The 72089-nt window shown below is 31.5% G+C and overlaps 1 protein-coding gene, 2 long non-coding RNA genes and 5 other non-coding genes across 9 annotated transcripts; 1 reads left to right on the top strand and 7 right to left on the bottom strand.

Moving 5' to 3' along the window:
• Positions 1–13034: 13034 nt before the first annotated feature.
• Positions 13035–15219, top strand: LOC112492502 (uncharacterized). The gene is made up of 2 exons (XR_003056921.3): positions 13035–13208; positions 13353–15219. It is a non-coding gene; the product is annotated as an uncharacterized LOC112492502 (long non-coding RNA).
• Positions 15220–17487: 2268 nt separating this feature from the next.
• On the bottom strand, positions 17488–22154 carry LOC107425501 (ubiquitin carboxyl-terminal hydrolase 27). Of its 2 annotated transcripts, none has more exons than XM_016035507.4 (10): positions 21670–22154; positions 21265–21415; positions 21025–21125; positions 20712–20942; positions 20312–20380; positions 20029–20157; positions 19652–19789; positions 19229–19291; positions 18622–18957; positions 17488–18430 (listed from the first exon to the last, which is right to left on the bottom strand). In XM_016035507.4, exons 1-10 carry the CDS (start codon positions 21952–21954, stop codon positions 18164–18166), a joined length of 1770 nt encoding a protein of 589 aa, XP_015890993.1. In that variant the 5' UTR covers positions 21955–22154; the 3' UTR covers positions 17488–18163. The 2 variants fall into 2 exon arrangements, with proteins under 2 accessions (XP_015890993.1, XP_015890994.1); XM_016035508.4 differs by having other exon boundaries at positions 21265–21391; positions 21670–22152.
• A 7344-nt stretch (positions 22155–29498) lies between these two features.
• On the bottom strand, positions 29499–29602 carry LOC112492666 (small nucleolar RNA snoR99). Its single transcript, XR_003057113.1, has one exon. It is a non-coding gene; the product is annotated as a small nucleolar RNA snoR99 (small nucleolar RNA).
• Positions 29603–29831: 229 nt separating this feature from the next.
• LOC107425508 (uncharacterized) lies at positions 29832–31804 on the bottom strand. Its single transcript, XR_001582136.4, has 2 exons — positions 30096–31804; positions 29832–29989 (listed from the first exon to the last, which is right to left on the bottom strand). It is a non-coding gene; the product is annotated as an uncharacterized LOC107425508 (long non-coding RNA).
• On the bottom strand, positions 30114–30237 carry LOC112492654 (small nucleolar RNA SNORD14). The gene has a single exon (XR_003057102.3). It is a non-coding gene; the product is annotated as a small nucleolar RNA SNORD14 (small nucleolar RNA).
• LOC112492655 (small nucleolar RNA SNORD14) lies at positions 30425–30548 on the bottom strand. Its single transcript, XR_003057103.1, has one exon. It is a non-coding gene; the product is annotated as a small nucleolar RNA SNORD14 (small nucleolar RNA).
• On the bottom strand, positions 30678–30801 carry LOC112492657 (small nucleolar RNA SNORD14). The gene has a single exon (XR_003057105.3). It is a non-coding gene; the product is annotated as a small nucleolar RNA SNORD14 (small nucleolar RNA).
• On the bottom strand, positions 30960–31083 carry LOC112492656 (small nucleolar RNA SNORD14). The gene has a single exon (XR_003057104.1). It is a non-coding gene; the product is annotated as a small nucleolar RNA SNORD14 (small nucleolar RNA).
• Positions 31805–72089: the final 40285 nt, after the last annotated feature.

A 72089-nucleotide genomic window follows, 5' to 3' on the forward strand; every position in this document is an offset into this window, starting at 1 on the left:
TATTGCAAGAAATCCAAGAATTTTTTGGGGCACTAGCATGAGCAAAAATGGTGGAAAAGTCTACTATTTGAAAAAGAGTAAAACAGCCCAAACTAAACTCAAAAGAAGGTATGATCATAAGGATTGTGGTTGTTCATGGTACCAGATGAGAAGAAGGAATTCTATTGAACTTTTCTTAGTCATCACTTTATCTACCAACTAGGGTGTGAATTTTCTTTAAAAGATCTTGGCTTCCTTCACTATTTTCTTCATATTGAAGTTAAAAGATTTTTTGATGGAATTTTCCTATGTCAAACCAAATACACCATAGATTTGCTTTCTTGTACAAATATACTTGATGATTCTCACTTGTCTACTCCTATAGCTATTAAACCAGCTCACTCATGATATGAGCATAAGCTCGATGATAAAGCTGAACTTCAAAGCATAGTTGGCGCCTTCCAATACCTCACATTCACTTGACCTGACATTACACATACAGTTAACAAAAGTTTGTCAACATTTTCACCAACCCAATGTGGCACATTTTAGAGCAATTAAGCACAATCTTTGTTATCTTAAAGGCACTCTAGACAATGGCCTTCGCATGTTAGCTCAAAGTTAACAAATAATAAATCGATTTCATAATGTAGATTGGCCAGGTTGCCTTTACTCATTATAGTACCACCAGTTATTGTGGGGCCAATTTGTCTTTAGGTCATCAAAAAACAATGTATTATTGCTAGTTTAAGTAGCGAAGTAGAATATTAGGCTTTTGTTTCCACCGCTTTTGAATTAACTTGGATTGTTTATCTCTTACATGACATTGGCCTTACTCTACCACAATCTCCTCAACTCTTTGATGGCAGTTTAAGTGCTCTCCATACGACTATAAAACATGTTTTTCCTGATCGAACTAAGCATACAGAGATTCATTACCATTTTGTATGTGAAAAGGTTGCATTAGGTACCATTGTCACAAAGTACGTGCCATCTCAACGTCAAATTGCCAATCTACTTACTCAGCCTCTTTCAAAGAATTCATTCCATGCATTTCAAGTCAAGCTGGGAATTCATCACAACCTCACCAGCTTAAGGAGGCCTAATAAACTTACCAATATTAATTCCATAACCAATAATCATGGCAAAGGAAGAGCTAGAAATACAAAGGTCACCAAATCCCACAAATAAAGTCAATCTCAACATATCAACTCTATCCTACTAGGCATAACTTAGCAATATGTTATGCCATATCAATGGATTTTTCAATTTCTATAATTAATATTTCTTTATAAAGCTTTAAGTTAAATTATTTCTTTTTGAATATCTATATATATATATATATATATTTAAACGAGTAAATGACTGTAAAAAAATCAAAAAGAGTGAAAGAATTTCATTTCATAGCTTTATTACTTAATTTTTGTTTTATAATTCATACTTCAATGCCAAGAAAATAATGAAACGTGCCAAAATCTTTTAGAGTAAATTCACATCCTAGTTGGTAGATAAAGTGCTGAATCAGAGTGGGGTTCCAACCTATAACAATTATATCACCAACAAAGATAAGTAGTAAAATTAGATGATTGGAATTCTTGAAGATAAATAAAGAAGAATCTGCCTAGTACCTTTACTACTACTGCTTACGTAAGCTCTATCTCTCGAGTCTATTGAAAAACTACAGATGTAGGCTTTTCTTAGAGCTAAGAAACTACAAGGCATGTGCTTTTAGTAAATAGAGAGATAAACAATTAAACCAAGTAGAACATTCTTGTTTTAAACCATAAAGATATTTTTTTTCAATAAGCAAACATGATTTGGAAAAGATGGATTGATAAAACCTAGGGATTGCTCCACGTAAACTTCTTTGAGAAAACCAAGAATGTATTCTTTACATCAAGTTGCTTAATGGTTCAATGAGAGAATACAGCAATAGAAAGGATAATATGAATTATGGTGTGTTTAACTACGAGATTAAAGGTTTCATCATAGTCCAATCTAGGAACTTATGTGAAGCCTTTTGCAACAAGGCGGGCTTTGTAACAATCAATTGAACCATTCTCTTTAAACTTTAGGTGGTAAGCCCATTTTGAACCGATAACATTGTTGTCCAATGGTTGAGCAACAAGTTTCCATGTTTTATTCTCATGGAGTGATGCGAATCCACCCGAGACTGCTCGACCGACAACCCGCTGGGGTGCTGACCCAATACAAATGAAGGTGGGACCGATCACTAGGGCCCAAGCCAAGAAGTTCAAGGACAATCTTGCTGTCTTCATACAAGGAATAAGTCATAGTCAAGAGGGGTTGGCCACATCTAAAGAACCAAGGCCTGTTTTACTCATACAAGCAATAGAAGCCAAAACAGGGTCGGGTGACGTTTTTGGTGATAATAAGGAGGCCGGGTTGTATGAATTGGAACCCCATCCTTATGGGTTCGATTCATATGGAGGATGAGTCATAGAAACCAGCCAAAGCAGCTTCAAAGCCGACCAACAAGGTGGTTTGCGCACAAGGAGAAGGAAAGGCCGGATTTGCTGTATTCTTTGCTGGCTTTACTGTATTTTACTGTATTAGCCTTTTCTCATACTTCCAAGCAAGGGCAACGTGAGGAACTTCACAATAAGCTTATTTGGCATCCTACAAAGCATATTGAAGCTGATTTGGAGCTCAATTTGGTCAAAGATTGGTCAAAGTCAATTTAGTCAAAAATAATTTTATTCTACTTTTTGTTTTAGGAAACTACCATTATTTTTTAGTTTTTATTTATTTATTTTCTGGATAAATAAGTTTAGGAAAGTTATTATTTTATTATTCTCATTGTAAATTAATTAATTCCTAATTCAAAATAAAGGAATTAATTAATCCAAATTAGTTTAGGAAAAGGAAAGTTTCGCCCAAGGTAGACTTCTTCATTGTGTGGCCGGTTTTTCCTAGGGTTTTTAGGGTTTATTTTGTTTCTTTCAAAAGCCTATTTAAAGGCTTATTTTTCAATAATAATACAACTTTGATTTGATTGAGAAAATACTTGTGAGATTAATTATCTCTTTGTTCTTTGAGAACACCTAAAACACCATTAGAGAATTGGTTGTTTTAGCTTGACTTATCAATAGGTTTTCCATCCCCTATTGTGGCGTCTACATTATACCAAGGTTTCTAACCACAGGTTGGTTAGGGGTTGAGGTCATTCCATTAGAACTTGAACTTAATTAAAGATCCGGGCTAATATAATACGGGTTTAGGAGCAGGTCGTCCTAGGTTCGTATCATTTGGTATCAGAGCCTTGAGTTCTTCTTGCATGGTAACAAGCCAATAAGGACTTTTAAAAGCTGTTTGAGGGATTTTGGTTCTTGAGTTTGAGAAGAAATAAGTGCTGTTTTTGAGGATGATTAGGAAATGGTTTTGGCACAAACATAGTCTTAAGATGAGGTGGTGGACATTGAATGCAGGTTGGTATAGTAATTGGAATGTTAAAAGTAGTGACTAAAGGATTGACAACAGTTTGAAGTTTCAAAGGGTAGTAAGTCTATTCAGAGTTGGTGGTTATCATGTGAAGAATTGTCAGGTGCTTCAAGTATAAATATAGGATTTAATTTGATGAGAATCCATCCGAACCTGCACAACCGACAACCCGCTGGGGTGTTGACCCAATACGAATGAAGACCAAACCGATCACTAGGGCTCAAGCTAAGAGATTTAATGACAACCTGGCTGTTTTTATCTAGGGAGTAATTACTTCTCAAAGGGGCTTGTCAATACCCGAAGATAGAAGACCCATTTTAAGCATTCAAGTGGTGCAAGCCGATATGGAACCGAGTAGCTGTTTTCATGCAAATATAGACTCCGGGCGCAAGAAATGGTTCCAGCACTTCATGGACTCAATGTATATCTCTAGGAGGTCATAGAATCAAGTCAAAGTAGCTTCAAAGGAAAATAAAAAGAGGCTGTGCGCACAAGGAAGAAAGATGGCCGGTATTGCTGTATTACTTGCTGGCTTTACCATATTTTGCTGAGTTGACATTTTCTCTTTGTTCCAATCAAGGTCAACGTGTGGGACTCCATGATAATCTTATTTGTCATCCTACAAGGCATATGGAAGCTGATATAGAGCTTAAATGGTCAAAGATTTATCAAAGAGAGCTTAGTCAAAAAGATAGTATTTTAGTTTCCTAATTTGATTTCTACTTTTTGTTTTAGGAAATTAGTCTTCTATTTTGTTTTTATTTATATATTTGCTGGAAAAATCAACTTAGGAAAGTTATTATTTTATTATTTTAATTGTAAATTAATTAATTCTTAATTCAAAATAAAGGAATTAATTAATCAAAATTAAATTGGGAAAGGAGAGTTCGGCCACCTTTAAGAAACAACATGTTTGGCCAGTTTTTGCTTTACTTCTTAGAGTTTTATTGTTTGTGACTCTAGGCTATTTAAAGCTTATTTTTTTAGAAGAACAAATCTTCAATAATATTCAGAAATTATTTTGTGAGATCGAATTTCTCTTTGTTCTCTTTGAACACCTAAAACACCATTAGAGAGTGAGTGTTTTAGTTTTGACTTATCAATAGGATATCCATCACCTATTATGGCGTTTTCATTATACAAAGGTTTCTAATCATAGGTTGGTTAAGGGTTGAGGTCAATCCATTAAAATTTCACCTTAATTGAGATCCTGGCTAATATAATATGGGTTTAGGTGCGTGTCGACCTAGGTTCATATCATAATTGGACTAAAGTTCTGTTAATTGCAATGGTGTCACCTTGGTCATCATTTGAAGTAATCCCATGTGTTTCATGTGTAAATATAAGAGCTGATTAAGCTAATGTTGCCTCAGTGGTAATGATTTCCACTTAGTCATCTTAGGAAGAGAAACAATTGCATAGTGGTGCATCAAAATTAGTGGAATCGATGTGCAATGTAGAATCTTGATGAGTTGGTTTGATAGACCACTCCTTTTAGTCTGGAAATGTAGTGACTGCAAGCTATGCATCACTAGGCAAAACTTTATTAGCATAAGGAAAAAAATTTCATCAAAGACTACATGCCTTAAAATATAAACTCTATTTGTCAAAAGATCAATGCAGTGATATCCTTTTTAAAAAGGCTTACCCAATAAAAACACAAGGAAAAGTTTTTTTTTCAAAATTTATTTTAACTATTTTGTTTCAAATAAGGAAAACACTTCCAACCAAGTGCTTTAAGCAAATTGTGTTGGATTTTTCTTTAAAAGTTTGAAAAATGGTTTCTCCATGTGAAGATTTTCTTTCTGCAATTTCATTATGCTCAGGAATACCCGGGCAAGATAATTGTTGAGCTATTCCACATTGAGCAAGGTGGTTTTTAAAAATGGTTGAAGTAAACTCACCTCCAAAATCACTTTGAAAATTTTTGATCTTTCTATCAAATTGATTTTCAACAAGCTTTTGAAATATCAAAAAACATTCATAGAATTCATATTTATATATAAGAGGATGTAACCATACCTTCTATGATCATCAATAAAATAACATAATATCGAAAAGATTGAATTGAAGAGATAAAAGCTAGCCCTCATAAATCACAATGGATTTTCTATAGTGGAAATTTACTTACTTTATTAGAATTATTAAAAGGAAGTTTGCAACATTCGCCTAGTTGACAACTAAGTACATATAGAATTTTTATCTAGCCAACTAGAAATATTCAGAACTTCCTTTCTATTAAGAATTTCTAAAAGTTTTGAATGAGTATAACTCACTCTTTGGTGCCAAAGACCCGATGTGGTTGAGAAAGATTGATGGCGGTCAAGCTTCCAAACGAGCTTCATTAGGAGCATAAAGTTGTCCTTTTCTGTGCTCCCTCGCTAGTATCTTATGATTTTTATCCTTTATCAAAAAAAACCATTAGCACTGAGTTCAAAATTACATGCACTGTTTTTATTAAGTTTTGGAACAAGAAGAACATTATTTAAATTAATGTTTGCTTGAGAGTTTTTCAAAATAGAATTACCAGTATGAGAGATTGGCATTTTGTTTCCATTTCCAACATATATAGCATTTGTTCCATTATAGGCATATACAGAATTAAGCTTACCAACGTCATTTTTTATATAGATTGTTGCCTCCTAATCTGCATTATAACTTAGGATCACTTCCTTCTTGGAAAGTAAGGGCACTAAGTGCTTTTTCTGCTTCTTCTTCTTGCTCAGCATAATCATACCTATAACAACAATCTTTAGCAATATGGTTAGTATTATCATGAATTTGGCATGGATCCCTTTGTGAGCTCTCCCTTTGGTTAACATGTTCATTAATGTTTAGGATTGTTGGAAGAACTGGTATTGTCTCGTGATCTTGCAAAATTTTTTAATGCGTTTGAGTTATTTGGACACCTTGCTAGAGTAAAACCATGGCCTCGTGAGTTTAAGCGTCCTCCTCTACCATTCCCTTCTTTTACTCTTTGCCCAAAAAAGGCTTCAGCATGATTAGTAAGCCTCTTTCCTTATTTATGTTGGTAGATTAAAACCTATTCATGATTTTGTAAAGATAAAATAAATTGATTAGAAGAAGGATATGGGGGTATTGTGAGCATTGCTACTCAAAAATCTTGGTATTTTGGACCAAGACCTTGAGCCAATTGAAACACTTTCTCCATCTCTAGAACTAGTTTGTTTATTGCAGGCAAATTGTCACATATGGATTTGAACTTTTGAATATATTATTCAATAGGGAGAGACCACTTTTTCAAGTTTGCCAGCAAGTCCCTCAATAGAGCTTCCTTTTCAATAATATTGGGAAGCATTTTTTCCTCCAAATTTTGCTAGATTTGGCTTGCTATCTCATACCCAGAAATCATAGCGTGGGTGTCTTCAATCATGATATTGCACAGCTAGGTGACCAACAAGCTGTCTTTGTTGATCCAAGTGGTATATTTCATATTTATTTCTCCTTGTCATCTACTCCAATGATCTTTTCTGTTGGTTTTCTGATGTGAGATGATGGTCTACCTCAAAACCTTTGATCAAGGGCAAGACTTGTGCTTTCCATAAAAGAAAGTTGGAGAGATTCAATCTTACGGAGACAAAGCTAGAGCATTGGTGGAGTATTTACATGTAAGTTTAGGCTCATCACAAGAGCTTAAATCAAAGGATGAAACCTGCTATGATACCATAATGAATTATAAAACAAAGATTAAGTACGAAAGCTATGAAATGAAATGAAATGAAATTCTTTCACTCTTTCTTTTTTTTTTTTTACAGCAAGTTGCTGGTTTGAGTATACATACAGAGATATTCAAAAGGAAATAATTTGACTCAAGGCTTTTATAAAGAAATGTTAATTCTAGAAATGGGAAAACCCATTGATATGACAGAACATACTGCTAAGGTTGTATCTAATGGGCTGGAGCTTGATATGCTGAGATTGACTTTATTTGTGGGATTTGGTGACCGTTATATTTCTAGCTCTTCCTTGTTTGGTTTGGCATGATTCTGTAATTTATGAAATGAAATGGAATTCTTTCCATCTTTCTTATTTTTTCTTACAGCAAGTTGCTGGTTTGAGTATATAAATATACATAGATATTCAAAAGGAAATAATTTGACTTAAAGCTTTATAAAGAAGTATTAATTCTAGAAATGGTAAAACCCATTGGTATGGCATATTTGTGGGATTTGGTGACCATTGTATTTCTATCTCTTCTTTCTTTGGTTTGCCATGATTGTTGGTTGTGGAATCAAACATTGGTAAGTTTATTAGGCCCCCTCTATCTGGCGAGTGGAAGATGATGAACTCCCAGTTTGACTCGAAAAGTACAGAATGAATTCTTGGAAAAAGGCTTAGTAAGCACATCAGCAATTTGACATTGAGATGGTACATACTTCATGACGAGGGTACCAAGTGAAACTTTTTCACATACTAAATGATGATCAATCTCTATATACTTAGTGCGATCATGAAAAACAGGGTTTATGGTCATACGGAGAGCACTTAAATTGTCATTGAATAGTTGAGGAGATTGTAGTAGAGCAAGGACAATGTCACGTAAGAGATAACTAGTCCAAGTTAATTTAGCAGCGGTGGAAGCAGGAGCCCAATATTCGTTACTTGATCGAGCAACGGTATGTTGTTTTCTTGATGATCAAGAGACACAATTGACACCGAGAAAGATGCAATAACCGGTGGCACTATGAGGAGTACGAGGGCAACCTGCCCATTTTAAACACAAGCATGAATAAAAATAAGAATGATGGAAACCATGAAAAGTAAATTAGTTAAGATATTTGATCACAGAACACAACATTTTGAAATGTCAAATAGTAAAAGCTAATTTATTCAGCATGTTATTTACCATAGGTTATTTCAAACAATTTTTCAGTCATTCGTATTGCAGAGAACGACCATAAACTTTCCAAGAAAAAGCTTTTAAGTTTTATTGGGATTAAAGAAATTATATAATATAGATTTAAAATCTTATATAGCATTTAAGTAAACATAGTAGGGTTTTTCAAAGAAGCCCAAGTTGTTGCTTCTTTTACACTGGTCGGCAATCTGTGCAACATTGAGAAGCGTATGCCGTGTCCAAAAGAGATCTCTTTGTATATTGATATTGATTGGTTTCTTCTTGGTTCAAATAATCCGCAAATGATTTTGTCAAACATAACATCGTTCTTGGCCCTTCTTCAAAGCAACATGACAAACAATACTTGTCTCATATTGAAGGGATAATTTCCTAAGCAATCAATTTCGCATTATATGAATATCAAAACAGATGGAGAACGACAGCCATGGTACAGAATTCAAGTAACTAATACATATAATATAATATATACATACACAGATATATAAAGTCAGACTCATATTAGATTAGTTGGTTAATTTTATCATGAAAAATTTCTTTATCAACTTTTCAATAGCTTTAAGGAATAAAATTTAAAAATATATTAATAACATTTATATGGATCTAATAAACTATTAAAATCCGATATAAGAAAAATAACTACATACGAACCTTGTAGATTAGATTCTGTGATTCACCTTGTCCATATAACATATATGTGTCATTAGTGCATTTTAAGAGCTAATTTTTGCACTATTTAATAGATGATAAAAGAAATCAAAAAACAAAAAAATCAAATGGAGCTTATGTAAAACTGGTTATATAATATATATATATATATATATAGTCGGTTCATTAATATTCGTCGCCAGCAAAGACATACCAAGGGAGACCAAAAGCTAAATACTTGGGATTCCAAATATTTTCCAAGATGGATGATAACATATATATATATATATATATATATATTGTATATATCCCAAAAAGTTATAATTAGCAGAAAAGCATATAATTACTTGGAAAGTCTCCTCAATGATTGAAACCTACAACGTTGAAAATGTAGAAGTGGCCAAATTAGCATTTTCGCCAACTGCATGCGTGTGGGCCTCCTCCATAGGCTGCTTGTGTGATACATGCTGGGACCATTGTCCCCCCACTCTAATTCATCATTCAAGAAACCTTCATGAACCTCATAGATTACCAAATTAATCACCTTCAAATAATATTCAAACAAGAATTAGATATTGATGGTGTACATGATAGAGACTTAGAAGAGTTTGGGGAGCTAAGATTGTGGAACTATTCTCTTGTTGTTTAAGAACATTAAAAACAGAATTTTGTGAAATATCAAAAGGACTTTAATAATATATGTATATGTATAACAATTCTCTTATGGGATCGTTATATGAAAATTTTAAATTAAGGTTTAAAAACATAATAGTTTAATTTGTTTAATTGAGTTGACCTATCTTTTAAAAATAAAAGTTGATTTCATAGACTTTTAGTATAAAATTATTAGATCATTGATAAGATACTAAGAATAAATATGTATATATAGATTGAAATTTCCTCTCAAAAGCCAAACCCAAAAACATCAAAAATAAAAAAATACAAAAATAAAAGATTTTGCGCATGCTATCTCATGCTTCAAAAAGGTAGCAATGTCTAGAAATTAGAAAAGTACATAAAAAGAGAGATTTATCGAAAGTTTCTTTGACAAATCAAACTTATTTTCCTAGTTAGAGAAAGAAAAAAAAATAAAAAAGACTTAAAGAGGCTTAATGCTGTAAAGATTAAGATAAAATCTGATAAATACAAACTTAGAGAAATAACCACTAATTCATTGTCTCCAACATTAACCAAAGGGGAAAAAAAAAAAAAAAAAAAAAAAAGGGAAAGAATTATATAATACTTAAGTTCTGTTGTTCATGGCAAACAATTTCCCACATCCATCCGATCACTAATGACCAGTATTCTCTCTAGCCATAAATATTAGCTAGGGGCTTTATTATCATCCTCTATCTGTAAATTTGCTTCTCTTATTCTCTGCAATAATTGTCTCTATCTTAAGTTGCGATTGGCAACATCAAATCGTGTTTAGTGTATGTTGATATCAGGGACAAGTATAGCCCCACCCAGATGACCAATCTCCTCTGCCTCCCACGTGATTTTCGTACATAACTTTGTTCATCCTCCTTATCTGAAAGTGATGCTAGTCCCACCATTGTTGGGATTTCACCCTTCATTTATTAATGCATGGTTTTTTTCCGTGATTAAACAATATATATACATATAACCTAAACCACACCAATAATGAAAACCTAAGTCAAACATATATATATATATATATATATATATATATATATATATATGTATGCGGTTATTAGTATATTAGTAAATTACAAATAATAAAATGTTCACTAAATTTATTTATCAAATAATATATATTAAAATATTATTGATTGACGTACTTATATAATCTAAACATAGAAAAATGAACTATTAAATGGATAAGTAAATTTTAAAAAAATAATTAAATTTTATCACATCATCTACCATATCATTTGGTACATAAATTTAGTAAATATTTTAATAATTTTAGCATTATTGATTAATATACATAGATATATATATATATATATATACACAATAAGGCTCACATTAGATTGATCTAATATAATATATACAATAAGACTAAGATTAGATTTATCTAAGTATTTTACCATCAAAACTTCTTTATGTTCGTTATCAGCTTTTGGATCACTACAAAAGTTGAGATTTTCTGATCATTTATCTAAACCACATCTATTATGAAAACCCAAGTAAAATATGTATATGTGGTGTATATATTAGTCTGTGTGTATCTATATATATATATATATATATACAATAATGCTCACAGTAGATCGATCTAATAACTTTAATTTGATTCCTTTATTGATTTTTGAATCGTTTCAAAAATCGAGATTCTTGAATCACTTTAAAGATACTTGAGATTTAAAAATACACTTATAATTCACTTGGCCCTTCAAATTTGCAAATTTACCTAAATAAGATTTTAGCATATTATTAAACTCATATTAATTTACTAATTAATTTTTAGATCTTAATTATTGATGTGATCCAGGCTAATACATAAAGATCGTATGCTAAAATCATATCAACCTAATGTGATTTACTCATACATATATATATATATATATATATACACAATATACAGAAACACACGATCAAGCTCATTTACTAAGATTTTCTTTATCATCGTATCAACCTAATGTGAGTTACTCATACATGTATGTATACATATATATACACAAAACACACAATCAAGCTCTTTTACTTGGATTTTCTTTATCAATCTTTTAGATCATTAATGATTTTTTAGGCTACATATGTTTACTTTTTCACTGTTGTCCAAATAGAATTTAATATTTCATAAAACCCATATAAAGTTGATAATGTATTTTTAAATTTCAGCCTTTCAATAAGATCAATAGCAAATAAAAGAGATTCTCATGGTAAAACTATCCTATTAACCTAATATAAGTTTGATATATAATTAGATATTACTAATATATATAAATGATCAATCTTGATATTGCTTTTCTAGGTAGATGGGTTTGAACATTTTGACCAACTTGATATTTTGGAGGGAAGCTAACCATGTGCAAGGCAATTCGGGGCCATCAATGCTGTTGTGAATATGCAGGAGAATAGGTGTGAAAATATGGCCTACAAATCTTGCTCTCCTTTAAGCTGTTCCCTGCTGGCCGGTTTCTATTTCCCTCCACCAAATTAACTACTACCACACACATATAGAAGCAGAACAAATTAGAAACAAGGAGATTCTGAATTGGCCCTTCATATATATTTACCTTTACATTTCATGTCCTTTGCTTGGTATTTAAGTTACCAAGATTCCCAAAAACTTAAGAAGTTGAAAGGTTATGACTAATTATTACACTTAAATTAACAATTCCCTCACCTGAAAGTCCAATCATCTTATGAGTTCATTTTGAATCCTTACATATGTTTTTAATAGGAGTTATCAAATTTTGAACATAAAATATAATCGAAATCTTTGACTGTTATACCAAATTTAATTACCATACTTTTTTCCAAAAATTTAAAACTGTTGAAAAATAGATCATATGATCATTACATTTATGCTTTCTCTAACAATGGTCAAATGTCTATGTGTTCTATTTAGATTTTGCATATAAAGATGGCCAAATTGAAACATATAAAAGTGGAAATTAAAAGAAGAAAAAGGGCATTAATGAAATTGAAATAATTAACAGATGGGATGGAATTTCTGTTGTTGTTTTATGCTAGTATTGTATAGAAGTAGATATAATTTTAATAAATTCTATATATATAAATTAGAATGGGAAGAGATTAATTAATGAAAAGATAAAGTACATATCTATAATTGAGACGCCAATATGAGACAATTTCTCTAAGTAGATAACACAATATTATACATGTAGATTGACAAATAGAAGATAGAACAAAGTGTTACTTCAAAGGGTCTTTAATTTGTAGTATGTGTAAGTCCAAAAGAATTGCTCTCATTTCATGCTAGTGAAGCAGGAGACATTGATTGAGACTCTTTAAGACCATGTTGCTCACGTAGAATTACTACAAAATTCAAGTCACATTCCATTGAGCCACATGTCTGACTACATGGGTAGCAAACTACTATTCTATCTCTCTATATAAACCAATCTAATATACACCCTCTATGCACTACTACTACATATCACAATTTTAATAACAAGTTCTAAAATCTTAAACCAAAAAAATAAAAGCAGATTGCTTTTATTATCAAAGATGGCCGTTTTGCCATGCAAGCGTCTTGTTCTTGTGGCTTTCATTTTGCTTTGTTTCTTCTCAAACACAGCAAGATCAGGTAAATATTTTTTTAAGCAAGCTCAATTTGGAATCCATATACATATAAATATATATATATATATATATATATTAGTTGTTAATTGATTAGAAAGATTCACATTTGGGGTTTTTTTTTTTTTTTTTTTAAATGTGTTTGATGCAGCAAGAAGTTTGGGAGTGGTGAGTAAAGGAGAAGATCAAAAGGGATATGATGATAATAGTACCACTACTAATTTTAGACCAAAAGAAGATGGGGTGCGAGAAAGTGATGCTTTTTTGCATATGGATTATACTCCAGCAAGAAAGAAGCCTCCAATTCATAACTAAAAAAAATTAATATCAATTTTTTGTTGAGCCAGTTCTTTTAGTTTATTAATTGCAACTAGTTTTAAAAATATATCAATACTAGTTTAATTATTAGTTTCTGAATACTTTTCTTCCAACTCTTTTTATATTATATATTCAAAAACTGTATTAGAAGAGAGAGGATAGAATACAATAGATTCATATGCGCAGTGATATATAAGAAAGGAAAAAAATAAAATAAAAAAGGAATATAGTATATATAAGTATGGTCCATAGGTCTATGGTAAATTAGGATTTTGGAAAAGGCTCTTAGAAAAAACCAACCTAGCTAGAGTTTGTACATGTTCCAGCTAATAAATTCATGTATGTTTTTCTTTTTCCATATATGATCTATAACCACGTTCTTTGATTGCTCTCCACCATTCACGCCTGTTATGACAAAGGGAAAACAAATTCCAAAACAACAAACATATCTATATAATGTACATATGTATAATTAGTTCAACATAAATCCTGGCTAAGTTTTCATCATTTAATTAGGGTTAAAATTAATATAAAAAAATAGGGTTAAAATTATTTCCATTCCAAATAACCACTTGGAAGTTAATATATATTCTTTCCAGCAGCCTTTGAAAAATTTGGATCAAAACTAGACTAGATTTATCGCTGGTTGCTCCCATTACTTATAAGTAAAAATCATCAAGTGATAATGTTGTAACTTCTACCATATTGATCAGTGAACTTTGTATGTATGTATAGAATAAACAATAACTTTGTATGTATGTATAGAATAAACAATACCAACTGTAGATAGTAAGGTAATCATTCTGGTAGCTTCCTGGAAAGACCTGCAAACTAATAAGTGGGGACAAATCCAAACAATATTACAATTAATTAATAATCAGGGTATCTTGTGTTTGAAGTTTCAGATCCATATGAGGGAAAAGTTAAAAAAGAAAATATAAAGAACAAAATAGTTTTTTTTTTTTTTTTTCGTTTTTCTGAAAGAAAATTATTAAGAAATATATTATAAAGGATAAGAATAAAAGGTAAATGTTCTATTTCCCATGGAAATATATATGTGATAATGCTCTGTTGTTTGTTCTACACTCTGCTCGTCTCATCAATCTTAGAGTCAGTGAGTTATATGGAATCATAGAAAAATTTTGAAATGAGTATATTCTTTTTCATTCACGCCATGGAATATCATTCTGCTTTAATGGAGACTTCAGCATTTCAATTAGTTTGTAGATCATTTGATTAAATAACTAATTAATTTCCAAAAGTTGCCTATTATTAATTTGCTTAATTAGGGTTTTCTAATCAACTTTGTATTTATCTGCCTTGCTTGTGATTTGAAAGCTTCTAGCTGGCATAAGGAAAAATGGGGCACATAAAACTGGATCTATACCACTTCTATGTTAAATATTTTATTTCAATTTATTGTTTATTGATAAGTCCTTGTTTAGGAAAGATAGAGGGGGAAAAAAAAGGGGAAAATTGAAGGGATAGAAAAATTCATATTTTTCCCTTTGTTATTTGGTATGACATGAAAAATGGAAAGTTATTTTTCATTTTGTATGTGGTATAGAAGTAAAAATAAAAAGAAGAAAAAAATTTAGGTAAGTTTAGTTATTTTGTATTCATTGAATATTTTTCCTTTTAATAATTCTTTCATATGTGGATTGATTGTTTTGAATGGAAAAGTCATCCTTCTAATTTTCCATCCATCCTCTTTTCCTTCTTAACCAAACAACCAATCTATTTTCCTTCTTTCATTTATCCATTTATTTTTTTCATCCATGACATTTTTCAACCATAACAAACAAAGCCTAAGTGTTTAATTGGAGTTCTAAAAATTGGTCTAATTAGATCTCTAGAAAAACCTTAACGATTGAGGTTGTATATGCTATGGGACATGAAATATAATTTATTGAATTGTTTAACTACAATATGGCAGAAGGGTGTGTATATATATATATATATATATATATATAAATATTAGAGAAGCAAATAGGACAAATATGGGCAAGAGAATTACAGAAGACAATACTTGTTGTGAGAAAGTATTTCATATAAGAGGTGCATTGCCATGTGGTTGTCACGTTTCAATTAGTTATTGACATGTGATCTTTCTACATGTCACCAACTAAATAGAGGAGTTGCACCATGTGACCAAATCCCTATTATATAAAATACTTTTGAGTTGAATACATTTAGGCCCATGAATTATTATACATTTTGTACTTGATCACCCAAATAATATAAAATCACATATTGCCTTTTAGATTTTTATTTTTTATCACTTTAGTTCAACTATACAGTTTTAACAGTTAAATTTGATGAAATTACCTATATATAGTTCATTTAACTCTTTTAGAATACTATTGTTTTCTTTCATTTTTGACTGGTGCACATGCTTAATTTTACCAAATTCATTTAACAAAGACACATGATTGGACTAATTTAATAATTAAAAAAAATATGATAGTTCAGGGGCAATCCAATAGTTTTGTTAGCTGGAGGACGAAATGCAGAGCACGTGATAGTTTAGAATAAAGTGTTTTTAACCCAAATCAAAAAAAATAAATAAATAAAAATAAAAATAAAAGTGTATTTAACCCAATACTTTTTCTCGTTGCAGCAATGAAATGTGCAGCCAAATATTTACCAGAAAAAAGATAAAGAAAAAAGTAATATGTAGCCAAATATAGAAAAATCTTTTGGATGATGAATAGGCTTAGTACAGCATGTAATATTATTCTTTTGGAGGACCAGAAGTCAAGAATCAATATATTAAATTTTGATTAAAAATCTGGACTTCATGTAATACTATTCTTTTGGAGGACCAGAAGTCAAGAATCAATATATTAAATTTTGATTAAAAATCCGGACTTGATTCGGGACATCTCACATCAGAAAACGGTAGATTTACCATTATAATTTTGTAAAGGTAAAAGGCGAAATTCAAGATAAAGCATTAATGTCAGATAAGCTTTTCTGTTAATAAGTTATTCTCGTTTATGATTTGGGAAATGATAGACTTAAGATGCGGAATAATGAAAAAAATTATTGTAAATGATAAAAATTAAATAAATAAAACATTATTTTTTTTTTAAAGCATATATATGTATATATATACATATATGTTTCATTTTGGTATAAAATGATGTATATATCTAAAAGACTAAGGTAAAGAACTTCAGGAATTATCAAATCACTTTAAAGTTGTTCATTTTTATTTCAAAAACTGACAAATAATTGAATATAAAGGAATTAATGGCCAAACTTAAATATTAAATAGATGAAAAATCAATGGCAAAGATTAAATGCATGTAAAAAAGGAATGTAACTAGCTTTAAAAAGAGTGAGGTCCTATTTACCATAATTATTGCTTCTCTTTTTGAAAATCTCTTTTTTCTTCGTTTTAATTAGAAACACTTTTGCAAGCTTAAAATATTTTTAAAAATTACTCAAACACCCACAATAGCTTATAAACCTTGAAAGCCAAAAGCAGTTTCTCAAAAACAATACTAAACATTGTCTAAGAGAACCAGCAAAACATTTTACCATGAGAAACTGTTGACTGGAAGGGAAGTTTGATTTATGTGAGAAGCAAAGGGTGTGAGTTGAGGATGTGAAGATGCGTAGCATATGATTAATGCCCAAATTGAATCCCCTGCACCAGTAAAAACTTTAAAATTTGGCAAAGCAAATAACAATCATATGTTATTTTTGTTAATTTTCCTGTTCTGTTTTTGGCACTGCATAAACTCTCATTCCAGAGAAAATTTTGGTCACTAAAACCTTAATCCACAAAAATCATCCATTTTATGTCAGGATTTTGCTAAACTCAGGTTAAACCCCACCCTGTTTGGCATAACTTTTGATAAGTTGCTTCTGGCTTTTAAGACTCAAATCATCTTCTAAAGTATTTGGATAACTTTTTAGAAATGCTTCATGTTTTAATAAGAGCTTCCAACCAAAGGCAATAAAAAATAGCTTCTCAAAAAGCTCTTATAAATAAGCAAAAGCAGATACAAAATCTATTCCAAACAAAGTCTTAGCTGGTGAGCATACGATGCAAGTGTGACATGGAGTATACCTATTCCAAAGAAAGTCTTAGCTGGTGAGCATACGATGCAAGTGTGACATTCTATACTCCATGTCAAGCATGCCATAAGGTTCAATTTCCACAAACCAGGAAAGAAAAGCATTCACTAAGGATTTGTGCATACGGACTATACTTGAAGCCTTCTGTCCAAGAATATCACTCTCCAAAAATCTGTAGAAGTAAAATAATCATTGGAAGAACTCTATATGCAACAGATACTAGCAACAAAAAATGCAGGGATCATCAGACAATAAAGCACCATTCTAACAAGATTTCATTAGCTTTACAAAGAATATTGTATTTAATTCGTATCCCGGTAGCTGACGATGTATATATGACCACCAGATTTCAGTGTGACCAAAAAAACCCTGCTGGCCCGCTTTTGCCTGATCTAAAAGTTGAGGTTGTGTAAGTTGTACACTTCCTTTTAGATGTTTAATTTGCAGATGCCTCTTGGATCTACTACTGTTCGCATGAAGAACCTTCAGGCCAAGTTGAAGCATCAGCATTTGGGCATTTTTTACTAAACTTCACTTTCACAACAACATTCATTGTTATAATATCTTCTCATAGAATAGCATGCTAGCCTCAGCAGAAAGAACATCTTCCACAGAAACATGGTATACTACAGAATCCGAAATACAGAACCAGCACATCGAGGCAGGCTCAAATAGATTATCACCATCTTCCTTAAAAGAATCAGCTTTCACACATCTGTAGACAGTGTAATGCCCACTACCGGCCCTTCCAAAATGCTCCACAACAGAAACAAGACGATACAAACAACTTCTTGAAGAGGCCAATTTGAAACTCAAGGGAACCTACAATAAATAAAGGTGCATTTAGGTTAGAGACAACTATAATTGGAACACATCAAACAAGATATCATTCTGCCAATCATTGATTTTGGATGCAAAGTTATTATTTCTATAGGGAAAAATAAAGTGAATTATTATTCTAAAGACCCAATGTGAAGCCCTAATATAAATTTGTCAGCAAAACTTCAACCAACCTGGTCATCTGATTGTATCTGCACATCTGTATGTGTCGATTTTAAACAGCCTCTAGATTGAACAAAACTGGATTCTCCTGGTAAATTTTGTGCATGCGCAATCCCAGATTCATTTGAAGCTAATTCTTCTGAGAAAATGCTTCCTCTTGTAATGTTATTCATATAATTCAGATTTCTTGTATCAAATTGTATATTAAAATTGTTGGGATGAAAACTTGGTTTTTGATATTGTAACTGCACTTTCCTTGTTTGAAAATTTTCTTCCCAAGTCTCTATTGCAACCCCATGCATCATGAACTTGAAAAGGTCCAGAACTAATGGAAACGAAATATGGCCCTATAATTGTCAATTCCAGAAAAAATGAGAAGGAGGAAAAAAAATCGAGGTCCATCGTTAAACCTATAAACTAAAAGCATCAGCAGTGACAGAATTATGTCCAACTATTTTGAAGATGCAATTTTGTAATTCTTTTAATGGAAAGTATTGTTCAGAAACTCTGGGATCACTATGGAAATCGAAGTAATATAGTACACTTGGTTTCCACAGAGAGAATTGTCAGAGACTAAGTGACTAATATATAAATTACAGGCAATAAAAATTATGATACCTCAAGTTTGACTGGTTCACCAAGGACATTAATTGAAACACGTTTCAGATGAATGCATAAAATCTGCAAGCACACACAATCAGACAGATGGATTATACTTAGATATCAAGGCAAAAACAAAGCAAAGACTGATAAAAGATTTTATCAATTCTCAATTATAGATAAAAGATTTTATAAATTCTCAATTTGAGCCTATCTTTAAGTAATACAATCCCAACAGACCTCATTTTTCAGTGCTTGTTTTTGTGTCACTAAGAAAGGTGAAGATTAAAAACAAGGATATAACAAAATGGATCTCAACTCAGAAATGAAACAACTGGACTCAATCTATTTCTAGTTCATTAATATTTTAGATCACTGGGTTTCCCAGAGCTAATGCAACCAGAACAGTTTGGAAATTCCCTCATGGATCAATATACATACCTGAGGAGAACGAGCAATACTTATTTGCTTAACAGTGAATGAAAATTTATTTGACCATGGTAGTGCATCTAGATGTAAAACTTTATGGCAGTCACAAGAATCCTGCTTGGGGCATGTTCTGAGTTTTTCAATCTCTTTCTGCAAAACAAATTGATGTAAACTGAATAAACACAGATCAATTGCTATAAGAAAACCAGGTGCAAGCAACTTGAGATCCGACCCAGAGGCAGTTAAAAAAAATAAAGGGAAAAGCAAAATATCCATCCAACCAATGAGAGGAACTTGCAAACGCAATAAGCCCAATACATATTTTCCATGAGGTGAACCAGGCCACAAAGTTATTATGATTGAGGAGTGAAAAGAGACTAAAGAAGTACCTCGTCCATTCCAAAAGAGGATAAGTACTTGATTCCAGCAATATGCCAACAATGGGTGCAGTGGTAATTCTCCACTTGCTCAGAAACAGTGAACTGCTTTAGGCAATCATCCAAGCTACATCCAACCATCTAGTATGGCACAGAAATAGGAACTTAAAACAGTAGAAAATAATAGGGGAAAAGGTAAAAGAAGTAGCACCTCAGTTTTCAAACAAAACAGCTATAAGAAAAGAATCCAAGTGACAGGCTCAAACATTCACACTGTCAAATAGTGAAATCTTACAATGGTGCCTCTGGCATCAAGCACTGGTGATATAGGCAGGCTATGAAATGATTCAAAATTCAACGATATCTGCAAAAGGTAAAATAAAGGCAGGAGATTAGCTTGCTTATATGAGAAACTATACATGCACTGCAGCAAAACCTTTCACTAATAAACAGAATATCACATTACAGTCCAAAAAATAATAATTTCTAGATCCGAACAATTTAACAGAAATCAGATTTCATGAAACCAATTTGTGCAAGTGTGCTTATTCCACAAACATATATAGCAATACTTGAAAGTTGTACTAACATACACATAGTAAAATGCGGCATATCCTATGCAAAAAAACATAAAGACAGCAGCATATCTTATATATGCGGTACACAATAAGAAGTACACTTGAAGCAACATGAACCTGAGAAGAACAACTTTGACAAGTTAAGATGCTACCAAGAATCCCATCAAATGGTCCAACAAAGCTCTGCTGCCACCTTTCCTGCTGACTTTGGTCCTCCCTCCTCTCTGGAGTAATAATTCTACAGTCAGAAGCACATAATTCTACTAAAGAGCCGCAATTTGGTTGATAACAGCCTGAAAATTCTTCTCTTAAAGAGGTCAGAAGATGAAGAAATGCTTCTGCTGCATCCTACACAGAAGAGAAGAGCACATGTCAGAAACCAAATCATAACGTGCTCAAGCAATGATGGAAACAGAAGGCAAAGTTGAACCTGCTGGCTAGTGAGATTGAATTCTGGGATATAGTGCTCCATCGCAAGCATTACACTACGCGGACTCAACATGACTCTTCTTCCACCAACCACATCTAGTTCTACAGAAATAGAATATTAAAAATTTAGGCCAGAGCAACCAAGTTGAACCTATTCTCAACTGTATAATTTTATATGAAAATCTTTTAGTGGAGAACATTCAATTTTTTTTTTTTTTTTTTCATTTTAAGAAAGAGAAACCTTCCAATAAAGCAGCCAAAGCAAATGTAAGCGGTAAGCTGTCAACCAAGTCCTCAGCAGCAGACCGTTCGCATTCCTCTATAGCCTTTTGTACAAAAGGTAAGAAATAGGAACAGCTTGCTAGAGCCTGAAATTTTTCTGGGTTTAAAATCTAGCAACAAAATAACATCTTTATAATAGTTTTTTAATCAACAAAAAATAAAAAATAAAAAACTACATCAAAATTCACTAGGCTAAACTAAAATGTTAATAAACATGATATATCAAATGAGAAAGAAATATCAATCAAAATAAATGTAACTAATATAAGCTTCGCTTTTTCATGTCCACTTTCTCTTATTTTCTTTTTCTGTTTTATCAGGCAGCCAAACAAGATAAACCCACACACATAAAAGTAAACAATACCTGTAAAATGACATTAAGAAAGCAATTATTTTCGAGGTTTTGTAATCCGGGTACCGAAGGTGAATTGTCAGGATCATGAGTTTTACTGTTTGGAAACCATTGAAAGCTGGTTAATTTTCGCAATTTCCCTTCTTTAATAATAGCCAAAGCAAAACCAGTAATACCCAAAAGACCAGTGACTGTTATGTGAAACCCAGAAGTTGAAGCCAATCTCTTAAGGGAAATTGTTCGAAACCCATGTTTGAGCTGGTGAACCAAACCCTTTAGAGTTGCCTCTCCTTCCATTTTCGTTCTATCAAGAACCAAACTTTTGACAGAACACCAACTTAACAGAGAATATAGATACAAGGAATCAGAGAGCGAGGACCAACACTCGGAATCTACGGTTTTGTGTGTGAAATCTAGTTTTCATTGTTCCCTTGATTTTTTTTTTAATTTTTTTTTAAGATGTTATCATTCAGAAGGTTCTTTTTTCTTTTTCTTTTTTATTAAAAAAAAAAAATGTGCAAGTCGAAAAAGAAATAGAACAAAATGTCTATATATAAATTAATTTGTTTTTGGCTATGGAAAAAGTAGTTTTCGGATCATAGAAATTTATATATACATATATATATATATATACATATATTATTTTAATGTCACCCAAATGAGGTATTTTACATTTTATGAAATTTTCCACATCACCCTAACTTTGTTTTCTTTTCTTTTTTTTTTTTTTCTTTTTTTTTTTTTAAGGATAAACTACGATTATCTTTAAACTATATTACCATTTATAAATAGGTTCTTAAACTTTTTTTTAACATTTTAATTGTTAAAATATTGCATTTTGAATGAAAGAATTTTTTCACATGCTTTATGTTACAAATTGATTTTCAAATTATATTTTATATTATAAATTGGTCCGTAAAATGATATATCACATACATGTCACAATAAATTTTAGATGGAAAAATATCTGAAAACTAATCATGTATTAGTTTAATACAGAAAACTAAAATACCCAAAAAAAAAAAAAATCAAGAACTAACTTATAAATGACAATGTAACTTAGAAACCAATTAATTTCCAAAATACCTTAGAAACCAATATGCAATTTATCATTCTTTTTTATTGGCTTAATCTTATTGTACGATTGTTTCTAATAAATTTGGCCAAATTACTGCCATACACAAAAAAACATAATGATAACAATAATGCAGAATTTAATAAAATTATTTAAACGATTTTATTTTTGTTTTTGGATGGGAAAATTTAAACTCTAATTATCATTTTAAAAAAATAGAGAATTTTACTTTGAATTGTAGAACTATATAAACAAAGTTAGATAAGTTGCATACAATACAAAAAAATAAAATAACGAATAATAAAATTAGTTTTTAAAAAATTTTTCATTTGTCTAAAATTAATTTCATCAAATAAATGAATGGGCTAAAATGGAAAAAATAAAAAAATAGATAAATAAATAAAAGCAATAGTTTAAAAGGCAATATGAAATAATTAACAATTTTGGAGAATTTTTTTAAAAAAAAGAATGAAATAGCAAAAAGGAATAAAATGATATTTTAGACACATAAGAAATTGTAAAACTTTTAATTTTTTTTAGTGATCCGTACTTTTTCTAATTTTTTGTCTAACCGTTTCTTAATTTTTAAATTTTTTTTTTTTTTTGTCTATATATTAACTCATCCGGAATAGAATTTTCGCTAAAAAAAAAATAATAATAATAATAATAGTACCTACATGGTAAACCAAATGCAAGCCAATAGTTCTTCAGGACATCCAAATATTAACAATTTTTTTCTGATTAAATTTTGTCAGGGACAACCAAATGCTAATCGGTGAAATCACTTTTTTCTTCAATATTAACAATAATCCAAAGTCATACACCTAATATTAAAAATAATAATAATAATGAAAAAATTTTCAAATTTAACTTGTATTAATAAAAATATCTAACTTATACGAATTGGACATGTGATGTTAAAACGTTAGTTTTTACTTTAATATTAATGTTAAATCCATGGGATGTATGAAAAGTATAACCATAATAGATAATTTCAATAATTATCAATAAAAATTAATTAATTATAATCAAATCAAATATTAATCAATTGTATAAATAATATTTTACAAATAAAATTTTTAATTGGAATATGTATAAATTTTACAAATTATAAATTAATATAACTTTTGAATCTTTTATACAATAAATATTATAATTACTTTTGAATAACCATTAATTTCATATACAAATTCACCCACAAAATATATTTAAGTTTATTTTATCTAAAAAATGAGAAAATATATATATTAAAATTCATCCCATGATGTATGCAAATAAAATTAATATTTATAATTTAAAATAAATATGAATGACATAACTACTAGTTCTGAAGTACAATATCAATGAATTTATTCATTTTTCTGCAACTACTAGTTTTTAACAACTTCTTCGATTATATTTTCAACAAAATTGACAAAAAAAATCAATTATAGAAATATAAATCATTGTGTAATCAATTTTATACTTAACTAACAATTCATATGCATCATGTTCAATTGCATTTAAAATAAATAATTTGAAAATAAAATTTTATATTAGAAAATATTCATTTATAACATCTACAACATTAAACTTTTGCATAACACTTATATCTGTGTCAAATTTTTTTAATATACTATTTCTTTCTTTCTTTTTTCTACTTTTTTTTTCTCTATATTTTTTAACCTTTTTTTAACTATTTTCAACGTCTTTTTCTTTTTTGGTTTCTTCCTCTATTTATAAAGTTGTGAGATTTTCAATAAAATATAATTTTGAATTCCAATTTGTTTTTTTTTAATTCAGTTTTTGACTTTTAAATTTTGATTATTCAAATATACCTTATTTTTTTCATATAAAATATTTAATTTGTTTAGATAAAAAATTCAATTTAAATAGAATAATTGTATAAATATGTATATTTATAATTAATAAAAACCATGCTTTGACATATTTTTGGGAAAAAAATTCAATTATATTTTATATTAAATATTAAAATTATAGATAATTATCAATTTTTAATTTAAATTTAAATTTAAATTTAATAAATAACATTATAGTTCAAGTTTATTATTTATGATTAATAAAAACCATGCTCTAACATATTTTTGTGAAAAATTTTCAATTATCTTTTATATTAAATATTATATATTAGATAATTTAATATTAAATATTAAAATTATAAATAATTATCAATTTTTAATTTAAATTTAAATTTAATAAATATCATTATAGTTCAAGTTTATTCATCTTTTATATTCTATAATATAATGATATAATTATAAAAATAATTAAATAGTAGAATAATTATTTAATGATATTAATGATATTATAATTCTTGTTAATAAAATAAAATTAGCATGCGATAACAATTAAGATTCGAGATTAAATAAAATCATAAAAATTATTTCAGTCATAATTACAAATTAAATTGATCATTAGTCTAATATAATTTTAATTACATTGCATAGTTACCAAAACAAAATTTACATTACCTTAAATCCTTAATCCTAAACCCAAAATTCAAAAATATTCAATTATATTTTTAAATAGAAATCCACATTTTATATAAAACCGATTTTATATTGCTCAACATTATTGAAATCTAATCATATATATATATAAAAGTACATTTTGAGCACTTTTTGAAAATTATTCAAAACAAATGTATTATCTACTTTAAATTTCTGATAAAAAAAATCACTTCTATTATTAATTATCATATATTAATTTCATTATTTTACAATAAAATTACATTTATTGCATATCTACATATAAATATGTATTAGTATATGGATTTTTTGTGTAAAATATATTTAATAATACAAATATCTTTTATTATATATATGGTTTTTTAATTTTATCTTTAAAAAATTCAAAAAGAAACCAAATAAGGATAAAAACAAAATCCTCTTGCCAAATTTTGTCCCGTCACCAAAAATAAAATCTTCGTAGCCACATATTATGGAAATTTTTAAAAATCAAAATCAAAATTTTCCATTCAAATTTTACAAAGATTGTGGGATTTTTATTTGTGAAAAAATCATTTATGTAAATTATTTATGGAGATATTATTTGTATAAATTATGCTAAGACTGTTGTACATTTTTTTAAATATTTATAGCCAAATCTTGATAATACCCACACATTATAGAAATTTTTTAAAAATCAAGAATAAATTATTCCTTTCAACTTTTATTAAGAGTGTAAAATTTTTCAATCAATTTTATTTTTGGACTTTTTTTTAATGTCTTTGGAAGAAAATAAAATGAATATAATAATGATATTTGGCAATAATTTTAAGATTGTAAATTTTTTTAAAAAAAATATTTCTGAATTTTATTTTTTTATAATACTTTTAGAAGAAAACTTAATAAATATAAGGATGACATGTGATAAAATTTTTTGCTTACTATCTTACTTTTATATATTACTAACATTAATCCTCGTGTTATGTACGATATATATTATGATTTCAAAAATAATCTATAACAATTAATTATATTTAAATATAATGATGATATTTGAAATTTTTTTTTACTAGCTAACTTATTTTTATATATAATATAAATAATATATATAATATCATAAATAATAATATTTAAATTTTAATGTTATTATATATTATATACACGTTTATATATAAAAATTTAAATTATATTATATATTATTTGTTATAAAATAATAATATAAAACAACAAACTAAGAATAAATAAAAATTAGATATACTCAAACAAAAAATAATAATAATAATAACAACAATAACAACAATAATAATAATAATATGCAATAAAAATTTAAAAAAAAAAACTTGTTCATTTATTAAAATTATTTCAACACTACTAATATCTGATTTATTATTAAAACTTGGGATCTTGCAAAGTTTTAAGACTTGAACTTTGAACATTTACTGTGTTTTGTTAGCATTGATCTGATTGATAAAATCAACATATCCTGCCATATTTAAAAACTTATTTAAAAATTTTATTATTAATAAGTACATCTAGATTTTTATTTTATTTTATTTTATATCGTAAAAGTTTATCCAGAACTAAAAATTTAACTTCTATCTATAATATTATTCAATTATAAAATTCAAATTAAAAAATATTTACCTATCTAATTTTTCTCATATACATACCATTCTCAAACTTATTTATTTAATTTTTTTTATAGAATTTAAATTCAAATTTAAATGCATTTATATAATTTAATTCAAATTCAAATGTAACTATATAATATTTTTTATTTATAGAATTCAAATGTACTATTTGATTTCTAACAAATAATAAATTGTTCTATATTAAATCCTTATAATATAGTTTAATTATATTTATTATTATTATTATTATAACTTTATTATTATTATTATTATTATTTATAAAAATTCAAATTAAAAAAAAATATTTATCTATTTATTTTTTTTTCTGAAATTTAAATTTAAATGTATTCAATTAATTTAAATCAAATTCAAATATATTTTATAATATTTTTTATCTATAAAATTCAAATATATTATTTGATTCTGTACATATAGTTAATTTTTCTATATTAAATCTTTGCAATATTATTATTATTATTATTGATTTTATATATGTCGTTAATACATACATAAAAGGTTAAAATTTTTATAGTTTTTCAATCGATTATATAACATTATAATAATAAAAACATATATTTTTAAATACAACAAATAAAAAATAAAAAATTTCATACTTGATAGAATAATAAATAATAAAAAGAAGGACAAATAACTTTTTTAATTAATGATTTTGGAAAAAAAATTGAAAACATATGAGGATGATGTGGCATAAACTCTTCAATTTATTTACCAAATAAAAATTGATAAGTTGGTTCAATTAATATATTCCTAACCATTATATTTATAACTCATGAATTTAAATCACAGAAAAAAAGAGAAATTTACAAGTTTTAAAGACTTACTATTCAAATTCACTTATCCATTTCAATATATAAGTTTATTTTTTAAATTTTTTTTTATTAAACCTACCTTATATATATATATATGTATATCATACATATACATCTATATAAGAATATATTGAGACTGGTATCTTTAAAATATAAGGTTATCTACTAATCTTTATTTATTTATTTATTTTCACCATTACCAAATCATTTACTAAGAAACATTCAAAATAGAGTTCAAATAAAAAGAGTAAATTCAATAACATTATTTTTATTTTTACATCTCCGTTTGTAGCTGACATACAGAGTAATCCTAAGAATTGAATCTCCTTACTACATTGTCGAATTGTTGACTCATTCAAAAACAACATTCTCCACAATTTTTAATTGCTTCGTTAACAATTACCAATACAAGTAAGTTGTTCTTATTTTTGTAATATACACAAAAATACAAAGCTACAAATTACTTTTTTTCATACATCGTTTTACTTTGATATAAGACAACCATACTCAAATTAATACCATGCAGCGAAGAAGCAAGATAAGCCAATCTCTAATTAATGCCACACGCATGACTTCGATTATTATTTTATTTATTTTGCCAAATTATCCTTTACGGGTTTATATGGCAGTAAGACTTGGGACTTCCAATATTTGCAGCTTTAAATAAAGTCCTCGCGGAAAACAACGGTTATTAAAAAATTATCAATAGAAAACTTCCAAATTGTTCCAATAATTTAACATACAACCAAGTTCAAGATAGTAGCACAAAGACATTGTTAGCAGGCAAGACGAGTATCTTTTCCCATGCTTTCTTCGGTTAAATGGCAAGTAGGTAATCTATTAAACAAGCAGCTAACCTAGGTCCGGAATTTTTAAAATCTTGATTGTATAAATCTTCGGAAAAGAAGATTCTTAACTTGTAAAAAGCACTAATTATTACAATTGAAAATTGTTTCTAATATTCAATCCCTCTGTCTATAGAAACCAAAAATAGATAAATTAATAATAATAATAATAATAATAAAAGTTGTCTTTCTCTTTTTTGGTAAATAGGTCAACAAAATTAACAAAACATAAACCAAAGAACAGCCATTATCATCTACATTAGTAATTTAATTGGTACATGCCCAGAAATTTAATCTGTTGGAAACTTCGGTAAAGTAACAAACACTAGGCATACACTATAAAAAAGGGGAAGAGACCTCAGACAACCAAGAATACAAGCAGGCACCAATTCTCTAGCCTAGCAAAGGGGAAAAAGCAAGCATTTAGCAGCAACACCATTGGAAATTTTTATATACAGCAGCCACAGTCACTCAAAAATCAACTTGAGGTCAAATATACAGCATCACAAATAGTTTTTGAATGAGCAATTAATATTTAACGCATTCCATCTCGTGTAAAACAAATAGGGTGTCAAATATGAATGTTCAGAGAACCAAACAACAAATTTCATCAACATCAACAAGTGAATGAAGAATCACTTTCTACAACAGTAAGCAGTAACTAAAGCAAAGGCCCAGTCCAATTTATGATATCTGATACAATGCAAAACAAGCCTACAATATGCACATATTACACAGTAAATAATACATAGCTACTCTACATCAAATAATAGAAATAAAATATTAATTATACCAACCTATATGACCAACACGTTCAAATGATTTTAATTTCTTAAGTTGAAAACATGATAGCTGCAAAGATTTAGTTGAAATTTAAAATCAATCATATTTACTAATCGAACTTTAAGCTGTCTCAAATAGTTGCATGGTTTAATTATATCAGCACCTGTGAAAGACAGAATTGACAGTTATTTCTGCCCAATCAAAGACAAGAATGACGATTGTAAGGTATAGGATATTCCATCCGGTAATGATCAGCAAGAAACCAAAAAGACAGCTGATAAAGTGAATTGGATGGATATCGTTAATATGAGGGACCTGTTCATCCCTGAAGCACTCAAACACTGCTAAAGGGGCAGACGTAAAAGTCCCCGTAAAAACCCAGCTTCAAATTCTCAATTTAAGCTTCACAAGTGAGATATTCAAAAAATCATTAGATGGAACGAAAGTACACCAAATGAGAAAAGCAAACATTCCATAACATGCTTAGGTACAAGAACATGACACAATAGAGAAGTCTATTGCCATAATGCATAATGAAACACATTCAAAAGGAAAATTCAACATTATCGTACAACTTTAAGATTTTTATTAACATTATGAGATTAGTTGATTATACAGGCATGAAAAACTTTATCTCAAGGCATTCAAAGAAGTATAAAAGAAGCAAAAGCTCTCAAACGCACTAGAAGGCAAAAGCACTCAATTGGCAACTGCAAATGTCCTGCAAAACAAGCCACATTATAAACATTAAGGTTTGCCCAGAGAACCAGAAAAATTTAAACATTCCCTAGACAATAGAAATTTAGGTATGGACACATTATGCATACAGGAAATCAAAAGGAATGCGCCTCAGACATCCAAGGAAGGATAGAAGCAGCACCAGCTCTCTAGCCTGGCAAAGGCGAAAGCTCTTAGGCAGCCACTGCGAATGTTGTGAGAAACAAGCCTTCGAATTTGTCATCATAAGCATCAGTTCATAACAAAATAAACCCAAAAAAAAAAAGAAAGAAAAAAAAGAAAAGAGAAAAGCACTTCACAAATTCTATGAATGTTATGAGAAAACAAGCCTTTGGATTTTTTATCATCATAAGCACTCATGATCAACAAAAATCCAGTCATTAACTAAGAAATTAATGCACACAACAGGAAAAGTTAAAGCCTCAGACATCCAAGGAAGGATAAGAGCAGCACTAGCTCTCAAGCCTGGCGTAGGCGAAAGCTCTTAGGCGGCCACTGCGAATGTTTTGAGAAACAAGCCTTTGGATTTATCATCATAAGCATTGATGTTTAACTAAAAAAAAATCAAACAAACCAAAAAAAATAATAATAAGCAAATTCTAGAAGCAACACCACGAAGATAAAATTCAATCATTATTTAAGAAATTAATGCATACAACAGAAACAATAAAGGCCTCAGACATCCAAGGAAGGATAAATGCAGCATCAGCTCTCTAGCCTGGCGTAGGCGAAAGCTCTTAGGCGGCCACTGCGAATGTTTTGAGAAACAAGCCATTGGATATGTCATCATATGCATTGATATTCAGATAACAAAATCAAAGAAACCAAATACTTTTGGCAATTCTAAATGAAACACCAAAAAAACAAAAAAAATCATTGCATTAAGGAAGGAATGTATGCACAGAGTAAGAGCAACCAAAACATTAAAAAAATAAATAAATAAATAAATAAATAGCCTCAGACATCCAAGGAAGGATAAGAGCAGCAACAGCTCTCTAGCCAGGCGTGGGCGAAAGCTCTTAGGCGGCCACTGCGAATGTTTTGAGAAACAAGCCTTAGAATTTGTCATCATAAGCATCAAGGTTTGACATAAGCACATAATACTAATAATAATAAAATATCCAACGAGTTACCACCTTAAATTTCATTAGGGCATAAGTAAAAGACAGAAGAGGTCACACATCCAAGGAAGAATTTTACAAAATCACAAGTATATGATACAGCAAAGTTTGAAAAGATGCCATTCCAATCCTACATAGCACAAGAACATAACAGTTTATGCCAACCAGTTAAAAACATAAATACCCAATACACATTGCAGAAAACTCTCATCCAATGAAGAATATGAACAGCTCTCAAACCCGGCAACAGGCGGCGGCCACTGCGAATATTTTGAGAACAAGGCCAAAATAATACATACAAAATCGATGAAAACGATAAAGATGGATAATTTCTCAAAATATTAGTAATAATAGAAAAACAACAGTAAAAATAATAATAAAAAAAATAAAAAAATTCTCAGAGAGGGTTAAAAGGAAACTATGCAAGCGAAAGAAAGAGCAATCGCTCTGAATCCATCTTGCGGAATCACAGATCGAGAAGGAAAAACGAATTTCGGCGAACCAAAGCAACGCAGTTACCCGCCATGGCTGTATTGGTTGCAAAAATATACAAGTAAACCCTAAATGTGGAGACCCTTTTATAGGTGCAGGGTTTGATAATTAGGGTTTTGGGTAGTAGGGTTTGACGGCCACGATTTCTTGTACCACAAAGATTTTGTAATAGAACTATCTTAGAGAATTCGGCGCCCTCTTCACTAGAAAATAAATAAATATTAAATTTTCTTTTCTTCTTTTTTCTTTTTCTTTAATCACATTTTTTAATAAAAATAAAATATTACAACTTTTTTTTAATATATTAAATGTAATATATGACCGTTCTTTTCGGATAGGAAATCTAAATTTTTTAGAATTTTAAAGGAGTTTTATTAGTTTGGAATATTTAATATAAATTTTTGAAACGACTCCAAAAAATTAAGGATATTTAATATAAATTTTTAAACAGTAGATTTTTTATTTTAAAATGTTTTTATTAACTTTTTTAAACACTGATTTTTATAAAATTTATTTGTGTAATTTATAAATTCATAAAAAACTTTCGTAAGCGTTTATAGATTTTGATTGATATTGTTAAATTTTATATATAATTATATATAGATGGATTATACTTTTAATAGATTTTTGAAAAATAAAATTATATTTTATGACAGTATTTCTATTTTATATAATCCAAATATTATTTACAAATTGAGTGTTTCTATTTTATTTAATCCAAAAACTATTTACAAATTGATTAATGAATTTTTGTAAACCTACAATTTTTTTTCTCTTGTTGTTGTTTATACATTTTTCATTATAAATATGATTTCTTAATTTGATTTTCTAATTTGAGCTATTAAAAATTGGATTCTAGATATCCTAACTATCTTTAAAGTTAAAATTATACATCATTAAAAGCAAGATTAAAGATGTGGAAAATTATACATTTTAAGCAAATGTGAAAAATCTCTATTTTTTATGTTGGAACCTATATTATTAAAATTACATATTATTTTATCGAAAGTGGAATAACCAAGTGAAATTTAAATAAATTAATAAAAATATAGTTATGTGCTAGAATGTAAATTAATTATTTTCTTTTTTTATATCATATTCTACTTTATATACAAATTAACAATCTAATATATTTTTTTTCCAATTATGAAGAACCAGGCAATGACCAATAGGTGATTTAGTACTGTAGAGTTTTCTTCTTCTTCTTCTTCTTTTTTTTTTTTTTTTTTTTTTTTTGGGTCAGTTGGGAGAAAGATAGAGTTGTAAAAATGGCTTGTGGGATTAAGTCAATTAAAGTTTCTTAAAAGTCTTCAAAAGTTTTGCAATAAATGGGTGGAGAATTTTTTTTTTTTTTTTTTAAAGAATTGTTCAACTTTTTACTTAAAAATTAACAAAAGTCTATGATTTTAAAAGTTAATAAAAACTGACCTAGCAAAATATCACAAGATCCTTTAACATGATTCAAACCAGCACAATCATTTGCAAGTTTCGATCCACGATAATGGATTGGATCGGTATTAGTATCACCTAATAAAATCAATCAAGAAAATGGATGAAATCCATTGGAATCCATTAGATTTATTAAACCCTTTACTATGGGTATTTTTGTAATTTTATATGACATAATAATATTATTCTAAAATGAATTTTATATGAAAATTTAAATAGTGATGTGTTATTCTAGATTTATTATTTTCCAATACTTGATTTTGAATGTTAGTTTGATTTGTAATTTTTAAATATTTTAAATTGATAATATATATTTCTTAGTTATAATGAATATTTAATATAGATTTAATTTATAATATTTTGAAGTGATAATTATTAATACATGTGGAATTTTAGTATGTGGACCCTTTTCTTTTTTTTTTTTTTTGGGGGGGGGGGGGGGATATGATTAGCTTATCAACAAACATGTTCATTTGGTCTCTTTTTTTTTTTTTTTTTTTAAAAGGATTCATTATATCATTCTAGTACCTAATTAAAATTTGGAATATATGCTTAACGGATTGGTTAATGGTTTACACAAAAAATTTAATAAATGGGTTTGAATTTTTATATTTCAACATGAAAGCTTAATAGGTTGTGTTTAAGTTAAAAGAAATTCGACACGAATACGGTTTAACACGACATATTACGAGGTCTAAATAAAACTTATTGATATTTTGAATATCGCTTAGACATTTATGGAGTCTTTAAAAGAATGTATTACATGTATTTAATATATCCAAAGTTTTAAATTTTAGAAAAGTTAGTCTTTCAAAATTCTAATTAAATACACCCATTTTAAAACACTTTAAAAAATCTATAAAAGTCATTGAGTATTCCATTAAAAACTTTTAAAGGTCATAAAATTAAAGGTATTCAAAATGTCAACGATTTTTAAAGACTTTTGTAAATCTTAGACTTCTTATAAACTTTTTGTGAAAAGTATAAACAAACCAAAGCTCATAATTTTTCTCTCATTAACTCAAAGAATTTTGAAGACTTTTATGTTAGTTGAACTGTAGATTAAACTTCAAAAGGTAAAGATACTTATATAAAGAACTTTTTTTGTTTTTGGTATTTGCCCCTTCATATTTGTTATTGTAAATATCAATGGTTAAATTTGAGTTAAGTATGGCTCCATGGGCCCCTAAGTTATTTTGCATAACTTTTAATTTAATTGATGAAATGAGGGTAGATCCAAACTATTTTTCAAGCCCATGAATAGGGAATGGATTAGTTAGGACAAATTCATAGGTTTGGTTTAATCAATTTATTTATAAAAGACTAGTTCACTCGGGAAGTTCTGAGCCGGTAATGATACGAACCTAGGACGACCTGCTCCTAAATCCGTATTATATTAGCCCGGATCTTTAATTAAGTTCAAGTTCTAATGGAATGGACCTCAACCCCTAACCAACCTGTGGTTAGAAACCTTGGTATAATGTAGATGCCACAATAGGGGATGGAAAACCTATTGATAAGTCAAGCTAAAACAACCAATTCTCCAATGGTGTTTTAGGTGTTCTCAAAGAACAAAGAGATAATTAATCTCACATGTATTTTCTTAATCAAATCAAAGTTTTATTCTTACTGATAATTAAACCTTTAAATAGGCTACAAAGCCATGAAATAAAACCCCAGAACATAAAGAAAACCAGCCACCACACATAAAGAAACCTAGTTGGCTGAAACTATACTTCCTTTCCTAATCTAAGTTTGATTAATTAATTTCTTTATATTAAATTAGGAATTAATTAATTTACAATGGAAAAAATAAAATAAAAACCTTCCTAAAGTTATTTTTCCAGAAAATAAATAAATAAAAGCCAAAAAGTAATGGTAGTTTCCTAAAACAAAAGGTAAAAACAAATTAGGAAACTAAAAATGCTAGCTTTTTTGATCAAGTTGACTTTGATCAATTTTTGACCTCTTTGAGCTTCAAATCAGCTTCTAGATGATTTGTAGGATGCCAAATAAGCTGAATATGAAGTCCCACACGTTGCCCATGCTTGGAAAAATAAGAAAAGGCTAATACAGTAAAATACAGTAAAGCCAGCAAGCAATACAGCAAATTCGGCCAAATTGTTTAGGCTGTCCGTACAAGCCCTTTTTGATTGCATTTGAGGCTGCTTTAACTTGATTCCATGACCTCTTAGGCATATGTATTGAACCCATAAAGCATTGGAACCATTTCACGCTTCCTGGACTCCAAAAATGTACCAAAACCGTCACCCGGGTCCGTATCGGCTTCCACCACTTGGATGCTTAGAATAGGATTTGTATCTTCAAGTATGGACAAGCTCTGTTGAGATTGATTACCCCCTGTATAAATACTCCCATTTTGTTCTTAAATCTCTTAATTTGAGCTCTTGTGATTGGCCTAGTCTTCATCCATGTCGAGTCAGCACCACAGCGGGTTATCAGTTGAGCGGCCTTGGGCGGAATCACATCAGGTAATATGAATAAATTGGCTAAAACCTAATAATAGTTTAGTAATAAAGCCCATAACATGTTTTCGTTGCATTTTTTGCATTAGATTTAATCCAAAGATTGCATTGTTCTAGAAGTTTTCATTTCCCTAGAATTTATCATCAATCTTCTTTCACATAGCTCATGCATATCAAACTTGAAATCCCATACTTTTGAATTCAAAATAGCCTTTTGGTTTCTTTGATTCTTTCATTGGGTAAGTACATATTATCCATCATATTTTACATAGATGAAAGGATTTTTCATGGGTTTTGTTATTATTGGCATAAAAAAAAAAATTCTTCACCTTTTAAGCAACTTTTGAATTTATGAAAACATATGGATTTTACTATAGGTTTCATAAATGATAAGTTTATCTCTTTGTTCACCAAATGTATATAGGAGTTTATATTGTGTTCTGTGGTTAAAAAAATTATGTTGGATAAGAGTTTCCATCATTCTTCCTCTTAGCTTCATATATAGAAAGGCTTCATTTGTTGTTTAAGGGAGAGATGGAGAGAGAGAGGGGAAAAGGAAATGGAAAGCATAATTTCTTTTTTTTTCTTTATTTAAACTTTGATTTTTTTCTCTTTGAAAGAGTTATTTATTCTTCTAAACAATGCGTTCAATCCTTCAACGGTTTTACAATTCATCATTTGAATCTAAGTTTTACTTTCTTTGCATGTTCAAAGTCTTTTTAAATGAGTCTTATTTAAGCATTCCAATAGTTTTCATGCTTAAAATAGTTTATTATATATATATATATATATATATTTTTTTTTTTTTTGTGGAAGTTCTTTTTGCTAGATAAAGTTACATGAACATTATTATTTTGAGTTTTACTCTGACTATTAATTTATCTATGAAACTTGCTCCCATATACCTCCTACCATTTTTGGGTTCTCTTTTATTACTTTTGCTTGATTATTATTATTCCTTCGTCATAGTATTATTGTATTTGTGATTCGATACTTTTACAATTCTACATGGGTCATGGTGTTCTAACTCAACTCTCCAACAAGAAGAACTAGGGGAATCCAAACTTAGGCTAAATGAGAGATCCAAGCCCTTACAAGATTAAAAACCACAATTAATCTCATTAAAAAATTGTCTCCTACCATTTTGGCGACTTCATTTGAGGAATTGAGAAGCAGATCCAATAATTACTTCAAAATTCAGGGAGATATTTTATACTTTATATCACTCAATATTCTTCAGTTATTTTTGTTTAAAATACTTGAGGAATACTTTTATTTTTTTTAATTATTATTTTTTTTTTATATTTTACTTTCCAAAATTTCATTTCTTTAATCAAGTCACTTGGAGCTGTATTCATTTTGTCTTTAACACATGGTGGCAATATTTTCTTTTTGCCATGTTTGATGAGTTTAAGCTATACATAAGTACAACTACCATGTTATTATACATGCATATGCTCCTATGTTTTTTTTACCTTATTTGCTGCACATATGTTATTAACTTTACATACCATTCTACTATACTTATTGTTGGATTGTGTTGTTTATTGGGCATTTCACAAACAAAAGCATTTTTTTGAAAATAAATTACTATGTCACCTTCTAGGTTAAACTATATGGTTTTTTAAGTAAAGTTTCTATATGTCTCATGTACATATTATAACTTTTCAGACATTCTCCACATATTATAATTTTTTCACATGTTTTATTTGTTAGGTTCTTACGATATATTTTAATGTCTATAAGTTGCACGTTAATATATTTACTATAATATATATGTCATATGCTTTACAGACTATGATATATATTTATATATATGTCATATACTTTACAAACTAATATATCTTATTTGTTGTTGGATCCTTTTGATCATTGGATTTTTTTACACATGATTGCACTTTAATATATATATATATATATATATATATATATATGTATGTATATGTATCACATGATTGCGCTTTAATACATACATATGTATATATATATATATATGTACCCAATTAAAACAAAAATATGTGAAAAACCAAGAGCTCAAGCGACTAGTGGCCATCTAAGGAAGCTAGCCTAAGCTCCATGAAAACATACTTAAGCTAAGTTAAAAGGAGTTCATGCAAAGAGGAAAAGGGAAATCCCATGTAGGACCCCACCTCTCTTACTTTTATTCATAGGGTTTGTAACCCTATGACACATGTCATAAATCCATGAGGTAAGGTAAAATCCTTTAAATCTGCACCCTCCAATATATATATATATATATATATATAATATTTTATTTTCTCTCACCAAGGTAAGGTCGCATCATTTCACCAATGTCTAACTTTTTTCTAACTTTCTCTTCCTTTATCTTGGGTTCATCTCCTCTCAACCAAAACACAACAATCATTTTCTACTTTCCATGGAAATCTACCATTGCTAGACCATTGAATGAGAGAAAGAAAGAGCTTACCATGATGCAACTTGACTTGGGCATCATAGAGTGCAAGCTGGCAACCTCGCCGACATTCCCCTGACCTAGTTTTCTATTTACAGCAGCATACTTGGAGCTTAGGAGAACATGGTAATACAAACCTAGGTCGATTTACTCCTAAACCCGTATTATATTAGCCTGGATCATAATTAAGTTAAAGTTCTAATGGTCATCTTAACCCCTAATAAACTTGTGATTAGAAATCTTGGTATATGATGAAGACTCCACAATAGGTGATAGATGTCCTGTTGATAAGTCAAACTAAAACACTTGATTTCTATTAAGTGTTTTAGGTATTCAAAGAGAATTCTTTCTCACAAATATTTTTTCTGTATGAATAAAGTATTGTATGTTATTAAAAAATAAACCTTTAAATAGGCGAAAGTTTACAAAACAAAACCCTAAAACACTAGGTTAAAACCGACCATAGAGATTAGGAAATAATGGTATTGGCCAAATTTCAATCCTTTCCTAATCTTATTTTGAATTAATTAATTGTTTTATTTTGAATTAGGAATTAATTAATTTACAATTGAAATAATAAAATATAAACTTTCCTAAGTTAATTTGTCTAGCAAATAAACAAATAAAAATCAAAATAAAAGATAATTTCCTAAAACAAAAAATCAAACTCAAATTAGGAAACCAATTGACTAGTTGACAACTAAGCTGTCTTTATCCAATCTCCAGTTAGTTTAGGCTCTAAATCAGCTTCCATATGCCATGTAGGATGCAAAATAGGATTAATAATGATTCTCATATGATACGAACCTAGGACGACCTACTCTTCAACTCGTATTATATTAGCCCGGATCTAATTATATTCAAGTTCTAATAGTCACTTGATCCCTAATCAACCTGTGATTAGAAAACTTGGTATATAATGAAGACGCCATAATAGGTGATGGAATGCCCATTGATAAGTTAAACTAAAACACTCATTCACTAATGGTATTTTAGATGGTCAAAAGAACAAAGAGAATTCAATCTCACAAATAATTTTCTGTATAAAATTCAAGCTTAATTCTTATTGAAAAATAAGTACAAAGTCACGAAATAAACTCTAAAAACAAAGAAAAAATCGGCCATACAAAGTGGTTTCCTATGGTGGGCAAAATTCTCACTCTTTTCCTAATCTAATTTGGATTAATTAATTTCTTTATTTTGAACTAGGAATTAATTAATTTAAAATGAAAATAATAACATAATAACTTTTCTAAACTTATTTCTCCAGCAAATAAATAAACAAAAACAAAAAAATAATGGTAATTGCCTAAAACAAAAAGTAAAATCAAATTAGGAAACTAAAATACTAGCTTTTTGACTAAGTTGACTTTGACCAATTTGAGCTCCAAATCAGCTTCAATATGCTTTATAGGATGCCAAATAAGCTGACCATGAAGTCCCATGCATTGCTCTTGCTTGGAAGAAAGAGAAAAAGCCAACTCAGTATAATACAATAAAGCCAGCACAAAATACAGCAAAACCCGGCAAATCTTGGATCCATGCACACACCACCTGTTTGTTTGCCCTTTTAAAGCTGCCTTAACTTGATTTCATTACTTCTTAGACATATGAATTGAATCCATGAAGCATTGGACCCATTTCATGCTGCTCGGACTCCTTAAAAGTACCAAAATCGCTACCCAGACCCGTATCGGTTTCCACCACTTGTATGGTTAAAACAAGTCTTGGTTCTTCGGGAATTGATACACCCTTTTAAGAATGAATTATGCCCTGGATAAAGGCAACAAGGTGATCCCTAAACCTCTTAGCTTGAGCTCTACTGATTGGCTCGGTATTCATTCGAATTAGGTCAGCATCCCAGCTAATTGTCGGTTGTGCAGGCTCGGGCGGAATCACATCATCATACGTTACCCTTTATTGGAACAAAGAGAAAGTGCTGAATCAACAAAATAGAACAAAGCTAGCGCCAAAAGTGAGCAATTTCAGCCAAAAAAAAATCTATGTGCAAATGTGGTCTTTGATTGCTTTTTCTTCTGCCTAGATATGATTTTATGGCCTCTTAGTGATATCAATTGAGTTCATGAATTGTTGGATCCATTTCTTAGGTACAACCAAACCCAATCTCCTGGATCAAAAACTATCACAAAAAATCCTAGAAATAAAAGCTCATCTTAGCCAAAATCACACTTTTTGAAGTTAGCATACAATCTTTCTTTCCTAAGTACTTCTAAAACTAATCTAAGATGTTCTACATGCTCATCTAAGCTTCTACTATATACAAGAATATCATCAAAGTAAATAATCATAAATTTTTCATTAAATGGATGCATGACATGATTCATTAACATCATAAAATTACTAGATGCATTAATTAAACCAAAATGCATTACTAACCATTCATGCAATCCATATTTAGTTTTAAATGCAGTTTTCCATTCATTCCCCTCTTTCATCCTAATTTGATGATACCCATTCCTAAGATAAATTTTAGAGAACATGCAAGCACCATGTAAGTCATCAAGCATATCATCTAACCTAGGAATTGGATGCCTATATTTAATAGTTATATTATTAATAGCTCTACAATCAACACACATACGCCATGATCCATCTTTCTTAGGTACTAATAAAATAGGAACAGCACATGGACTCATGTTCTCATGAATGTAACCTTTGTCTAGTAACTCACTTGCCTGCTTTTGTAGTTCCTTTGTTTTCTTGATCCTATATGCAAGCCTATTAGGAATTGCAGCTCCCAGCACAAAATCAATTTGATGTTCAATCCCTCGAATAGGTGGTAAACCATTAGGAATTTCCTTTGGAAAGACATCATTAAATTCCTGCAAAAGAAAAGAAATAGAACTTGGCAATTCAAGCTCTTCAAGGTTAGCTTGATCATTTAGATAAGCATCTTTATAAATCAGGACCAGCAATGGTTTATTATTCAAAATTGTCTTTTTAATCTCACCTAAACTAAGATAAAAAAATTTCTTTTTCTTTTCTTTCCTCTCTTTTTCCTTCCCACTCTCGGCCACCACTATTTTTCTCTCACTCTTGGCTTTCTCATTGTTTTCCACCCTCTCGGCTGTTTCATTATTTTTCCCCTCACCATTGAGTTTAGAAGACTTACTTGGATGTAGATGTTTGGCCTTACCCTCTTGGATAGGTGATGAAGCCGTGGGTGCCACACTAGCCCTTTCTTTAAGCGTTTCGGCCTCCCTCTTTTGTTGCATTTGAAGTTGGTCTCTAAACACCTCCTTTGGAGTTAATGGCTCCTGCTTAATGTTCTTTCCCTTAAACTTAAATACAATAGAATTCTCTCTACCATAATGTATTGTCTCTTTATCAAATTGCCATTGCCTACCCAATAAAATATGGCCAGCATGCATGGGAACAACATCACATAAAACAACATCCACATATTTATCAATGCTGAATTTTACCTTGACTTGTTTGTTCACTTTGATCTCACCACTATCATTAAGCCATCGTAATCTATATGGTTCGGGATGTTTAATAGTTGTTAACCCTAATTTCTCAACTACCACATTACTAATTACATTAGCACAACTTCCACTATCAATTATCATACTACAAATTTTACTTTGGATTTCAGATCGGGTATGGAAGATGTTCTCTATTTGGACTTGATCTTGATCTTTATATACGGTTTAAACCCTCCTTGCAACAAGGCTCAATTCAGCTTTTGAGGCTTTAAGCATCTTGGCTTCTTCATGTTCATCAACATCAATTTCTTCCTCATCAAATTCGGCTTCTCCTTCACTCTCTTCACTTTTGGATTCTAACTCCCCATTACGTTTCAGCACCATAATTCTTCTATTTGGACGTTGGTTGGCAATGTATCCTTGTCCTTAGCATTTAAAGCAAACAATATCTCTAGTTCTAGAAGATTTAGGATCGGATTTACCTTTAAACCTTGGTGCTTGTGCAGATTCAGCCTTCACCTCCCTTCTTGGCCGATTGTGCTATCATCTCCTTGCTTTGGTTTTGTCCTTACTTCATAGGTGTGATTGCTTCTCCAAACACTTGAATTAGTCCTCCCACTATTAGAAACACCTCCAAACCGTGAGCTTTCACCCCTCCTCTTGGATTAGTTTTCAATCTTAATGGCCACATCTTGCATCTCTTCCAATTATATACATTGCCCTTGATTGGAACAAACTGTTGGATCCATTCCTTGCTACCTTGGTTCCAAAAATGTACCAAAAGAGCTTGTCGGGTCCATTTTCGCCTTCATAACTTGAATACACAAGATGAGCTTTGGATCTTCGGATAATATCATGCTCTCTTAAGATTGAACCATTCCTTGGATGAAGCTAACCAGGTTTTCCTTAAATCTCTTGGCTTGTGCCCTTGTGATTGGTCCCGTCTTCATTTGTATAGAATCAGCACCCAACCAGGTAGTCAATTGTACGGGTACGGGCGGATTCTCATCACATGGAAAGTACCCAAACATGTCATGAAAGTGATGCAGAATTTTTTATTACAACAGTTGTGCTATCTTTGGTATAATCAAGTTTATAGTTGTTTAAATTCCTTAAACACATTTCTAGTTGTTGCTTGTGCATATAATCTTTATGACATATATTCCTATTCCAAAGTTGGAAACAATATTTCTTGGGTCATATGCTTTTCATGGTTTTTTCTTCCTCATTTATTGTGAGTCAAGATTAAGTTAGTTGGTTGTTTTTTGGTGTTTGATAAAATGTTTTAGGGGTGAAAAGATCTATTTGAGGGACCAATAAGTCCAACATTGGAGTACTATGAGGGGTAAGGTGATCTCTCGGAGTGTTTAGGAGCCTGGAGAAAGTTTAAGGGACTAATAATGTAGCTATGTACAAGGATTTCAATCTAATTTTGGGTAGTAAAGCAAGGACCTAGTTTACTAGATTGAGACCTATGTGCAAAGGTTTACTGAAGAAATGATACAAGTAGATTAATGCACCGATGATAGAGCCATACACGCAATGTACGATAGAGTACACGATAAAAAGTTTATATGGACCATAGCCAAAAATCCTTTAAGAACTTTTCCAAAGATGCTGGTAGAAGCTTAGAAACATATATTCGCTGAAGAAGTTAATAAATCAAGGAAGAATTTGCATAGAGGTGAAAATAACGTGAGGAACGTAAGCAAGAAAAATCAAATGATGAATTAAAAGATGAATCAAGGACCTCGTTTTCAATGGAGAAGGTTTAAGAGGTTCATACTCATGTGTAAAATCAACTCGCAAGTGCAGGAATCGTTTTCAAATAATAAAGTAGAAAAATAGTATTGTAATAAAAGCAAGAAAAATCAAATGATGAATTAAGAGATGAAACAAGGACATCGTTTTCAAAGGAGAAGGTTTAAGAGGTTCATACTCATGTGTAAAATCAACTTGCAAGTGCACGAATCGTTTTCAAATAATAAAGTAAAAAAATAATATTGTCATACCCAAGGAAATAAGAATTAAATATTGAATATAATTAGATTTTGGTAATATTTAAACTAGCAATTTAAATGACAATTGAAAATTAATTATACCAAAATCAAACAAAAATAAATAAAAATTAAATCAATTTCAAGTAAGAGAGTGAATTTAATAATTATGAATAATAGGTCATTTGATTTTACCACTAAATATTTCAAATTAATTATTTAAATATGTGAATTTAATGAACTAGTAATTTTGTTAACTATACTTAATCACAAAATTAATCCAAAGTAGTTTACACTCACAATTGATAATATATACATAACTTAATTTATTCCTTCCCTCCTATAAATTAAATCATGCAAATTCATTAAATATTGATTAAGCAAATAATATGGCATGAGACATAGTTATTTTTTAATCAATTATGCATTCATATAAATCATTTTAGATCCATAATAATATCATTTTCCAAGCTCAAATATTATTTAAATCATTCATTTCTTCCAGCCTACGAAAATATTAAGCATACTCATGATTTATTAACAAAACATATTACTAATTAAATAAAACTCAATATATATTAAAGTAATTAAACCTTCATATTAAAGGCTACATCATAGCCCTAACTACGAAAATTAGTTCATGGAAAAAATAAATTCAACATCCATAGTTATTAAAAATAAGGTTCACACAAAGATATAAGAGAAGAAAATAAAAAATAGTGAAGGAATCCTCCAAAAGCATTCCAAGCTGTGGCCTTCTTCTCCAAATCCATGTTTATGCTTTCTTCAAGCTTTTCAATTGATCTTCCAAAACTATAAAACCCTAAAATCTTAAAACCCTTAAACCTTAGAACCTTTAAGAAAACTTTAAAAACTCTCAAAATTTGATTTCTTTCTACTCAAGCCTCCTAAAAGCTCCTAAATAACTCTCTAAACTTGTATAGTTTTCTTCAATGAGGTGGAGGGTATATATATAGGATCTTGGAGACTTGTTTTCTTTATTTTTTTTTCAATGTGAGACTCTTACAAGACACCTTTTTTTAAGCCATTAAGAGGGTTTGACGAATTTCCTGTATAAAAAAGAAATTTTATATTACTTGTTTCCCACAACTTTTCTTTTCTCTAATTCCTTCTAGAAAATTTGTTAATTAGTCTAATTTACCCTTAATAAAGCATGTGACATGACATGTGCCTCATTAATGTTAAATTAACCAATTATTGTCACTTTTCCTAATCTTGACCCTTGGATTGCCTTGATTCCCTCTCTTAATCAATGATGGAGGTTTAACTAGAATATTCCTCTTATAAATTCCAAACTTCAATTGATGATATCTTTTTGCTTACACCTTGGAATCTAAAAATAATGTTATATTTGAAATCGTCAGATCATGAGAATTCATATGAAATTCACTTCCACTGTAAAATTTCCAACAAAATTTTTATGGAATCTTCAAGTAATCTTTAAGAATCTTCTTAAAGCTTAGTCTATGTGAGCTCTATTTTTGGTTCCCACCATAATTCGACCCAAAGAATCCATTTTTATGGTTGTTTTCTTGAAATTCTTCTTCCTTCACATAGATTAAGAAAAATACATAGTTAAGTATCTTTCCGTAACAAATTAACATAAGCTAACAAATATTAAGCTATAAATATAGCATAAAATCATCAATATTTTAGCCCTACCACACACCCCTCAATACCACTTAAGTTAAGGTGTTGGTGCATATTGAGCGAAGCAATATGTTGAAAAAACAGAACCATGAAAACTCCACTCAAGTTTAGAAACAAGAGGAAGTATTGTAGGTACCATAAGGATTTTGAGCATACTATAGATTAGTGTTATGGACTTAAAGAGGAGATTTAGGCCCTCATTAGGCAAGGCCACTTGCGAGAGTTCATGGCACGCAAGACACACCTTAAGCATTAGATCCATCTTTAGTGCAACCTCACTAAGAGTAAGCTGAATGAGATCAACCCTCATATTGACAAGTTAGGAAAATCAGAACTATTGTAAAGGATCCACGAGTCAGAGGTAAATCTATTTGATCCAGAAAAGAGTGCAAGTAGTCTTTATAACTACTATGAGGTCAATTGTACTCGTAGACCAACCAAGATGATGCACTGAAAAATGTTTTCCATAACTCACAAATGAGGAAGTCAGGAGAATTCACTACCCTCATGATGATGTGATTGTAATAATGGCTTAGACTATAACCATAATTGCATGCTAGTTAATAACAGATGCATAGTAGATATCAAGTATGGAAATGCATAAAACTGAAAGGTGCATGTCGACAACCTTTTTGGCATTTCTATAACCTGATTTCTGTTTTGAAATAGTATAACTGGAGCTTAAGAGGACATGGGAGTACTCAAATATGCCATGGAAGGAATGCAAAATTTCAAGTTACAACAGTGGCACTGTCTATGGGAATCAAATCTACTACTACACAATTAAAAGTTATGTGCTCTATAGGTTGAGTTAAGAAGGCCCAAAAAGAGATAAAGAAAGTTTTTCTTTTTTTCTTTTTTTCAAAAAAGAGAAAAAGAAGAAGAAGAAGATCAAGTCTTCCATGATTATGTCAGAATGGAAAAGTTAAGTTTTAATAAAGTGAAAAAAAGAAAAGAAAAGAAATAAAAAATAAGAAAGAGAAGAAGAAGGTTAAGTCTTCTTTGGGAATATTAGGATGGAAAAACCAAGTTTTAGTAAAGTAAAAAAAAATAATAATAATAATAAATAGAGGAATGGTTGTGAAGCACTCACCAAATCAAAAAAGAGTAACCAATGGAGAGAAAGAAGAGCTTTAAAAGAAGACGCTAAAAAACCCAAGATCTCAAACATCTTATTATGTGCTTTTGGTATGGTTTCCAAAGACATCTCAACCATCTATTGAGATTAATGGCTGGGATTGATTTCAGTCTTTTGGAAAGTGATCTTAGATACTTGCATCATCTTATTTTGAAATTTGAAAAACCTTGCATAGAAATTCACATTTACAAATGATAATCACCAATCTAGCTTATTCTATTTCAGCTATTTAAAGGCCAGAAAGATTAGAGAATATTTATTCAATTAACTTTAAGGATTTTTTTATGCATATACTTAAAGTCAATTGAGGGACAACTAGTGTGGATATATTTTTATATCTAAGAAAAGTCATTTATTTTGTATATACATGGTGAGAAAACCTAATATTTAAACATATTGTAGTCTAAAAAAAGCAGTCGAGCCCAAGTCTACCTTATGTAAACCACTTCAAATGAGCTAAAGAAAAGCAAAAATGTATAAGTTCCACATGTCTTTCCTTTTTATCTAGGGTTTTTTCTCCTTGCCTTATGTAAAAAATCCATGAAGCAAGGTTAATAACATTAAAATCTAGACCTTTTATTTTACTTATAAATATATATTTTTTCTCCTTTCAAGGTAATAACACATCACTTTACTATTCTCCAACTTTTTCTTTCTTTAAGGTCACATCACTTCACTATCCTACGAAATTTTCTTTCTCTCTCTTCCTTTCTCTTGGGTTCATCCTTTTCAACCAAAAATATAGTAGTCGTTTTCTATTCTTTATAAAAATCCACTATTGATGGACCATTAAGTGAGGAAAAGAGAGAGCTTACCATGATGTTATAAAAAGAGAGAGCTTCCTATTGACTGGGCATTAGAGTGTGTATGTTGGCAACCTTGCTGGCATCTCCCTAACTTGGTTTTCTATTTACAGCAGCATACCAAGAGCTTAAGAAGATATAGAAGTAGTCAAACCTGCCATGGAGGGATTACAAAATTTTAGATTACAACAGTGGTGCCATTTATGGGAATTATACCCATGATCGCATGGCTAAAAATCCTCCTTTTAACGCCAAACTATTGCGGATGTATTTTTATCTCTAGAGAAAACCCATTTATTTTGTATATGCATGATAATGAAACTAAATATTTGAACAAATTGGAGCCTCAATGCCTCAATAAAGCATTCAAGTCCAAGTCTACCTAATGTGAACCACCTCATATGAGTTAAATGAAAACAAGAATGTTTGGGTCCAACATGTCTTTTCTTTTTACCTAGGGTTTTTTCTCTTTGCCATGCATAAAAACTGTGAAGTAAGGTTAATAGCTCTAGAATCTACATCCTTCATTTCAGTTATAAATATATACTTTTCTCTTTTCAAAGTACGGTTACATCACTTCACTATTCTCCAACTCTTTCTTTCTCTTTCTTCCTCTCTGTTAGGTTCGTCACCTTTCTACTAAAAACACAGTAGTCCTTTTCTATTCTTCATAAAAATCCACCATTGATGGACCATTGAGGGAAAGAGAGAGCTTATCATGATGTAACCTGAGTTGGGCATCGTAGGGTGCACGCTGACAACTTCGTCAGTATCGTTTTGACGTGGTTTTCTATTTTGCCATATCATATATAGAGCTTAAAAGGACAATGGAGGTCTCAAACATGCCATAGAAGGAATGTAAAATTTTAGATTATAACAATGATGTCGTGTTTGATCAAATCAAGTTTCTAGTCATCTAAAACATTGTATTTCATTTTCTTAAACATATTTCTAGTTGTTACTTGTGTCAATGACTTTTATGGCATATATTCCTACTCTAAACTTAGAAAACGTGTACCTCAGGTCATGTGTATTTCATAGTTTTCTCCTCATTTCTATGTGAATCAAGATTAAGTTTATTGTTTTGTTTTTGTGTGTTTGAGAGAGTTTTGAAATAAAAAGATTTATTTTTTGTAGCTTTAATTGGTTTCTAGATTTAGGTCATCAATTGCAAACTCGATCTTTGCTCATCTAAACATTTTATTGATTCTTAATCATATCATATATTTTACCCTCATTTTTAACCCCTGCATGCTATTCCTACCTTAGGTTACTTCAAAAAGTTACTTGTATACAACCTAAAGACAACTCAAACCAATAGCCTCTTCAGCAGGTCATACCACCTCCAACTAGATATCGTAGTGAGCGATGAGTAAAACCTCGTTCCAAGTTATCTAAGTTATTAGACTTGGAGAATCAATTTCATTATTCATTGGGACTATGATCGAGCTTATATAGTGCTAAGTGGCATGACTTAAGGTTGTTACCCTATCCTAAAGTCCAACACTTGTAGATTCTCCACAAGTTTAGATTACATTAGAAGTCCATGGAAAGGGGGAGTACGAGACAATCAACAGACTAGGAAGATAGCTTAATTTAAACGATTATGGGTTCATGAGAAGGAGGTTAGGCAGTATGATAGATGTTGGTCCACTTCATGAAGGGAGCAGTCGATCAAGATGCATGAATAAGCTTGAGGTGGAAATCTCAGATCTCCAACTCCACCTTCAACAGGGGAATAGAAACATAATACACATTTGATGTCAATGAGCGAGGCTTTCTCCTCACCACATGATAGGAAAAATAGGGTGACCTCAAATTGTCTTTAAATGTAAGGAGGCAAGATCATGAGCAGGATCAGTGAACGCGAGTTCAATATGAGCATGCAAAGCAAACTCGCAAACTAGATAGGATACAAGTTGAGTTTGGTCGTGATTCCATAAGATTACCAATGAAGGAAGGTAGGATGTATATTCAATACGAAGAAAGGAGCTGAGGAGGGCAGGAGACTTCCTAACAACCTAAAGCCTCAAGTAGCCCAAAATGCAATTCTTAGCTAGGAGAACAAGATATCCTAGTAATGCCACACTCAGGACCCAAAGAATTATGGGAGTAACCCACTTTTCCATATTGTCCTCCAGCGAATAAGATAGACTTCCTCACCTTTACGAGTGAAGTTCATTGGGCAATCTTTCCTCAAAATTTCAAAATCCCGACATTAGAACGCTATGAAGGAAAAGGAGATCTCCTAGAGTATTTCGGAGTATACTGAGCTTGGATAGAGTTTGAGGAAGTCAATGATGAAACTATGTGCAAGGCTTTCCCCCTAATTTTGGGTGCTAAAGTAAGGACTTAGTTTGCTGGATTGAAACTTAGTTTGATTAGTTTGTTCAGCTAGCTAGAGGACTTTTTTATGTCCCAATTCATGGGAGCTTACTTAGCCAAAAAACAATCTTCACACTTGTCATCCATCATTCAAAAGGAGAACAAATCTTTGATAGCCTATGTTCAAAGGTTCATTGAAGAAATGATACAAGTAGATGGATACATTAATGACAGGGCCATGAAAGCAATGTAAAATGGGGTACGAGATAAAGGCTTTATATCGACAATAGCCAAAAATCCTCCAAGAACTTTTTTAGAGATGTTAGTAAAAGCTTAGAAACATATATTAATGGAAAAGGTTATCAAATTAAGGAGGATTTCGAACAAAAGGAGAGAATAATACATAGAATAAAATTAAGAAAAATAAAAGGAATGGACCCAAAAATAATAGGAGTTTTGGAGAGATGAGTCAAGGGCCCTATTTTCAAAGGAAAGGTTTGAGAGGTTTACACCCCTCAATATCACCCAAACTAAAGTGCTAATGTAGATTAAGGGAAGTAATAAGTTGAAAAAACAATAACCAACAAAAACTCCACTTAAGTTCCAAAATAGGAAGGAATATTGTAGTTTCTATAAGGATTTTAAGCATATTACAGATGAGTATTATGAACTTAAAAAGGAGATTGAGGCTTTCATTAGGACCTTCTTAAGTTTAGGGCCAAGTAAGATGCACCTCAAGCACCAACTCTAGTTCTAGTGCAACCTCACTAAAAACAAGTTGGACAAAGTCAACCTTTAAATTAGCAAGTTAGGGAGATTAAATCCATTATAGGGGTCTAAGAAATGGGGATGAATCTAATTGATCCACAAAGGAGTACATAAGGAGTGCAAAAAGTCTCCATAACTACTATGAGGCAAATTTCACTCATAGATTACTCATAGACCAATCAACATATGATTCACAACCCTCATGATGATGCGATTGTAATAATGGCACAAGTTTTTAACAATAATGTGTATCACATGCTAATCGATAACGAAAGCTCATTGGACATTTTGTCTGCAAATGCGTATGACTAGATGGGATTTGGAAGAGAAAAGCTTAAACCTATTTAGAGTGCTTTTTTCTTTTAAGGTTGCATTGAGCTTCCTCTTAAAATCAATTGACTGTGATGGATAAATTTTTGGTGATAAAGTCACCATTCACCTATAATACAATTCTAGAGAGATCATCTATAAATGCACTTAAGGCGATCACTTCAACATATCACTTAATGATTAAATTCCCAACAGAGAGAGTTGGAATTGGTATAGTGCAAGATGATTTGTTTGAGTTAAGGCAATGTTATACTATACCTCTTTGAAACAAGAATATTCACTTGTAGACCTTGTACATCTCCTCGACCTCTAAGTGAAAATACTATGAGCCGTGTCACAAGAGACTTAAATATCTAATTCCATAATTGACACCCAAACCACCTTGAAAGCGAAAGTCTCACAAGCAGAGAACTAGGAAACGAAAGGTGATGTCTGAGTAGAGATGCTTTAAGCCATCTTATAAGACATCAACCTTACAAGAGTTTCTAGAACTGGAGCACTCAAAAGAAGATGGAGCCCTTAGAATTATTAAGTAACAACTTCGAAAGGAAATTAAAGAAGCCAATGATTATGGAGATTTGGACAGCGAATCAGGATGACATTAGGGGTGCTAATGAAGTCAACAAGCAAGAAGCCTTGTAAAGAGAACTCGTGGAAGAACTCACCAATGTTCAGCTAAACCTAAATGATCTCGCTAGGACCATGATGATGGAAACAATGCTACCTTTTAAGCTTAAGGATGCATTGGTGGAGTTTTTAAAGGTGAATTCTAATTTGTTCACTTCGTCTCATGATGACATGCCTAGTATCAATTTAAAGGTGATGATGCATAGACTGAGTGTGAATGTAAGCTTTAGGACAATTAAGCAACAAAGCAGATCTTTAAACCCTAAAAGATATGAAGCAATTAAAGTAGAAGTGGATAAGCTCTTGAAAATAGGACTCATGAAGGAGGTTTTTTATAGGAGCTGGTTAGCGAATGTTGTATTGGTAAAAGAAACAATGGGCAATGGAGAGTATGTATTGATTTTACCAATTCTAACAAAATTTACCCCAAAGATAGCTTCCCATTAATGAAGATTGACTTGTTTGTGGACACAATTGCAGGAAATGAGATGTATAGCTTTTATGATGCATTCTCTAGATATAACCAAATCAAAATGCACACTGATGACTAGGATAAAACCATTTTTATTACAAATTGAGGATTGTACTATTATATTGTTATATAGTAATGTTGTTTGGACTAAAAAATGCTAGTGCCATATACTAGTGAATGAAATGTTTGCTCAGAAAATTGGAAAGACGATGGAAGTGTATATGGATGACATGTTGGTGAAAAGTGTGAAGGTAGCTGAACACCTAGTCTACCTAGATGAAATGTTCAACATTTTAAGAAAACACAAGTTGATGCTTAACCTAGAAAAGTGTGCCTTTGGAGTCTTTTCTGGAATATTCCTTGGAGATGTCCCAACAGTCAACAAGTGAATATTCTTGTTATCGACGTAACAAACTTGACCTTGAGTTGAGAAATTTTAGATGTCCTCCTCCATTCCATAACCATTAGTTAAGTAGAGGGAAGCATGATGATGGAGGAGCAAGTTTTTGATGGTGATGAAGGAAAAGCTGTTAATCAAAGAATACGATGACTTGCACATGGACCTAGATCACATTAGGAGCTATCACTTGCAACATCAGCAATATCTCAATTGTACAGATTTTGATTTAGATTCGGATTCATATTCTGATTTTTCCAACATCATCATTTTCATTATCATCATATGAGGAGGAAATTGAAATCTAAGAGATTAGAAAAAAGAAAGTTAAGATGATTATGATTTAGAGTTTAATTACGATTACGAAGTATTGGGGACGGTGGAATTAGGTTATAAGCTTATTTCATTTAATCTAATCGACAAAGCTATAAAAATGTCCAAACCAAGAGTACAATAGTTTAAACAATAACCCATTCAAAACAACGCAAAGAATATATACTAGAATGATAACTAAAGAAAGAAAAATTACAAGAAAGCAAACAAAAAATAATATTTCATCAAAAGAGAAGCCCTTGAAAGAGTTAGAAAGAGTTTTTGACTACGAGACTGCCAACCACCATCATTCAAAAACACAATTATAATCCAGATGTTGCAAGGATGAAACTTGTTCTACTATCTTGCTTGTTAAAAGAACCATCCACATGTAAGGTCCAAAATGGAATGGTTGTGGCTTCTTCATTCAGATCATTAGAACTTGAGATCATTATGCTCTCCTTACCAAATGTAGTAAATTCAATAATAAAATCCATGATCGCCTGAGCCTTAATCACTATGCAAGGCTGATATGTCACCTTGAACGAACATAGTTTAACTGACCACCTAATCAACCTTCCTGAGATATCAAGATTTTACAATACCTGCCTAAAAGGATAGTTAGTAGAAACAACAATGTAATGTGCTTGGAAGTATGATTTTAGCTTCATAGATGAGGTGACCAGGGAAAGGAAAAGCTTAATGAGAATCCACATGTACCCATACAATAGACTATCTGAAGATGGGGCCAATCATACAGACATAAGCTAAGAGATTTAAGGACAACCTGATTAGCTTCATACAAGGTGTTATTAATTCTTAAGAGGGTATGACAATACCCAAATATCCAAAGCCTTTTTTATGCATCCAAGTTATGAAGGTGAAAAACAGACCCGGGAAGCTGTTTTAGTGCATCTATGGACTCCAGGCAGTAAGGAATAAATTTGTTGACTTATGAATATGATTAAGAACTCCAAGGACCATGAAATCATGCCAAGATAGAAGCACAACTGTTCATTAACCATGTCGGCGCACAAGACTTTATGTTGGCCGAATTGCTTCATTTTGGCGCTGGCTTTGATCTTTCTTGTTGTTCAAGCAAGTTCTTTTTATTCCAATCAAGGGCAACGTATGGGAACCAATATTAATCCTATTTGGCATCATACATGGAATATTAGAGCTTATTTGGAGCCTAAACTAGCTGGTGATTGGACAAAGTTAGTTTAATTGGCAAACTAGTCAACTAGTTTTCCAATTTGAACGTTTGTTTTTTGTTTTAGGAAATAGTCTTTATTTTGGTTTTTATTTATTTATGTGCTGGACAAATTACTTTAGAAAAGTTATAGTTTTATTATTTTGGTTGTAAATTAATTAATTCCTAATTCAAAATAAAGGAATTAATTAATCTAACTTAGATTAGAAAAAGTAGTAGAATTCGGCCACACCTTTGTTTCCTTATCCTTGGCCCGTTCTAACCTAGTGGTTTTAAGGTTTTATTTTTGTCATTCAAACCATTTTAAGGGCTTATTTTCTCAATAATATTCAATACATTATTCATACAGAAAATTATTTGTGAAAAGAATTCTCTTTGTTCTCTTTGAACACCTAAAAGATTGAATAGAGATCGAGTGTTTTAGCCTGACTTATCAGTAGGACATCCATCACCTATTGTGGCGTCTTCATAATATACCAAAATTTCTAATCACAATTTGATTAGTAGTTAAGGTGACCATTAACTCTGAACTTAATTTCGATCCGGACTAGTATAATACGAGTTTAGGAGCAAGTCGACCTAGGTTCATATGATTTGATATCAGGACTGAATTTTGTTCAGGTTTGATCTATGAGTGGTTAGTAAAACTAAGTATGGTTTATATGAGTGTTCAGTAATACCTTTTGGTTTAACTAATGCACCTAGCACTTTCATGAGGTTAATGAACTATGTCATGCATCCATTCATTAGAAAATTTATGGTTGTCTATTTTGATGATATTCTTGTATATAGTAAGAATTTAGATGATCATGTTTAGGTTAGTTTTAGGAGTGCTTAGGAAGGAAAGATTATTTGCAAATATTAAAAAGTGTGATTTTTGTAAAAATGAGCTTGTATTTTTAGGATTTTTAGTAAGTGCTGCAGGGATTAAAGTTGACCAATCCAAAGTGAAAGCCATACAAAAGTGGCCGAAACCTACATCTATTACCCAGGTAAGGATTTTTCATGGTTTGGCTAGCTTCTACAGAAGATTTGTCAAGGATTTTAGCATAATTGCAGCACTTTTGATCGGAATTGTCAAGAAGAATGTTGGATTCCAATGGGAAGAAGCACAAGAGAAGTCTTTTAATTTATTGATAGGAAAATTAACTAATGCTCCTTTATTGGTATTACCTCATTTTTCTAAAACTTTTGAAATTGAATATGATGCTTTAGGTATAGGTATAAGGGCTGTTTTGATGCAAGAAGGAAGATCCATAGCCTACTTTAGTGAGAAGTTAAATAGAGTTGTATTAAACTATCCAACCTATGACAAAGAGATGTAAGCTTTAATGAGAGCTTTGGAAATATGGTAGCATTATTTGATGCCGAAGGAATTTATGATTCACACGGATTATGAATCATTGAAGCACATGAAAGGCTAAGGGAAGCTCAACCGAAGGCATGTGAAGTTGATTGAATTCATCAAAACTTTTCCTTATGTCATCCACTACAGGAAATGTAAGAAAAATGTGGTTGCCGATGCTTTATCCCGAAGGTATGTACTATTTTCAACCTTAGATGCTAAATCGCTTGGTTTTGAACAATTAAAGAACTTTATGAGCAAGATAGTGACTTTGGTGAAATATATAAAAATTGTTTTAAACATGGTTTTAATAAATTCTACATCTTTGAGGGGTATTTATTTCAGGAAAATTAACTTTGTGTGCTTAATTGTAACATTAGGGAATTGTTAATTAGGGAAGGTCATGGTGGGGTTTTAATAGGTAATTTTGGAGTTGTAAAAACTTTGTCTATTCTGCAAGAACATTTTTATTGGCCTAACATGAGGAGAGATGTGGAGAAGATATGTGAGAACTATCTAAATTGTCGAAACTGAAGCCGCATGGATTGTATCTACCTTTATTGATTCCATCACATCCTTAGGTTGGTTTATCTATGGATTTTGTTCTTGGTTTACCTAGGTTTAGGAATGGAAAAGATTAAATTTTTGTAGTTATTGATAGATTTTCTAAGATGACACATTTTATTGCATGTAATAAAATTGATAATGCATCCAATATAGCTAATTTATTCTTTAGGGAAATACTAAGACTACATGGAATGCCTAGGACAATTGTTTCTTATAGGGATGCTAAGTTCTTGAGTTATTTTTGGAAAAATTTATGGGCTAAGTTAGAGACTAAAATTTTATTTTCAACTACTTGTCATCCACAAACTGATTGATAAACTGAAGTAGTGAATAGAATTTTGTTTGCATTATTAAGAGCATTAATTAGTAGAAACTTAAGAACTTAGGAGGAATGTTTACCACATGTGGAATTTGCTTATAATAGATCTATGCATTCAACTACTAAATATACTCCATTGGAAATTGTTTATGGTTTTAATCCTTTGAATCCATTAGATTTAACACATTTGCCTTTAAATGAACGTGTTAATCTAGATAGAAAACAAAAAGCTGAATTTGTCAAGCAGATTCATGAGAAAACAAAAGCAAAGATTAAGAGGAGAATGGAGCAACACGTTAAGAATGACAACCAAGGCTGAATAGAGGTTATATTTAAACCTGGAGATTGGTTTTGGTTGCAACTAAAAAAGGAGAGATTTTAGGAGCAATGAAAGTCAAAGCTTATGCCTCAAGGGGATGAACCTTTTCAAATCTTGGAGAGGATTAATAAAAATGCTTACAAACTTGACTTACCAAGTGAGGATAATGTGAGTGCTACCTTTAATGTTGCTGATTTATCTTCATTTGCCTCAAGTGATGATTTTGATTTGAATCTTTTCAAGAGGAGGGGAATGATGAGAATCTGCCTATACCCGTACAACCGACTACTTGCAGGAGTGCTGATCCTGTACAACGGAAGACGGAGCCAATCACACAAGCACAAGCTAAGAGATTTAAGAACAACCTGGTTAGCTTCATGCAAGGTGTTATTAATTCTCAAGATGGCATGACAATACCCGAAGATCCAAAGTCTATTTTATGCATCCAAGTTATGAAGGCGGAAATGGATCCAGGAAGTTATTTTAGTGCATCTATGGACTCCGGACAGTAAAGAATGAATTTCTTGACTTATGAACATGATTGAGCATTCCAAGGGACCATGAAATCATGCCAAGTAAGAAGCATATCTATTCATTAACCATGTTGGAGCACAAGACTTCATGTTGGCCGAATTGCTTCATTTTGGTGCTTGCTTTGATCTTTCTTGTCGTTTAAGAAAGTTCTTTTCGTTCTAATCAAGGACAATGTATGGGAACCAATATTAATCCTATCTGAAATCCCACATGGCATATTGGAGTTGATTTGGAGCCTGAACTAGCTGGTGATTGGACAAAGTCAGCTTAGTTTGCAAACTAGTCAACTAGTTTCCTAATTTGAACATTTGTCTTTTGTTTTAAGAAATAGTTTTTATTTTGGTTTTTATTTATTTATGTGCAGGACAAATTACTTTAGAAAATTTCTAATTTTATTATTTTTTTGCAAATTAATTAATTCCTAATTCAAAATGAAAGAATTAATTAATCCAAATTAGATTAGGAAAGGTAGTAGAATTCGGCCACACCTTTATTTCTTTATCCTTCGCCCGTTCTAACCTAGTTGTTTTAAGGTTTTATTTTTGTCATTCAAACCTATTTAAGGGCTTATTTTCTCAATAATATTTAATACATTATTCATACAGAAAATTATTTGTGAGAAGAATTCTCTTTGTTCTCTTTGAACACCTAAAATATCGAATAAAGAGCGAGTATTTTAGCTTAACTTATCAATAGGACATCCGTCACCTATTGTGGCGTCTTCATAATATACCAAGATTTCTAATTACAAGTTTATTAGGGGTCAATGTGACCACTAAAATCTGAACTTAATTTCGATCCGGGCTAGTATAATACAGGTTTAGGAGCAAGTTGACGTAGGTTCATATCAAAGCTTTTCAATGTCAGGATACCTTGTTATAGAAGGGACCATGGCCTTACTAATGTAATATAAAGAATATTGTGTTGTTCTTTCTTCACGTATGAGTGTTGTGGTCAGTGTAATCTTAAAGATAGCATAGTGCAGGAGAAGTACGTTTTCATACAATGGCTTTGAAAGTAATGATGGCAAGTTTAAATATTGTTTTAGTTAAATGATTGCCTCCCCATACTCTTTTGTCCATTCAAAATTCTTTTCTCTTTTAAGTACTTTAAAGAAAAGGAAACATTTGTTGGTGGCACATAAGATGAACCTATTAAGCATAGCAATTCTTGCAATAAGCCTATGAATATTCTTGGTTGACCAATGTGAAGTCATCTCCATTATTACTCTGATCTTGTTAGGAATTGCTTTAATTCCTCTTTGGTTCACCATGAATCCAATAAACTTTCCGAAGGGACTTCAAAAGCGCACTTTATTGGGTTAAGCATCATCTTAACCACGTGGTAATGGCTTTGATTCCCACAAACGACATCATTATTCTAACTTGAAATTTTGCATCCCCTCCATAACATGCTTATGTTCTCTCATGGCCTTCAAAATTTAAAGTGAAGTATTGCAAAATAGAAAAATGGTTAGGGAACATTAGTGTGCATCTTCCGATGCACAAATTAGATTGCTTCATGGTAAGCTTTCTTTTTCTCTCATTTAACAGCCCATTAATGGTGGATTGCTATGAATAATCAAAAAATGACTGCTTTGTTTTTAGTTGAAAGAAGATGGACCAAGAGAAAGGAAGAGAGAGGAAAAAAAAAAAAAAGCTAGGGATTGGTAAAGTGACTGAGTCTTACCTTGGAAAAAGAAAATATATAACTTACACGTTGGATGGAGGTTGTAGATTGAAGGTTATTAACCCTACTTCATTTATTTTTTACACTTAACATGACAGAACATGCCTTATGTCACGGACTTGTTTGTTTACCCTTCAAGCCGTGCGGCCTTAGTTGCTATTCCGACCCTTTGTTGCAACTAAGTAAGCCTTTTGCCCACTAAAAGAGAGAGCTAAGCAAAGAAAGCTAGAGCACAAAGAGAGTTTGGGAGAATGAAACTATATTGCTTAAAAGAGAGCTTTACAAGAGTAGCTTGGATTCTTGAATCCTTGGATGCTTGGATTCTTGGATGGTTTGGCCAAATGAGGCCTCCACCTATTTATAGGCTTACAAAGTCTAATCCTACGGCTATAATGGCTTTAATCCTACGGTGGAGAATGGGTGTCTAGATCCTTCCCACCTCCTTTACAAAAATATCTAAAGAAGCATCTAGAAATGGATATATACATGGCTTGACCTAGAGTTCTCCATAAAGTTCTAGAGAATTCCACACTACTCTAGGTACTTGGCCCATTGTAAGGCCCAAAATAGGCCCAAAATGGAGAGAATGCTCACCAAGTGTTTGATGAAATGCCCCAACCGTGACATTCTCCCCCACCTATGCCGTCGACGTCCTCGTCGAGCTTGCTTCATGGAACCTCTTGATGTGATCTTCAAATTTCCAAAGCGCGGTAGCAGGTTCCCAACTTGCTTCGCTATCGGGAAGTCCCTTCCATTTCACCAAGTACTCATGACTCGGATGGTTGTCCTTTCCATGAACTACTCGATCGGATAATATGCTATCCACATCCTTGTCATAAGTGTTATAGACACCTATTGGTGCTCGCTTGGACTCCCCTCTTGTATGGTCTTCTTCATCCTTGTAGTATGGCTTTAAGCAACTTACATGGAAGACCGGATGAAGTTTGAGTGTTGGAGGTAACTCTACCTTATAAGATACCTTGCCCACCTTCTTGATGATTGGAAATGGCCCTTCATATCGGCGAACAAGGCCTCTATGTAGCCCTCGGGTAGACTTGTGTTGGGATGGAAGGATTTTGACAAACACCAAGTCTCCCACTTGATACTCCACGTGCCTTCTTTTTGTGTCGGCCCATTTCTTCATTTTCTTGGTTGCTTTTGCAGGTGGTTTTGCACTGGGCTCCAACTCGATGCAATGATCCACCTCCCTCCTTGGTGGAAGTTTCTTAGATAGTTGTGGTGGCATGACATCTTTGAACTCCTCAAGGACTTGGCTAACCTCCTTCGGTGGCTCCTTGGAAGTAACTTCTTCTTCCTCGCGTAGAGTAGTAAGGAATGTAGGCTCTCCTTTCTTTACTCCTTTCTTGAGTTGCATAGCGGAGAGGCGGTTGGAAGTACTTGGCTTGTGCATTGTTGGAATCATGCAAGGGCCTCCCTCCATTATGCACACCGTGTTGTAGCGAGGGAGTGGGACCACATTGAATTGCCTAAGGAATTCCATGCCAAGTACAATATCAAAATCATCCATAGGAGCAATGGAGAAGTTTACGTTACCTTGCCAAGTGCCAAGGTGCAACTCCACATTACGGGCCATGCCATCTAGCGGTTTAGCCTTCGCATTCACAGTTTTCAACCACCCTTGTCCTTTGTCGAGTTTGAGGCCAAGCCTCATGGCCTCCTCCTTCCTTATGAAGTTGTGGGATGCGCCGGTGTCTACCATGACTTGGGCATCTTTCCCGTTGATACGTGCCGCCACGTACATTAGGGAGCTGTTCTTCGTATTGTTGGTTGGGATTGGACTAGCCTTCAGTGAGTTGAGGAGTTGTAGACAACCCATTTGTGTGTGCTCTTGAGTTTCCCTCTCTTCGAGCATGGCGCTTAAGGACTTCCTCTTCGGACAATCTCTAGCCCAATGGGGACCATCACATAAGAAGCAATTTTCCTTCGGCTTAAATTCCGGCTTGCCTCCTTTCTTCCAATCTTTGTTAGGTAGTGGTGGCCTTCTTGGAAACTCCTTACTTTGGGGAGTTTTATGGAATTTGGCTCCCCCACCTTTAATATAATTAATCTTAGGCTTAGAGTTGGAAGACTCACCTTGCCTATATTCGACAAGCGTTTCGGCCGTAGTGAGGGCAGTGGAAATATCTTGTACTCCCCTTCGTTGAAGCTCTTGGCATGCCCACGGTTGCAACCCATCCATGAAGTTGAAAAGGAGATCCTCCTCACTCATGTTGGGAATTTGGATCATTAACCCAGAGAATTGCTCCACATATTCACGGATGGACCGTTGGTGCTTCAACTCCTTCATGCGTTTCCTAGCATCATTCGCCACATTCTCGGGATAGAATTGTTTCTTCAATTCACTCTTTAAGTCTTCCCAAGAATTGATAGCGCATATGTCTTTCTTCATTTCTTCATGCTTTCTACGCCACCATACCGCAGCAAGATTAGTAAGATAGAGGGTAGCGGTGTTTACCTTTTGCTTCTCGTCTTGGAAATCCAAGGCCTCGAAGTACCGTTCCATATGCCACATGTAGTTGTCCAACTCCTTTGCATCCCTTCTCCCACTAAACTCCTTGGGCTTGGGAGCATCTACCCTTGGAGTAGAAACTATTTGTTGGGTAGTGATGGTGCCACTAGTTGCAGCTCTCTTGCATAACGCCCAATCCTCACGTGTCTCCTCTAAACTCTTCTTAAACTCATCTAATTGAGCTTGCATAAGGGACAAGGTTTCAATTACCTTTGTTTGGAAAGCTTGGCTTTCATGATGCCATGCCTCGGTGTTGGCCTCGTTGGTGTATTGCATGGTACCTCTAAGCTCCCCCACTTGGTCACCCACACGACCATCGAGCTCCTCCATGCCTTGCTCCACCTGATCAAGCCGCTCCAACATATCGGCAACAGCCAACTCCATCTTGACCACCTTGGTCTCCATGGCGGTGAGAACGTCCTTCGACTTTGAACGCCCACGTCCCTTCCTTGCAGCTTCGGGGATGACCTCCCTTCCCCTTGTTTCTTCAACCACAACCTCTGATGAAGACATGTTGCTCTAGATGCTAGCTTTAACCTTGGCTCTGATACCACTTGTCACGGACTTGTTTGTTTACCCTTCAAGCCGTGCGGCCTTAGTTGCTATTCCGACCCTTTGTTGCAACTAAGTAAGCCTTTTGCCCACTAAAAGAGAGAGCTAAGCAAAGAAAGCTAGAGCACAAAGAGAGTTTGGGAGAATGAAACTATATTGCTTAAAAGAGAGCTTTACAAGAGTAGCTTGGATTCTTGAATCCTTGGATGCTTGGATTCTTGGATGGTTTGGCCAAATGAGGCCTCCACCTATTTATAGGCTTACAAAGTCTAATCCTACGGCTATAATGGCTTTAATCCTACGGTGGAGAATGGGTGTCTAGATCCTTCCCACCTCCTTTACAAAAATATCTAAAGAAGCATCTAGAAATGGATATATACATGGCTTGACCTAGAGTTCTCCATAAAGTTCTAGAGAATTCCACACTACTCTAGGTGCTTGGCCCATTGTAAGGCCCAAAATAGGCCCAAAATGGAGAGAATGCTCACCAAGTGTTTGATGAAATGCCCCAACCGTGACACTTAGGAACCCTTTAAAGATCTCTTTAGAGGTCCCGACTAATGAAATTCCACTAGGTAATCCATAGTAAAAACCCAATGGAACTTTACATTACTGCGAACAAACAAACACATACAATATCAAATAATACCTTAATACATAAAGATAAAGCTGCAACAATATGCAAGTCTATAACTATAGTCAATAACTATAGCCCATCATACTACAGGCCATTATTATACATACATAATAGGGTCATACAGTGTCCATAATTTAGTTCAGAGCATTCTAAAAGTATATGTAAAATATCTCATATGACTAACATGAATGAATCTAGGAAAATAAAGATGAACAGAAAAAGATAAATAATATTGTTGCTGTGGAGTACATGGAACAATAAGTGACACACATGGTAGATTGCCCACTAACTGTCTATACCTAGGGAAATGAATTTAAAGGCAAATAAAATATAAGATAAAGATATTTCAGTGAGTAGCATGGTATAATAGAAAAATAATATTTATTTTTGTAAATTTTTCTCTCAAGACCTCTCATTCCATTCTTTTGAAAGGTTCCCCTTTTAAAAATTATTGCATAAAACCTAAACTTGTACTCCAAATTAGTATTATAAAATCGATGCTTAAGTCGTACAAATTAAGATCCATTGAAAATATTATAAACTAGACCAATCATAATGCAAACATTGAGCATAAAATAATATAACGAAAATTTCACAAAATAATTATGAAAGTGCAGTAAAACTCTGAATATCATAAAAATGACAATGTACACAAAAACATAAACAATGTACCATATGATATATCTAGCACTGCCTAATCGTGCACGGCATCCTGGAGCACCACCGGATAGTAAAAGGGAAGGAACCTATAGGATCAATCCACCTTACGACCCTTAGCATTCTAAATGCATCGCAGCAATACAACCTATGGAATGAACCCACCTAAAGAACTTTAGTGTACAAAATGTATCGTAGTAATAATGAACTTGTGGGATGAACTTATCTTATACCCTTAAGGTACTACATGTATCGTGACAAACCCGCATGCTATAATATAATTCTAAACAGAGACGCTGATATTATAATAACAGTAAAATATCCACAACACAATCTTTTATGCTTTTCAAACACTACTATACCATAAAGTATAATTTAATATTCAAATCTAACCATTTATTTCAATAAGTAAAACTTTTCAAATCATCATTTAATGCAAAAACATAAATATCACAGTGAGATATATATCACTCTAAATCATTTTTAAGCACTTTAAAATATAAAATACTTAAACATGCTTAAAAATTATAATTTTCTCTCGATTTTCTCAACATCAATTATTTTCTAAAAGGACTAAAATATTGATTTAATAGCCAAAATAGTTTCACAAGTTCATTATGAACTCACTAGAATATGAAACCATTAAAAATTTTATCAAAAGTCACATAAAATGGTAGCACATATATGAGAAAACCAATGTTCATATATTTATAAAATAAACATTTAAATCAAATCATAAATACATCATATTCAAACCACATATATATTATACTAGCATGTCCAAATTCATTTGAAAATACAAGCACTCATAGACACCGCTGATGCTCACTCCTGCTCCTCCACATAGTCGCCTCCTACCGCAATACAAGGGCCTGTAATATAATAACATATTCCTTATGCTCCAAAAACTAAACTAAAGATATTGACGTGTCCCAAATTTCTTAGAATAATTTATACATCCATAAAATTACATAAATTAGATACCAAGTGATCCAATTATACTTCGAACCCTTAAGACTTGGTATCCAAAATTGGAATTTTTCATGCAAAGGCCAATTTCATGAAATTGAACCTTCCAATAGTTCCTATTAATATCTAATTATACTAATCCAACTTTAATTTTGGCCAATTTTGGTCAATTTTTATCCAAATACAGTTCCCAAAAGTGAAAAAAATATCAAATGATATCCAAAATTTACAAAATTTATATTAAAGAAAAGCCCAAAAGATAAGGAATCTATTGTTGTGCTCACCTCAAACTAAAAGTGTCACTAGTGGTTGGAAAACTCAATGAAAAACTCTATCAAACTTCCCTTTGATAGATCTCTCAAACCATGAGGAATCTTGGCAAAAGGAGCATGATAATAGATTTAGAAGGTCAAAAAATGGGGGCAAGAGGAGGTGTATGGGTCTGTCTGAAATGGCTTGAAATCCGACTATGGATCGCCACGAAATTTTACTTTTGGTGTTGCCTAAAAGTGGGTAACATGTGTGGCCCACACATATAGCTTGTTGGCTGCCTGTAAGTGAGAAAATGACGGCGAACCAATTGGCATTCAAATGGGTTGTGGTCGATCTAGTTCGAGTGCTCGGGTATGGGGAGAGGTTTCTCGGATTTGGGGGATAAAACGGGTATTTTTGGATTTGTTCACTGTTTGGCACGCTTCTCAACACTTATATAGAGCCTTGGATCACTAGCAAACAAAAATTCAAGACTGGTTTAGACACGGATTACAATACTTATACTTGAAACTTCTTAGACCAAGAACTTTTCTAACACGAAATTTGGCGTGCAGCTAGTTTATAAGCTCATATTGATGTGCTTTACACAACGATATACAAACTAGAACATTGACCATATAAAAGTTCAAACTTGGGACTCACAAATAGTCTAGTTGGTCAAACTCGATCAAAGTTTCATATTAGCAAGTGTTTTTCGGGATAAGATGTTATAATATACCCCTTTATGAAAATTTCATCCTCGAAATGTCATACCTTTTTATTAAACATGTGAAGTTATTATCTCTGCATGGTCCAATTGTTCGCAGATCCACATAGCTCCAACTTTCTTAAAATCCACTAAATTTCCACCAGCAGAGACTACTTGTCCTCAATCTCTTACTTAATCCAACCAAGCTCACACTTGGAGAACACTAATGCTACAATGCATACCACTAAGCACTAACTTTTCAACCCTAAAAGTTTAATAATTTTAACTTTACAAGACAAAAGTCAACCTTTGAATACTACAATTATAGTACAAAACAAACTCCAATATCTCTACAAAAATTCAAAAATAAGAATAAACTTTTGGTAGACTGATCAACATCAAATCCACCAAAACCTTAATAGTAGCAAGAGAAAACTACCAAACTCCCAAACAAAATCACATAAAAATATATCTTTCAATATTAGTTCCAATGTCATCTCGTAATCATCAATATAATTCTTGCATGACTTGTAACTCTGTCATCTCGTAATCATCAATATAATTCTTGCATGACTTGTAACTCTACAAGTTTGTAACTAACTTTAAAAATCCATTCATCAAATCAAAAGGAAGTTTAGAACTTAAGTCTAATTTCCTCAAACCTAATACCATTTTCATAAAATTAAAACTAAAATTGTTCTTTTTGCCTCCAACTGCATGCCTTGTACTTGTAATTATAAGATCCATGTTTCTTTTTCATTATCTAATTTGCTTAACCTCGCCAACATCGTTTTCTTCACCAAATTCATCAAACTCATAAAATAAAAATATTCTCATGCTTCTTCTAATGGAAGGCCTTAGATCACTTATAAGACTAAAATAATCCTCAAGATTGTCAACACCAAAAGGATAAGAATCCAAAAGATCAAATTTGAGTCCTCTTATTATTCTAAATATCATTCTTAAGAAAACCTTAAATTTTTCAAATTTCAAACAGACCTTAATGATTCATGCTTCAAGCAATAAATAAATTTAAATCTTGGTTCTAATATCACAACCAAATACTAAAAACTAATAATTAGGTCCTTAAACCATAGGAAAACATCTACAACTTTCTTATATTCTAATTATACCCCAAAAATTTTATTCCTTAGAAGGTCAATTTATCACTAAGAAATCAGCCACCTTAGATCCATAAAACATCGTCAATATAAAATCCTTAATGTCCAAGAAAACAAAATATCAAAACTAAGGTCTAAAACCATCACCAAAAAAAGCCACAAAACTAACTTCTACCATCACCAAAAGCAAATGTCTCACAACCAACTTATGAAATTTCTAGCTTAATTCCGAACAACTTGTCCCACACAAGAGCACCAAAATGCATCAACCAATTTTGATATATACCAGGCTATAATATCAAGAGTTTAATTTCTAAGAAAAGAAGATAACTAGGTAAGAAGAACCCTTCTGCGAGTGTGAAAATTTCCAAATGACACCCAAAACTAAACTAAAAAGCATGTGATCTTTGCATCAATAAAATACATGCATCACCACCAAGTATAGGTAATGTACTTGTCACAACATCAAGGGTGGCATGTGCCTCCTGCTTGTTCATAACATACGCCCTGCCTTTAATTGGTGGTCATAATCTCTGACCTTCGCCTCGGCCTACAGCTGCGAACTATTGTCCAGTGCTGGTAGAATTGCCTAAAGTCTGACCTATTCATGTATCCTGTCCTTTATACCCACTAGTTTGCTAAAAACCAGTTCACTAATTCTGAGTACTTGATTCTGAGGCTTTAGCTTGGCTGTGTCCTAGATAGGAGTATTCTTTCTTGAAGTGTCCTGACTACCTATTATGAAAGCATGATCCATCCTACTAGTACGATCCATTATAAAACTTGCCATAGAAGATACATGTAGAATGGAAACTACCCCATCCTGTAGGTCTCTAATAATGGCCGCTACCACTGCTCACAGTCCACTATCATAAACCCTGAGTGTGTCCACCTCTTTAGGATCTACCATCTTGGAGGTTATGTCTGCCTCCTCTAAATCTTCGATTGTCCAATAATCCTGAACTAAAGCTATCCTTTTTAAATGATCCCTGGCTAGGGTCTCCAAAGACACGCCATCATATGGTCGACATTTAGACTTGCGCATCAAGGTATGCCTCTCTACCTTTATGGTAGCATCTCTCATAGACTGATACATGGGGTGAATCGCACATGAGATGCTTAATGCTATAGGCTTACTCAAACTATCAAGGAACCTCGTCTTTTGTTGACCTCGTCAGAAACCAAGTTGGCGTAGAATTTTAATAGCTCCCTAAATTTTCATTCATACTCAGAAACTATCATACTTCCATGAGTGAGTGTCTCAAATTGTAGCTTCTTAATCTTAATAAAAGCTAGAAGGTAGAACTTGGTGTAAAATGCAATCTTGAATTGTGCCCAAGTGTGATGTCTTCTGGTTCTCTCATGCGTTTACCACTTTCTTACATTCATGTCTACATGAAACTAGCTATCTTGACCATGTCTTCGTCTGAACACTACATACCTTCATCCAAGACTTTCTCTATGTTAACTAGTCAAGATAAAGCTGCAGTAGGGTACGTGCAGCCATTAAAACCCGTTCCAAATCTATAAGCCTAATGACCAGAATACCCAGTTAACCTACTCTTCTCGAGTGATTAAGCTAAGCACTCGACAAAATTCTCTTTATAAATGGATGCATCTGTACTTCCTGCTGAAACTTTCTAGAAACCACGTTTACCTCCTCGTAGCATAAAAAAAAAGTTCTTTATGAAAGAAAAAGTCAAAATATAATTAATGCCAACAAAAGGATAGATATCGAAGGCAAAACACAAGATGAGTTGTACCACAATGCACAACCTCCAAGGAAAGTTGAAACATAAAGCTTTGATACCAAGCTGACAGGATCCGCCTTGAGAACCCTCTTAGAATCTCTTAAGTGGTCCCGACTACTTTAGTTCCACTGAGTAATCCATGATGAAAACCCAATGGAACCTCACCTCTACAGACAAACAAACAAATGCAATATCAAATAATATCTCAATATATAAAGATAGAGCCCCAACAACATACATGTTCATAACTAAAATTAACATCTACAGCTCGCCATATTATAGACCATTACTACATATACATAATAGAGTCACTACTGTATCTATAGTTTAGGTTTAACCATTCTAAAAGTATATGTAAAATTATCTAATACAACTGATGCGAATAAGTCTAGAAAAATAAAGATGAAGCGGGAAAGATAAATACTATTACTGGTGTGGAGAACATAGAATAATAATTGATGCACAAGATAGACTGTCCGCTAACTACCTAGATCTAAAGGAACAAATTTAAAGACTAATAAAACATGAAATAAAGATATCTCAATGCGTGGTATGGTACAATAAACAAATAATATTTTATTTCTGTAAATTTTTCTCTCAAGATCTCTCGTTCGACTTTTTTGAAAGATTCCCCATTTAAAACTCATTTAATAAAACTCAAACTTCTACCCCAAATCAATATCATAAAAAGGATGCTTAAATAGTACAAATTAAGGTCCATTAAAAATATTATAAATTGGATCAATTAAAATATAAATATTAAACATAAAATAATATGTACATAATTTCACAAAATAATTATGAAAGTGCAGTAAAACTGTAAATATTAGAAAACCGATAATGTACTCAAAAACATAAACAAAATACCATACAATATACCTAGTACTGCCTAATTATGCATGATGTCCTGGAATGCCACTGGAAAGTGAAAGAAAAAGAACCTATGGAATGAACCCACCCCACGACCTTTAACATCCTAAAGGCATCATGGCAATACAAAATTGTGATAGGAACGCAACTCGCAACCCTTAGTGTATGAAAGGTATCGTGGTTATAATGGACCCACCTCATGACCATTAGCATACTACAAATTTTGTGGCAATACAAATCTATGGGATGAAATCACCTCACGACCCTTAGGGTACTATAAGTATCATGGCAAACCTGCGTGCTATAATATAATACTGAATAGAGATACTAATATTATATCGTACATCAATTAAAATAACAATATAATATCAATAAAACAATTTTTGTAAAATCATACTATTTCAAACAATATTATACCATAAAGTATAATTTAATATTCAAATCCAACTATTTATTTATATATTTCAAAAATTCTAAGTCATCATTTTATGCCATAACACAAATACCATATTGAAATATATATCGTCATAAATCATTTTTAAGTACTTTAAAATATAAAACACTTAAACATGCTAAAAATATATATAATTACCCATCCGCTTTCTCAAAATCAATTATTTTTCAAAATTAGTAAAATATTTATTTAATTACCAAAATATTTTAATACAAGTATTTACAAGCTTATTATGAACTCATTAGAATTTGAAACCATTAAAAATTTTATCAAAAGTCACATGAAATAATAAGACATATATGAGAAAACCAATGTTCATATATGCTTAAAATAAACATTTAAATCAAATCATAAATATATCATATTCAAACTATATATATATATATATTATACTAGCATGCTCAAATTCATTTGATAATATAACTACTCATAGATACCAGTAATGCTCACTTTTGTTCCTCCTCATGGTTGCCTCCATGTGTAGTACGAAAGTATATAATTTAACAAAATATTCTTCAAGCTCTAACAACTGAACAAAAGATATTGGTGTATATCAAATATCTTAAAATAATTTATATATATATATATATATAATTATATAAATTGGACACCGAGTGGCCAAATTATAACACCAACCTTAGGACCCAATACCCAAAATTAGGATTTTTCACATGAAGGCCAATTTTATGAAATTAAACATTCCAATGGATCCTATTTATATCTAATTACACTAATCCAACTTTAATTTTATCCAATTTGACCAATTTTTATTTAAATAATATCCAATATTATCCGGTATTTAACTAATTGATCCAAAAATAATAAAAAAAAAATTATCAAACAATGTCCAACATTTACAAACTTTATATCAACTGAAAGCTCAATAAATAAGGAATACATTGATGTGCTCACTGGATCCAAGAGTGTCATCGTTGACTGGAACACTCATCGACAAACTCAGCCAAACTTTTGTTTAATAGATCTTTTAAAACCGTAAAGAATCTTGGCAAACGAGAATGAATTCAAAAGGTCCAAAAATGGGGGGAAAACGTGCATGGATCGACCTGAAATCCCCTATTGGAAGATGGATCGGCACTGCCGTCGACTTCAAACAGCCTATGTTGGCACGATCGATGATGGATTGCCGTGAAACTTTGCTACCAAGGTCGCTTGAAGGTGGGTAACGTGTGTGGCCAATGCTGTAGCTTGTTGGTGGCCAGAAAGTGAGAAAACTTTTGTGACCTAATTGGTATTCAAATGTGTTCGGGTAGACCCGATTCTGGTCCTTGGGTCTGGAAAAGGGTTCTCAAGTTTGGGGGACAAAACAGATACTTTAGGATTTGTTCACTGCTGTGCACCCTTTCCAATCTTTATATAGGACCTTGAGTCCCTAGCAAACAAAAATTCAAGACTGGTTTGGATATGATATAATACTAATGCTCGAAACTTTTCAAAACAATGAATTTTCTAACTCAAAATTTAGCGTGACATTAGTTTATAAGCTCGTATCAAGTATTTTACGTAATGGTATACCAATCAAACTAAAACATTGACTATATAAAAATTAAAACTTGGGATCCATAAACAGTCTAATTGATCAATCTTGGTCAAAGTTTCAAAATTTCAAAAAAATTTCGCAACAGAATATTACATAGCAAGGATTACAAATCCTATGAGTAAAGGTAAAAGAGGTGGATCCCACACGAGATGTTTCCTTTTCCATTTCACTTGACCTCTTCCTAACATAGTTTCAGATGTGTTTTCATATGAGCGGAAGATAGCTTCCTTACTGGGCCACTACTCATTTGAGTTCTTGGTAATCCATATGTAGTGGGCTTTAATTAAGTGAAAAATATGCCCATAGCAAATTTAATTTCGGCTATTTATGTGTTCTATTTATTTATAGTGTTTTTCTTTATATAACTTTATTTGAAAATATATATTTCTCATAAAAATTCTTTTGTATGGCTTTTATTTCCAATTGATTACTTAGGGGCCCTCTTTGTATTTATTTTTTTAACTTCTAGAATTTATAATTATTTTTGTAATCTGTATAATTATACAACAAAAGGATAAAGCACTTGACCTTCTTTTTCACTCTTAGTACCAAAACTAACCCCAACCCCACTTGCGGTTTTACTCTAACATCCAAAATCTTCAACCCAAATTTCACTATATCACCATTAAAATCTTGATAAAAGAATGATGGATAAATGAATAATATTGCTAAATAAATAAAATTGTTCAGTTCCAAGTTGGATTGGTATATTAAATGGATAAATTCGCTAAATGCATAAAGTAATAAATTCTAAAAAAAATCTTACGCAACATATAAATTAATAATTTATTAAACTTGTTAAAAAATAAATATTATATATAAACATTTACCATTAGTGGAAAGAAAATTTTGCTTAATAACTTTTTTTTTATTTAGGGTAAAATTTTCTTTTTACTATATGTTATAAACATCAACAATTCACTTGATCACAGGCTGTTGTGTCACCCTCCATCTTATTTTTAGCATTAGTTATAGAAGTATCTCATATACATGTGATATATATTATAGAACTTCTATAAGTGTATGGATTGAATGGTAAATATTGTACGTCAACTAAATATGACATACGAAATACATATCTATATGTACATATATATATATATATAATTAACAAAATTATTTCTTAAAATATAAAACTCTTTCAAAATTAAAAAAATATTCATTCATTGATAAACAAATAACCTCTTCCAATTAATAATTTTTTATAATCCTATAGATATTCATTTGTAAGGTTTTTATAGTATTTTAAAAGCCTATGGCTACCGAAAGAAAAAAAGATACCTAAATACAATGTAATAAATCAATGAATATCTATATATATATATATATATATATTTCTGGGAAAAAAAAAATCCATTGGCTATATTTTAAAAAGAAGCATTAATAGATAATAAGATAGTAGTTTTTGTGTCGATATAAAATATGACCGATCTTGAACCAAAATTTAATATTAAATACCAAACGGTCTTTATCGACTGCCATTTTACACTTTCCCTCAAGAGAAGAGATTCAAAAAGACTTAATGAAAGTATTCTTTTTGACTGTTGAAAGTAACGTTTGTGTATAAAGAAAGTCCTTCAAAGAATGAAGTTTTTTTTTTTTTTTTTTTTTTTTTTGGTTTGGATGAAAATTAACAATGTTAGAGGAGAGGAAAATAAACACAATAGTTTTTCTGACCTTAATTTTTTTATTATTTTTTTTTAAACAAGTTTTGTGACCTTAAATTATTTAGTGAAACACATCAGTACAAGTCTATATATCATGCT

Source organism: Ziziphus jujuba, chromosome 7 (assembly GCF_031755915.1).
Source record: "Ziziphus jujuba cultivar Dongzao chromosome 7, ASM3175591v1".
NCBI lineage: Eukaryota > Viridiplantae > Streptophyta > Magnoliopsida > Rosales > Rhamnaceae > Ziziphus > Ziziphus jujuba.

Bases quoted from the DNA above. Each gene is read 5' to 3' on its own strand.
- LOC107425501 (XM_016035507.4), bottom strand. From the start codon at position 21,954: ATGGAAGGAGAGGCAACTCTAAAGGGTTTGGTTCACCAGCTCAAACAT. The intron at 21,416-21,669 runs GTATTGTTTACT...TTTTGTTGCTAG, and splicing joins TTCTTAATGTCATTTTACAG to ATTTTAAACCCAGAAAAATT. The intron at 19,790-20,028 runs GTACTTCTTTAG...TTTGTTTTGCAG, and splicing joins CCTCTTTTGGAATGGACGAG to AAAGAGATTGAAAAACTCAG.